The sequence below is a fragment of the Sorex fumeus genome, unplaced genomic scaffold (genome assembly GCF_029834395.1).
Source record: "Sorex fumeus unplaced genomic scaffold, SorFum_2.1 ptg000075l, whole genome shotgun sequence".
Lineage (NCBI taxonomy): Eukaryota > Metazoa > Chordata > Mammalia > Eulipotyphla > Soricidae > Sorex > Sorex fumeus.
The window spans coordinates 7,570,152-7,642,240 of record NW_026606132.1 but is presented as its reverse complement, the minus strand read 5'-3'; the positions used below and the strand labels follow the sequence as shown (position 1 = coordinate 7,642,240).

At 43.6% G+C, this 72,089-nt stretch overlaps 2 protein-coding genes across 2 annotated transcripts; both read right to left on the bottom strand.

The window, feature by feature from the left end:
- Positions 1–16,575: 16,575 nt before the first annotated feature.
- On the bottom strand, positions 16,576–49,197 carry HTATSF1 (HIV-1 Tat specific factor 1). Its single transcript, XM_056130314.1, has 10 exons — positions 48,924–49,197; positions 48,519–48,756; positions 45,920–46,100; positions 44,854–44,901; positions 44,375–44,529; positions 38,735–38,898; positions 35,189–35,288; positions 22,714–22,803; positions 20,173–20,310; positions 16,576–19,226 (listed from the first exon to the last, which is right to left on the bottom strand). The coding sequence occupies exons 2-10, from the start codon at positions 48,699–48,701 to the stop codon at positions 18,138–18,140; spliced, it is 2,148 nt and encodes a 715-aa protein (XP_055986289.1). The 5' UTR covers positions 48,702–48,756; positions 48,924–49,197; the 3' UTR covers positions 16,576–18,137.
- Positions 49,198–63,086: 13,889 nt separating this feature from the next.
- Positions 63,087–67,627, bottom strand: BRS3 (bombesin receptor subtype 3). The gene is made up of 3 exons (XM_056130315.1): positions 67,191–67,627; positions 65,241–65,592; positions 63,087–63,500 (listed from the first exon to the last, which is right to left on the bottom strand). Exons 1-3 carry the CDS (start codon positions 67,625–67,627, stop codon positions 63,087–63,089), a joined length of 1,203 nt encoding a protein of 400 aa, XP_055986290.1.
- Positions 67,628–72,089: the final 4,462 nt, after the last annotated feature.

Here is a 72,089-nt window from a genome sequence, read left to right as displayed (position 1 = left end):
GACCTCCAAGCACATAACCGATAGTAGCCCCCTCCCAGCACTGCCAGGTATGCCCCCCCCAAATAATTTATAACCTTAGAATCTTGGTAGATAGCTATTTCCTGAATTGTCTAAGAGGAAAGAGATCTTGAATTTTGGTATAGGGTCTTCCCCTATATCGATTTGCTGCCTTGAAGGAAGTTATTTTTTATTGCTTTGCCTATTTTTAAGGTGAGAATGCTCTATGATGTGATTGCTAATGTTTCTGACAGCTATGCTATTCTAAGTTAATCAAGAGAACGGGAAGTTCAAAGCGGCACAAAATTCACAATCTAGAATGTTCATTGCTGTTGCATTCAAAGGCAAATGTTCGCTTCCAGTTCAAAGTGCTGGATCCAGCCTATGTATTCACTCTCACCTGCCTTCCCAAGTCCCCAGCAATGCCAGAAGTGAAAAACTAATAAGAAAAAACAACTCACAGTCATGCTAGAAAGCAAGAACAAGTATTCCCAGCAGACTACAAAAATGGAAAACCGTGATGCTTTCTAAGGGCCAGCAGTTGCAGTAAACAGTCTCCATGCATTCAACCTTTTCAATAATTTTATAAGGTCTGTACGTTTATTTCTATTCAATTCAAGGGTCACATCCAGGGCTGGCTTAGTCCTGGGCTCTGTGTCCAGGAGTCCCTACTGGCCGTGTCGGGCGTTGGTAGCAAGCAGAGCTACGAGTTATTCCTGGGATGTGACCCCCTACAACAATTAAAAACACAAAACCAGATAATTATTAGATAAGTAGTGACCCACACCGGAGCGAGGATCAACTTACCAAAATGGAGCGACCCTGTGTGTTCAGTGGCTACGATCAGACAGTAAAGAAACCCGCTGAATGGTAGAGAAACACTAAAATCAACCAACAAAACAAGGGACTTCTCATGGAGAAGTTCACGTGGCAAATATATTTTTTATTCCAATTAGTATCTTGAAAGCTGTCCAAGAGAATATTGCAGGCACAGAACAAAATTTTTCTCCTATGAAAAAAAAGTAATCAGGGAATATGAGCGTCCATACAAATAGAAAATATGATTTCTGAAATAGAGCAACTTGGTAAAGCAGATAAATAGCCATGAATGGAAGTCAAAGCTATCATAGCAACTTGAAAACCTGTGTCACAGAAAAACAGAAAAATAGACTGCAAAGTCCAAACGGAAATTCATATTTTTCAGAATTTAAAATCCGTAAGGAACAGATGGGTTCATCAAATAATGCTATTGAGCCCATTGTCTATTTCTTCGAAAATTAATCAAGCAGCTATCTTTTCCTTGAAAAATGAGAACAGGGAGTTCCAGAGGGATAATACTGCGGGCAGGGCACTTGCCTTAGAAGCAGTTGACCTAGGTTTGATCCCTGGCATAACATGTGGTCCCCCGAGCCCCGGCACAAGTGATCCTTGAGAGGAGAGCAATGAGTAAGCCATGAGCCCGGAAAGATATGCACCCCACCCCCTCCAAAAGAAGCAAAAGGAGAGGGAGGTTTCTGAAGCAAGATTCCTGCAGACCTATCTACAAAGAATATTCTCTGCCGCTGAGCCTGGCCCAAGTACCCATCTCAGTTATTCCTTTCTCTTTCACTTGATCCACCTTGGCTGAGTCAAATAAGCTCAAGTATCCCCCTCCTTTGTGGGGGGTTGGGGTATGGGGTGTGAGTGGGATGTGGCCACACCCAGTGGTATCCATAGGTTATTCCAAGAGTGAGCCTGGTGCTGGGTGCGAATGACACACAGCCCCAAGGATCAGTCACATGCAAGGCAAGTGCCTTACCTCTGTTCTATCTCTCCAACCTTTTCCTCTGACTATAAATGTCTCATTTGATGATCCCAGAGTTTACATCTCTAGTCCATACTTCTTCTCTAATAAACCCTCAAACTTAATATTCTGAGCTCTTTCTTCCCCCAGTGCAATTTTTCTATCGTAATTTCTGCGGAAGTCAATACCAGCAGTAATAAAAGGATAGACATTAAAATTTGGGGTGTAAGAGATAGTACAGTAAATAAGCAATAAGGGAGCTAAAGTTTGATTCCTGGCACCACACATGGTTCCTTGAACTCTCCAGGACTGATCCCTGAGTGCAGAGCCAGAAGTAAGCCCTGAGCACAGCCAGATGGGACCCAAAAACAAACAAAAATTTTTAATCAATTAAAAAAATTGTAGTGAGTCCAAGGTCTTTTTCCTGTGACAACACCCAGATTAACTTTTATGTATGCAGAGAATTCCAGGCCAAGACAATTTGGAGAAATTCTATTATAATCTTCCAAAAGCCATTCTTTGCATTCTCCACTCTGGAGAAGCCCGTTTTCTCCTGAACACATCTCTCCCTCTCTCTCCCCTTCCTCTCGCTTTCCCCTCCCCTCCCTCTCTCTTGCTCTTTCTCTCTCACACACACACATACATAAACCCACACTCTTTCTTTTTCGTTCATACTTCTCTAAGCAAGCTTTCTCTAAATAAAGCTATTTTCTACCAAAAAGTAAAATCAAATGAAACTCGCATTGAATAGAAACTAATTTCTGATTTGTAACAAGTACTAGTCAACTGTACATTTTCAGCACAATCACTCCTCTTCGGTGCAAACCTCCAGAGAAACTGGTAATGCTGTTGGTGTTTGCATACTTTAAAAGCAAAGCGAGGGGCCAGAGAGAGTATAGGAGGTAAGGCATACTTTGGCCAGCCTCAGTTCTATTTGAGATGACATTCACATCCGTGCCTAAATAACACGAGCTCTCTTGATATCTTTCCAGGCTGCTTCCTTTCCTCCAAAGTATTTCTTGGAGGGGCCCGAAGAGTGGTCCAAGAGCATGAAACTCATGTTTTACTGAAGGACCCCGGGGTTTGATCCCTAGCACTGCATTGTCCATTGAGCACCACTGGGAGTAAACTGCCGGCAAGAAGAGGTGGGGAAAAGCTCCCCCAAGCACTTGGTAATGTTCTCCCAAACACCGCATCACTAAGTGCTCCTTGGAGTCCACCATCTTGGGGAGTTGATGGGGATGGGACTGGAATGACAGGCCAGTGGGCAGGTGGCCTCCAGGAGTGATCGCCAAGCACTGAGTCAGGAGGAAGCTTGGATCACAGCAAGGGGTGGCTCAAAAATGAAAAGAAAAAGAAAAACAACAAAAAAAGAGAAAGTGTTGATCCGGGCTGTTGTTTTGCTTTGCTGTGTCTAGTCTCAACAGGCAATTTTTAAGAAGTTCTGCACAATCCATTTAGAAGCTAGTCTAGTCTGCAAGTAAGCACAAGTACAAAATGTGATTTAGTCTGGTAGAGTGAATGTGGGAAATACCAGACAGAATGCAAGGCTGACCATGACCGTGCCGCAACTTGGGATGATAAATTGAATTGACCGACCAAAAGAAACTTGATGACATCTCTTTAAATTGAAATAGCACTGTTGCCTTCAGGCCTGTGACCAACCCTCTGCTCTGTCCATTTCTCCCTTCTGCTGTACCCTATCAGTATACAACGTGACTTAATTTAATTCATTTTCAAAGAGAACTTCCTGTTCCCAACTGGCATGTAAGAAGCTGCGAAGTCTCCGCTCTGTTCTGACAAGTAAAAAAAAGCCAAACAAATGAAAAAAAATCAACTTTTATTGAATGGGAGATGGGGGGATTGATTGACCACCAGGAAAAACTTAAAATCCAGGGACTTAAGACTGACCTATGATGGCAGAGAATTACAATTTAGCCCCCAGTCTCTGAGGTAAGCTGGAAACGTATTTGAGTTGGAGGCTCATTGGGGAAAAATCTGAGAGATAAAAACTGGGGAGCAAGGGATGTGACTCAGGGGTAGAGTATCTGCCGAATTAGCAGGGTTCCATCCATGATCCCCACCATACTGTCATTTGGGATCCCCGATGCTATAGCAAGTGTCTAAATCCCCCTCCAACAAAATGAAACAAAAAAAAAACCTGTAACAATGACAGTAACAAAAGGAAGGAGGAGGAAATATATATTTAAAAATAATCTAGTGAGAGATAATTTTTAGAGTACAGGGAGTACAGGGATTAAGGCACTTGCCTTGCATGAGACTGAGCCCAATTTGATCCCCAGAAGCACTGCCATATGTGGACTACTCCCCCAAATAAAAACTCCAGGGGGACTCAATTATCGGTAGATCACATTCTCATCCTTCTGATAGGGAATTGCATGCAGCGGACAGGAGTTCCATTCTCAGCACTGCATATGGTCCTCTGAGCACTTCCAGAAGGAAGGAAGGAAGGAAGGAAGGAAGGAAGGAAGGAAGGAAGGAAGGAAAGAAGGAAGGAAGGAAGGAGAAAGAAAGAAAGAAAGAAAGAAAGAAAGAAAGAAAGAAAGAAATCAAGCAAGCAAGCAAGCAAGCAAGCACAAGCAAGCACAAGCAAGCAAAGCCAACTTCCTTGGTTTTTTATTTGTTGTTTCTTGTCTGGGCCTTATCTGTGGTGCTCAGGGTTACTCCCGGCTCTGTTCAGTGGTCACTTCTGGTGGTGCTCAGGGGAACACGAAGTACAAAGAGGGAATTGGACCCAAGCCTTCTGTCTGCAAAGCACGCACTGTAGCCCTTTTAGATATATTCCTGCATTCCCCCTTAAAAACAATTTGAGCCTATTACTGAATTCAAGTTCTAGTTACTCACCACTGAAGGCCAATATTAGCAAGAGAACGGTTGGCACAAGAAAAACAGGTTGACAAAAAACAGTTGTAACAACAACTCTTATGCAAAGAGCCTAATGTCTCGAGGGTGAAATACAATAATCTTCACACACTTTCTTCAAAGAAAATCTTTTTTCATCAGTTCTAGCGAATTATTCATAACAAACAAAATAAGAAAATTATTAGGGTCTGCTATTGGAGTAGGCTTGGGTATTGGTTGGGAAAATTGGAAATAATGGTGGTGGGAAGGTGTAAGACTGGTGGGATTGGTGTTGAAATATTGAATGCAATAAATCATTGTGAACAACTTTTTAAAAATCAGGTTGTTTTAGGTGCCGGTAACCTGAGAAAATGGTGGACTTGTCCAGAAAAACCATTTTCCTGGGGCAGAAGAGATAGAAGGCGGGGGGTGGGGGTGGGGAGAAGGCACTTTCCCTGCATGTTGGCTGACCCGGGTTCAATCCTCAGCATTTCATATAGTTCCCAAGCATTCCCAACAGTCAGTCCTGAATACAAAGCTAGCAATACTCCTTGAGCATCACTGTGTGTGGCCCAAATAAACCTTCCTTCAAAAAAACCCATGTGACCAATAGACATATGAAAGTGTCCTCAGCATTATTTATCATCAGGGAAATCCAAATCAAGACAACAGTGAGGTATCAACTCACACAAGTGAGAATAATACGTATAAAATATAGTGGGAAAAATCTGTGTTGGTAGGGATGTGGTGGAAAAAGGAACTCTGATCAACTGCTGGTGGAAATATTGTCTGGCTTAACCCCTCCGGAAAATGGTATGGAGAGTTCTCAGTGAATTTAGAATTGAGCTGCCACATGACCCACTCTTGGGCATCTATCTCTGGGAGAGGAAAACCATTCATTCAAAAGGACATATGCACATCATTATTTATTGCAGTGCTTAGTATAATACCTGAGATATGGGATCAACCTAGTTGTTGAATGACAGATGAATGAGTTATGGATAAGTAGTATATATACACAATGGAATACTATGCAACTGCAAATAATGACGAAACCATGCAATTTGCTACAACCTTGTTGGAACTGGAAGATATGTTGAGTGAAGTAAGCCAGAAGAAGTACAAGCACGGGATGATCTCATTTATCTGTGGTATACAGAATAACTGGAGGAGGAAATGTAACGTAGTAAAGGGACTAGGCCTAGATCAGCCTTGACCCCAGAGTAAAGGAGTAGAAGGACAGAAAGGAAAGAAATCAAATGGGGGAAGGAATAAAAAGAAAAAAAGAAAGTAGTTGGGGAATGAAAACCAGGGTCCTTGATTATACCCGTGATATGGGTAAGTTGTATAACTATATATCCGAAGCACAGACTTAGCAACACGGAAAACATGAGATCTAGGTACAACCACTGAACTTTGTTTTTTTTAAATATTTTTTTAAGTTTTGGGGTCACACCCAGTGCCCAGGGTCACTTCTGGTTCTGCACTAAGGAATTATTCCTGGCAGTGCTTGGGAGACCTTATGGGATGCAGGGGATCAAACCCAGGTCGGCCATGTGCAAGGCAAATGCCTCACGGCTGTACTATCTCTCTAGCCCCTAACAACCCAACTTTGAAAGGTGCCCGTGAAGTGACATCTGCGGAAGGGGGAGGGTGGTAGAGGGAGCATGGGAACACTGATAGAGGGAAGATGACACTGGTGGTGGGATTGGTGCCAAAATATTTTGTGTCTGAAACCCAATTATCCATTATTTTGTAAATCAGTTTCTTTAATAAAAAAATTAAAACATATTCTGGATAGGGACAACGATCAGAGTTACTGTGCATGCTTTCCTTATGGGCACTCCATTTAGATCCTTCCCCTGAGATGGTTTCTCCAGAGAGCAACCCGCAAATACTGAGCTTGGAGCAGCCCCTAATCATCCCCAAATCTCCCTTCCCCTCAGTCTGGGATTTCTCAAGGATTAGTGTAGGAAGGAAGCAGAGAGAAAAGGGTGGAATGCAAGAAGGGTCCAGTCTTCAGCATCCGCTTCTGTGGGTGGTTTAATGAAGTCACTGGGGCACGCTGACCTGTTCTTTTGTAAACCTTAATAGAATACTTCAGTGTACTGCCGGCCTTCGGTGCTTGATGCAGCATCATCAGGGAAAAGTCACCTCTCGTTTGTTCATTTCCTTTTGCCCTTGACTGCTATCTAGTCTAAACTAAACCATTTCTTTTTTTAAAGACGAAAGCATTGATTTGTGATGTTTAGGTGTGGGTAACGTTTTCAGCTGAAACTATTTACTTGTGATTTTTCTTTAGATGAAAACATTTCTTTGTGGATGTTTTATTTTTTTTTGCCACATCCGGTGGTGTTCAGGGCTCACTCCTGGGTCTGTGATAATATATTACATTATAACTGATTTATCCCATAACCCATGTCGGTGCTGGGGATTAAAGCATGGTGTCTGCATGCAGAGCAAGTGCCTTAATCCTATACTCTCTCTCCGGCCCCTAAACCCATTTTAAAGAATTGAGTAACCATAAATGACAAAGTTATTCATGATTAAGTTTCAGGCATCCAATGTTCCAACACCAATATCTTCACCAGTCTCCACTGCCCTCCACCAGTGTAACCAGTTTCTCTCTCCATCCCCAGCTTGCCTCTGTGGCAGGCACTTTTTTCTTTTTCTTTTTTTCCTTTTAGACACTGTGGTTTATAATACTGTTACTGACAAGTAAATCCATTTCTTAACATTAGGGAAATGGCAGCAAGGCAAGAGGTGAGAAAAATGTCTAAAAATCTTTTGGAAAACTAGATGCAATAGACAGTGGCTATCACTTACATAACTGCTCTGGGGGGGGGGAGCGAAATCCTCATATAGAACCCTTTGGGGGGTTGCCAGTCAGGGGAAGAAAACTCAATTTCATCCCACTCTAGCCATCCTGTTCCATTTAAGGAAAGAGGAAGAAAACTGAGAAACCGCAGTTGAGAGTCCAGAGTCAGAGGCTCATTAAAAGACTATGGAGGGATGGATACTCGATCATTGTATAACTGAAACCCAAGCACAAAAATTTGTAAGTCTACAACCGTACCTCATGGTGTTTCACTAATAAAAATTAAAAAAATAAAATGGTACATATTGCAAAAAATAAAAATAAAAAACGTGAAATAAAAGGCTAAGATCTGGGGCTGGAGCAATAACACAGAAAGTAGGGAGTTTGCCTTGCACGTGGCCGACCCAGGTTCGATTCCTAGCATCCCATATAGTCCCCCGAGCACCGCCAGGAGCAATTCCTGAGTGCAAAGCCAGGAATAACCCCGAAGCATCGCCGGGTGTGACCCAAAAAGCAAAAAAAAAAAAAGACTAAGATCTATGGACCAGAGAGACAGTACAGACAGCACAGTGGGCAGGGCGCTTGCTCTGTTGGTGATCAATCTGGGCCTGATCCCAGCACTCCCTTTGGTCCTTACAGCCCCACCAGGAGTGGCACAGAGTCAGGAGTAGGGCCTGAGCACTGCCAGGTGTGGCCCCCAAACAAACCAAATAATTAAGATCTCATTTTAGGACTAAAGGTGGATTCCAGCCCGCCATATCTCAACCACCGTATCATTATTTGCAGCCATATGTAGCAGTTTCTTTATATAGTATATCATGTCTGGCTCTCAAATAAACCACAAAGCACATTAAAGAACCACAAAAGTACAGTTGGGAAAGATAGAACAAGCATCAGAACCAGATTCAGGTATTATTATTTATTTATTTATTTATTTATTTGGTTTTTGGGACACCTGGTGTGGTTCAGGGCTTACTCCTGGCTCTGCATCAGGGATCTCTTCTGGTGGGCTCAGAGGACCATCAGGGAGGGATTTTGGGGATCGAAACTTGGTCAGCCACATGCAAAGCAAATGCCTATCCATTGTACTGAAACCACTGTAATGGGGCTGCAGAGATAGCACAGTGGATAAAGTACTTGTATGTGGTTGTCTCCAGTTTGATCTCTGGCACCACATATGGTCCCTTGAGCACTGTCTGGAGTAATCCTCAGCAAGGAGATAAGAATGGCCCCTGAGCACAGTGGTGTGACTCAAACCCCCCCGCTCCCCAAAATAAACCACCTCCTCTCCCCCTCTGAAAAGAAAAGAAAAATTCTAAACTTTGCAGGTCTGGGTGCCAGAGCAATAGTATAGCAGGTAGCTTGACTTGCATGCAGCTGCAGCTGACCAGGGTTCAATCTCTGGTATCTCATATGGTCCCCCAAGTGCCACCAGGAGCAATTCTTGAGTGAAAAGCCAGGAGTAACCCCTGAGTATTGCCAGGTGTGACCCCAAACAATCAACAAATAAAAACCTAACCACTAACCAAAAAAAAACCCCAAAATTGAATCATCATGATTGGGCTTCAGTTATACAATGTTCCAACACCCATCCGTCCCCTCCACAAGTGTACACTTCCCACCACCAATGTACCCAGTTTCCCTCCCACTCCCTTCCCATCCCCCACCTCTGTTTGCTCTGTAGCAGGAACCTTTCTTTTTTCTCTGTCTCTCTCTGTCTCTCTCTCTCTGTCTCTCTCCTTTTGTGCATTATGGTATGCAACTGGAGGGGCTTTGGGTTGTGAATGTGACTGCTGGAGCCTCTGGAAATACAGGTAGATGTGGGTGGGGGCGGGTGGAGGTAGTCCATTCTGACTCCAAGAGAGTCTGGAGATTTCAGTCACAACACCCACATGCCTGAGTTTTCAGCAGACTAATATCTTGGTGAGGTCTATCCTGAGATGGTGGAGTTTGGCCGGGAGCATGTTAGCGATTTTGGATTGTGGGAGCAAGTGGCTGCCGGGGCCTCTGCTTTGGCAGGCACTGGCAAACCTGTGCTCCTCTGATGTGCCCCATCTGTGCAGGCTTGCTCGGGTCTGAGATTAACTACAACTCTGATTTGTTTTGAGATTTATTTATGGTTCTCTGAAGCAAGGACAATAAATGAGTTTGTATGGCTGAACCAGAGGTGGTTTGTGGGTGTGGCTCCCACGTGCCTAACTTTTGGCAGAAACAAACTTTGAAGGTCTGTTGTGTTCCATGGACACACTTAAATGCTTGCTCTCATCCATTTGAAGAGGTTCTTCTACTTCACCATTATCCGTGGCATCACTCTGACTGACTTCTGTGCCAAAGAGAAACTGGAAGTGGATCTTAGTACCTTAGTATTAAAACAATGAGTTTGTAGGACTGGACAGGTAGTAGAGTGGGTAGGGCATTTTTCTTGTATGTGGCTGACCCAGGTTCAATTCTCAACATCCCATATGATCCCCTGAGCACTGCCAGGAGTATATCCTGTGTGCAGATCCAGGAGTAACCTTTGAGCATCGCCGGGTGTGGCGTCAAAACAAAAACAAAAAGACAATGAGTTTGAATTTGTAACAGAAATATTGGTAAAGGCTAGAACTTAGTGGGCTGCATGCCCAGGGAGCAACCGCAAACACAGAGTCCGAGCAGTATGTTCTGAGCACTGCCAGGTGTGGCCCCAAAACAAACAAAAGGAAATATTGGTAATATAGAGATGGCTGACCCAAACCTTCTCGCTGCCTGACCCAAATCTCTATTCTCCTGCAGTATTATTACTGACATCTGCATTTATTTATTTTTTATTCTGGATTCAAGAATATTTTATTTAAATTTTTTTATTGATGAAGTACTGTGATTTGCAATACTGTTAATGATGGCTTCCCATGTACATAATCCCAACACCATACCCAGCACCAGTGTGGCCACCTTTCTCCCTTTCTTTTTCTCTCAAAGGGAGAAGCATTGGGAACTAAATACAGTTTTGTGGCTTAGTTCTCCTGTTGGGTAGTTGTAGCCCTTTGTTGCTACCTTGTTGTGGATCTTTAAATCCACATTGAGAGAGAACATTCTATTTTTTTTATTTAAAGGTAAAGGTAAAGGTAAAGGCCCTCCCGTTGATCGTCGATTTGCTCGAGCGGGCCCAGTAACGTCTCCATTGGAGACTTTGTTGTTACTGTGTCTGGCATATCGAATACTCTCGGTAGCTTGCCGGATCTTTTTTTATGATTTTTTAATAGTGAGACATCATGAGGTACAGTTGCAGACTTACACATTTTTGTGCTTGGGTTTGAATTATACAATGATCAAATACCCATCCCTCCACCGGTGCCCATTTCCCACCACCACGGATCCCAGTATCCCTTCCACCCCCCAACCCCCCCATCCCACCCTGCCTCTGTGGCAGGGCATTCCCTTTTGTTCTCTCTCTCTTATTGGGTGTTGTGGTTTGCAAAAGAGGCAATGGGTGACAATCATGGCATCTGCATTTGAATCTTCATTTGTTCATTTTCTATTCTTTCTTGATAATTTTTGAAAGTTTTAATTGCTTTAAATTTTTTTAATTCAGTCACCATCTATAGACCAAACATGATTGCCACTCAATGTCTCTTTTGCAAACCACAACACCCAAAAGGAGAGAGAGAACAGAGGGGAATGCCCTGCCACAGAGACAGGGTGGGATGGGGGGATGGGGGATGGAAGGGATACTGGGATCCGTGGTGGTGGGAAGTGGGCACTGGTGGAGGGATGGGTATTTGATCATTGTGTAATTGAAACCCAAGCACAAAAATTTGTAAATCTACAACTGTACCTCATGGTGTTTCACTAATAAAATTTTTTTAAAATTTTTTTATTTTTATTTTTTTGCTTTTTGGGTCACACCGGCAATGCTCAGGGATTACTCCTGGCTCATGCACTCAGGAATTGCTCCTGGCGGTGCTCAGGGGACCATATGGGGTGCTGGGAATCGAACCTGTGTTGGTCATGTTGGCTGAGTGCAAGGCAAACGCCGTACCCGCTGTGCTATCGCTCTAGCCCCTAATAAAAATTTTTTAAAAATTAAAAAAAAATTCAGTCACCGTGAGATTCACAATAACAAAGCTGCTCATGATCAGCTTTTGGTCATACAATGTTCCAACACCCATCCTTCTACCATTGTCCATTTCCCATCACCAATGACCCCAATTTCCCTCCAGCCACCCTCCCCCAGCCTGCCTCTATGGCTCTATGGCAGGCACTTTCCTTCTCTCTGCCTCTCCCCCCATTATTTGTTCATTTTCATCAAAGATGAAGACACTGGACCACAGAGATAGTACAGGGGTTAAGGCGCTTGCCTTACACATGACTGACTTTGGTTTGATCCCTGGCACAGCATATGGTCCCTTGAGCACAGACCCAGGAGTAAGTCCTGAGCACAGCTGGGTGTGGCCCCTCAAAACAAAAAAGAAGAAAAAAAGAAATTACTTGGGAGGGGACAGGAGTGCCAATTTGGTGCTTTGTGAGTGATGATGGTATAATCACACAGCATCAGTATGGGGGTGGACATAGTGAAATGGATTCAGATTCTACGCCAAATCTTTGGATTTAGAGCCATTAGGTTTAGATATTGGAGGAGAGAGAAACCAAAGGTGATTGCTAGAATTCTGCTTTGGACATTTGAGCTGTGGTCTAGAGAGGAAGACTGAGGGAAGAATAGGTTTGTTTAGTTATATACCTCAGTCTCCAGAAAAAGAAGTGTGTATGTATCCAGAGTAAAAGGTCATTCAAAAACTATTCGGCTCTGGGTAAGGGTGATAGAGCAGCGGGCAGGATGCTTGCCTTGCAGGTGGCTAACTCGGGTTCAACCCCAGGCATCTTCTATGCTTCCCTGAGTCTGCCAGGAGTGATCCCTGAGCCCTGAGAATCACTCGTTACGGCCCCAAAACCGAAACAAATAAAAACCTCCAAAGAACTATCCAGTTTCAATTATAGGTCAGGAGCTGTACTAGGCTCTAGAAGCGGGATGCTGAAACAATTTCAGATCTGGGAGTCAGGGGGGCTGCCCTATCTTAAAAGAGATTACAGTGGCCTTTTGAGGTGGTCCTTTTCTAATTATAACTAGTTCAGCCCCATTGCCCTAACTCATGGTATTGGGTACCTATTAAAGTTATCTCTGATTAAATAGACACTATAGCACTGTAGCACTGTCCTCCCATTGTTCATCGATTTGCTCGAGCGGGCACCAGTAACATCTCACAACAAATTGTGAGATTTGTTGTTACTGTTTCTGGCATATTGAATACGTCACCAGGAGCTTGCCAGGCTTTGCTGTGTGGGCGAGATATTCTCGGTAGCTTGCCGGGCTCTCTGAGAGGGGTGGAGGAATCGAACCCCGGTAGTCCACGTGCAAGCCCTACCCGCTGTGCTATCGCTCCAGGCCAAATAGACACTATAGTGAGCGTAAATATTTTCAAGCATCTTTTAGTTTTGGGGGCCACACCCAGCTCTTTTTCTGACTCTGGGCTCAGGACTGGGGAACCAAAAATGGTGCTGGGGTTTGAACCATGGTCAACTACATGTCAGTGCTTTACCCACTGTATTATCTCGCCAGCCTCTTAAGATCATACTGGATAACATGAAATTTGTTTTGTTTGTGGTGCCAGGGATCAAACCATGGGACTCACACACTCAAGGCAGGTGTTAATCACCAAATTACATTCCCAGCCCTAAATCATGGAGTTTTTTTTCTCTCTCCCTGTAATAAGTGCAGAACTTGGGCCATTTGCATTGCAACTTTGATTTATGATTTTTATTTTTTGAACCAGGAACTGTTGTTGGGATGGTTGGGCCACAAACGCTAGTGCTCAGGGCTTACTCCTGGCTCTGTGCTCAAGGATTGAACTCGGGTCAGCAGCACAAAAGGCAAGTGGCTTAACCTATGTGCTGCCTCTTCGGCCTCCAGGTACTGTTTTTTGTTCCCGCTTTATAATAAAGGCAATGAAATGCAGAGAGATCAAGTAACTTAGCTAAGGTCACACAGCCATTGAACAGTGAGAAATGGAATTGGTTTTAAAGTTTTTATGTTTATGGGGCCTGAATGATAGCACAGTGGGTAGGGCTCTTGCCTTGCACGCAGTCATCCCGTATGGTCCCCTGGGCCTGCCAGAAGTCTGCCTCTGAGTGCAGAGCCAGGATAGCTCTCAGCACCACCAGGTGTGCCCCCTCACAAAAATTTGTTATGAAAACAAAACTTATTTTTATTTTATTTTTTTTGTTTTTCGGGTCACACCTGGCAATGCTCAGGATTACTCCTGGCTTTGCACTCAGGAATCACTCCTGACAGTGCTCAGGGGACCATATGGGATGCTGGGAATCGAACCCGGGTCGGCCACGTGCAAGGCAAACGCCTTACCCGCTGTGCTATCATTCCAGCCCCCAAAACTTATTTTTTAAAAAAATTTTATTAGTGAAATACCATGAGCTACAGTTGTAGACTTATAAATTTTGTGCTTGGGTTTCAATTATACAATGATCAAATACCCATTCCTCCACCAGTGCCCATTCTCCACCACCACTGATCCCAGTATCCCTCCCACCCTCCATTCCCCCCGCCCACCCAGGTCCCCCCTGCCTCTGTGGCAGGACATTCCCCTTTGTTCTCTCTCTCCTTTTGGGTGCTGTGGTTTGCAAAAGAGGCACTGAGTGGCAATCATGTTTGGTCTATAGTCTAAGGAATACTTTTTTTTTTTGGAACATACATGCAAGTAGATATTTTTCCAATAGCATCTAACTTTTGGTTTAAATTTTTTTGTTGGCAAATACATAACAAAGGTGACCATTTTAACCACCTATAAGTACACAGTTCAGCAGTATTAGCTACATTCCCAATGTTGTGTTACCATTACCAATATCCATTTCTAAAATTTTTTCTGCTTCCCAAACAGAAATTCTCTCTTTTTAAGGAATACTTTTAATATCCGCGGCTGATCCAGGTTCAATTCCACCATCCCTCTCGGAGAGCCCGGCAAGCTACCGAGAGTATCCCGCCCTCACAGCAGAGCCTAGAAAGCTCCCCATGGCATATTTGATTATGCCAAACACAGTAACAACAAGCCTCACTTCGTGTTCCTGGAGCAAGCAGATGCCATTAGTCTACACTAGCACGTGACAGGGACAAATGGAGACGTTACTGGTGCCTGCTCGAGCAAATCAATGAACAACGGGACAACAGTGCTATATTGCAGTATTACTTTTTTTTTTTTTGCTTTTTTTTGGGGGGGGGTGTCACACCCGACAATGCTCAGGGGTTACTCCTGGCTCTGCACTCAGGAGTTACTCCTGGCGGTGCTCAGGGGACCATATGGGGTGCTGGGAATCGAACCCGGGTTGGCCGTGTGCAAGGCAAATGCCCTACCCGCTGTGCTATCTCTCCAGCCCCTGCAGTATTACTTTTAAATATTTGTCCTTATGTCATTAGTATTTCACTTAGAGATATGAATAAAGTCAGGCATGTGATTAGGTGTGTTGAAGCAGGATCTGGATGAAGTGAGTAAAATAATTCGGAGGGGACCATCCCTAGTGGTGTTCAGGTTCTCTCTGCTCCGTGCCTGGAGGAAACCATGTGGTACTGGTACAGGGACTCTGGCCTTGGCCTCCTGCACGGACTCTGCCATCTCGGCCTCTGCCTTTTCTTCCCAACCTGTGGAGCTGGCAGCGGGGGCCTGGTTTGTGCTCTGGGAATATTGGTGCTCAAGCAGAAGGAAGGGCTCCAGAACCCTGGGGTTGAATAGCAACCTGCTGTGCAACAGTAAGAACCCCCCCCCCCCACACCCCCGGTCATCACAACAGTGCAGGTGGGGGAGAAAACACATGCTTTGATTTTGCCTCACAACAAATTGTTCTCAGGTCTAATGAAGTCTCATTACTTGGCTAATGGGGGCTTGTTTGCTTTGGTGCCTCTTTGGTTTGGGCCATACCTAAGGGTGTTCAGTGATCACTCATGGCGGGCACTGGGAATCATCTGCGATGCCAGGAACTGAACCCGAGCTAGCCACATGCAAGGCACACGTCCTACCCGTTGAACTATTACTCCAGCCCTCTTTTGTGCATCTGAACTCATAATTGTGTTTTGCAGTAATTACTCTTGGCTGAGTGCTCAGGCTTACTCCTATTTCAGTGCTTACTCAAAGAAACCCATGTAATAATAGGGAACTGAACCTGAGTCAGGCCTGTATAAGGCAGGCAACACGTTCCTCGAGGTGCTATCTCTGTGGCCCTAAATCTGTCAATCAATGACAAACCTTAAGTTAGTTGCCATTTTAGAGCAGTTTTTGACTTTTGCTTACAGAGTACTTCTATGACAAGAGATAAGCACTGGGTAAGAGTTAAACTTAAGTTTGAATGAGAACAATCACTTAGAATGACTTAAGACAGACTCCCCCCAACTTATCTGGCCTATGACCCTTTCTTTTTACATGATAAAAATTACTCAGTCTAAAAATGACAACATTCTACCTGCTATACTATCTCTCTGGCCCCCTTTGACCAAACAGAAAAGAGTCCAGATTGCTCCCAACACTACCACTGCCCTTCTGAATTGTTTCAGAACCCCCCAAGGGAGCAGAATCACCCATTCTGAGCAACACTGATCCCTGAGCTGACTTATGTTGTAATTCTGCATTCCAACCTTTGTATAGGGAAGACACAGCATTTTTCACTTAGAAAATCAAATTCTCCAATAAACACTGTTCAAATGCTTCTAGTTTATCTTCAAAGGGAATGCTATTTTGCTTTAAATATGTTCTATATTCTTTTTTCAATTTCTGGGTAACACCCGGCCATGCAACAGGGGTTACTCCTGGCTCATGCACTCAGGAGTTACTCCTGATGGTGCTCAGGGGACCATATGGGATGCTGGAAATCGAACCTGGGTCTGCCGTGTGCAAGGCAAATACCCTACCCGCTGTGCTATTGCTCCAGCCCCTATCTTAACTTTATGTCCTTTAACACTGATAATTGGCAAAAGTCTGAAGATTTAAAATTTCAGATGTTAATTAAAAAATTCTCAGAAAACTAGTTTAAAGAATAAGAACTCCCCTCTAAAACAGGATAATGATTACAGTTACAGACGGTATAATGAAAAAGCATCAATGGTTTATTTTATCACTTTTACTTTATGAGAATAACTTCATTACACAAAGTTCAACTCGTTAATACATCAATACTGAATTTAGAAAGCAAAACCAATACAGATCCCAAATTTTACTGGAACTACATAACCAAACACAGTACTAGACATATTTCTAGAACAGAAACTGAAAAAACAACATTGGAAAACATTTTTTGGGCCACACCCAGCCAGCAGTGCTTAGGGGTCACTCCTTGATGGTGCTACATGGTGCAGAATCTGGGTTGGCTGCATGTAAGGTCAGCACCCTACCTGCGTTACTATCTCTCTGGCCCCAGAAGTGAAAACTTTTAAGTCTGCATGAAAAGAGAAATTCTGAAACTCCAGGGTGTTCACAAGTTGTGTATACGCAAAGCTATGTACTATATGCAAACATTTTTTCTGAGGCATAGTGCTTTTACGTAAGAAATCCCCAAATTCAAGGTACAATCTGAATCGCCTCTGTATTTTTTAATGGAGGCTGTGGACGTCTGGAAGTTCACTTTTGCACGTCGAGTCAATTTATTTTATTTTTTTTTCAGCAAGCAGGTAGTTTATTGAGCTGGCTAGCCAGGGTCAAGCCGTCAGGCAAGACCTAAAGTCAATTTATTTTTAAAAATTTCATTTATATATTTTTTTGGGGGGAAGGGGGGTCAGATGGGGATGCTCTGGGGTTACTCCTGGCTCTGCACTCAGGAATCACTCCTGGAGGTACTCAGGAAACCATTTGGGGTGCCAGGGATCGAATATGGGTCGGTTGTGTGCAAGGCAAGCATCTTATCTTCTCTACTATTGCTCGGGCCCCTCAAGAATCATTTTTTCATGAAAAAGAGGTAGAAAAGAAATCCCTGCAAGGATCCAGCAAAGAAAGATTCTGAAGTGATATTTCATTTTTAATTAAAAATTATTCTTCATTTTGGGGCCACATCTGGCAATGTTCAGGGCTTCTCGCTCCGCGCTTAGGGGACCATAGGTGGTGCCAGGGATTAAACCAGGGTCAGGTATGATGAGCAAGGCAAGTGCCTTACCTCCTGATTTCTGCCCCATATTTAATTTTAGTAAAAGATGTTGTGATTTAGGAAGGGAGGTGAGTGTTATAATAATCTGGAACCAAAGAGACTCCTGGGGGATTTTTTAAGTGCTTAGAAAAAACAAACATTAGTATGAATAGAGCAACAGCAGCAATTTAAAATGCAATTTAACTCAAGGCCAATGTTTGGTTTCTGCATATTCACAACTTGTTTTAATTTCTATCACAGATGTCAATCAAAGCTTTAAAAATATTACTCTGCATGCACTTAGCAAATCTGACAAAGAACAAGGATCCAGTTTCTCTGCATTGTTAAAACTATGAAGTTGAACTCAACAGCCACGGAACATATATTTAAAATCATTAAGTACAGGTAAAATGACGACAACATCAACACGCTAGTTTCATGGCATCCTACCACTATGCACATGTTCGTGTAACACTACTGGTGATTACCCTGACACGTGGGCAAAGTGGAGAGAACAGCACATTTAAGGGGTTACATATTGTGGCCTTCAGTGGCATTGTCGTCATCATCATTGAAACTGAGGACAAAGCTGCTGCCTGAGGAGAGGGGTCCCTCTTCCTGAACGCTCCTCTTACTACCCCGACTCATGGTCCCCCATTCGCCAGAATCTCCCAACAACTTCACAATGGGATTCTGGGCATCCAATGACTCGTCATCTCTGAACAACCCATCTTCTTTTTCTTCTGGTGTGTTCTCTTCCTTTTTGTCTGATTCTTCCAACAGCTTCTCACTTTCATCTTCTTCCTCCTGCTCATCTGCATTTTCTTTGTCTTCCTTTTCATCCAACAGTTTCTCGTAGATCTCTTCCTCCTCCTCTTCTTCTGCCTTGTCGTCATCAAATGCCCTCCCAGAGCCTTCCTTGTTCACGGCTTTTCTAGAGTTGTCACCACCTAAGTCAGGTCTTTCTCCTACCTCTTTCTGGAGAACATTTTCCTGAAACTCCCTGTCAGACTCATCCTCATCAAATTCTTTTGTGACACTATCCTCTTCAGCACCATCTCGGAACTGCTTTCCAAAGCCCTTTTCTGCGTTTTCTCCAGACTCCATGTAGGGGCCCCCTTCTCTGGACCTCTGTTGAAGGTTTTTCTCTACACGATCATGCTTAAGTCTCTTTTTGGATTCTCTTTCAGGGCCATTTTTCTTAGCCTCTTTTTTAGGGTTATCCTCATCGAACACATTTTTGGCACTGCCTTCTCCAGATTCTCCTTCCAGGTAGTCTCGCTTTCTCTTGAGGGAGTCATCGTCAGCCTTGTTTTGGGGGCCACCTTCCTTAGCATCTTTCCCGGAGGCACCTTCTTCTAATTCGCCCCCGTCTTCTGTTTTCTCAAACTTCTTTTCATCGATGGGTTCTTCAAATGCCATTTCTGGTGCACCTTCTGGAACATTCACTTTAGACATGGTAGAGCACTCGGAAATGTGCCGTGCTCTGGAAGGACCCTCTGCCTTCTCTGGAACACTGACGGAATTTGCTTGCTGAAGACCTTTGTTGGCCTCAGAAGCATTAAGGAAAGCTTCCCATCCTTTCAGCCTTTCCTCTCGTTCTCTGGAGGTCTCTTCCACCTGTGTGTGAATGGACACTGCCATTAAAATCATTTTGGGGGAAAAGTGGACAATAATGTCTCGACAAAAGCATTCTGAAATTTTCTAAGGTATCTCTTTTTGGTGGTACTGGGGACCAAACCCAGGGCCTCACATGTGTAAGGAATAAGTCACATCCCTGGCCCAAGGTATCTCTTTTTCCTGGCTTTTTTGGGTCACACCTGGTAAGCCGGTGCTCAGAGCTTACTCCTGGATCTGCACTCAGTGATCAATCCCGGAGGGGCTTGGGGGGACCATATGGGGTGCTGGGAATCAAACTCAGGTGAGCCATGTGCATGTCAGGCGCCCTACCCACTAGACTATCACTCTGGCTCCAAAGTATCTCTTCTTATGGGACCAAAGCAATCCCTCCTCTTCATTTTTCAAAACGCTGATGTATTAGTACATGTAAAAACTACATGTATTGCATCAACTAACCATAAATGAGATAACCTAAATGGAGGCCAAATACCACATTACCACAGAAAGCTTTTATTAATTATAAAGTTCGTATTTGAGCTCCTGACTTTGCTACACAGCACGAAAGAGCACTGGATTGATTCATCTGTTCTTTCTAACTATTTTGAGCAAACCTAGAACTTTCAGAAATACAAATGGAAAGACTGAAACATTTGCTTTTTATCCTCTGAATGTATAAAGTATTACAAAAGTGTTGCTAAATTAGAAATATTTAAAGCACATCCAATGCTTACCTGAAGGGTTCCAGGATAGGTATTTGTTCGTAAAAAAAAAAAAAAAAACAAACAACAATTCCTATTTATCTGACAGTGTTTTTGGGCCACACCCAGCCGTGCTCAGGGCTGACTCTCGGTGCCGTTTGGGGGAACATATGGGGTGCTGGGGATAGAACCCAGGTCAGCACATGCAAGGCAAAGGCCCTACTACTGCACTCTATCCAGCCCCTTACCTGGTAATCTGTAGTTCCATCCCATGCTTCAGCAGTGATCTGACGGCCACCAAACCACCTTCCATTAAGGGTCTGAATACAGTAATCGGCTTCCTCTGGTTCTCGAAAGGACACAGAAGCCACACCATCTGGGTGTCTCTACCAAAGCATATAAGAAAAAGAATGAATGAAATGGGTAACTAGCATCTCCCTACCGTGAACGATCGTGTAGATGGAATCAGGTCACATGAGTTTAGAGAGCCCGATCAATAAATGGTGCCTTCTTGGATCTGTGTTGTTTTCAGAAGTGAAAAAAAAAGCATGCAAAGGTGAATACACACTCTTTTTTGGGGGGAGGGCCATACCTGACCGTGTTCAGGGTTTACTCCTGGCTCTGCATTTAGGGATCACTCCTGGCATGCTTGGGAGACCATACTGGGGTGCTGGGGATCAAACCCACGCTGGCCGTGTGTGAGTCAAATACCCACCCATGGTACCATTGCTCCTGTCACACAGAATTCTTTTCGGGCTACACCCAGAGATATTCAGGGGCTACTCCTGGCTCTACACTCAGTAATTACTCCTGGCGGTGCTTGGAGGACCATTATGGGATGCCAGAGATCGAACCTGGGTTGGCTGTGTGCAAGGCAAACACTTTACCTACTGCACTTTCTCTCTAGTACCACACAGAATTCTTTTTGTTTGTTTGTTTGTTTTTGGCTTTTTGGGTCATACCCGGTGATGCTCACTGGCTTTGCCCTAAAGAATTACTCCTGGCGGTGCTCGGGGGGCCATATGGGATGCTGGGAATCAAACCCGGGTCGGCCGTGTGCAAGGCAAATGCCCTACCTGCTGTGCTATCATTCCAGTCCCCCATCCCAGAACTCTTCATGAGTCTCCAAATATGCAGAAGAGGGGGGGCCAGAGAGATAGTACAGATGTAGGGCATTTGCCTTGCACGCAGCTAATCTGGGTTTGATCCCTGATACCATATGGTCCCCTGAGCGTACCAGGAGTGATTCCTGAGCACAGAGCTAGGAATAACCACTGAACACAGCTGGGGGTGGCCCCAAATCCTCTCTCCAAAAATATGGAAAATTCAAAAAGAGGCAGAAAAATGGGCAAACAGGGAGCCACAAAGTCTCAGACATTTTTCCTGTTCTATCCTCCACCCGACCACTTCCTCTTTAGAGTTCTCAAACTTACCTGGACTAGTACCTCTTTTCAGAAACAACAACAAAAACCTCCCTGCAAATCTTCCTTACTTGAAGTCTTAAAGGTGTTGGGGAATGGATTGATGGTACAGTGGGGAGGGCATTTGCCTTGTATGCGGTCGACCCAGGTTCAATCCCCGGCATCCCACATGGTCCCCAGAGCAATGCCTGGAGTAATTCCTGAGTGCTGAGTCAGAAGTAACCTCTGAGCATCGCTAGGTGTGACCCAAAAAGCAAAAAATAAATAAATAAAAATAAATTTTAAAAAAGTTTAAAGGTGTTATAGTTTTTAAAACTGTGAGAAACATGCAATTTGTCATGTTCTGTTCAGCTAACACTGTAGTCTTGATGTATTTGGAAGGACTTTGGAGAACACCTTCACCCAGTGGTGCTCAGGGGTTCTCAGGAGTGAGGCCAGGCTGTGGCGCTTGGGGGGCACTGGAGGGTACTGGGGCTCACACCAGGGTCAGCCGAAGTGGCCGCATACAAGGCCTTCCCACTTACACTACCTCTCCCGTCCAATGTTAAAGCTTTTAGTCATCAAAAACCAGATGAATCCTCAAGTAGTGACTATGTTGCACCCAGAGCAGAAGTAGAATTCTGTCCATATTAATTACTATCTCCTCACCGCCCCCCAGCCCTTTACTTGCTATTTCCCCTCTGAAGACCAAGTGCCTCATGAGGGGGATCCCCAGGACTGTTCATTTTGCACCTCTTCTGGTTCCTGGGCCACCCCTGGCGGGATCAGGGGTGTCATGTGTTGTGCTGGGGATCAAACCTGGTCAGTGGCATGCAAGGCCAAGGGCCCTATCTGCTGGACAATGGTTTCAGTCCTCTCCTTCCTTTCTAATGCTGAGGGCCATCCTAGTGTTTGGTGGACCTGCCCATTTTCTGTCATCACGTAAAGGACATCCAGACCCCTGGCATGTGACCTTTTGGCTGCTGGGGTGTCAGCCGCCCCTGCATCAGGACATGGTCTCCTTGCCACTTACATCACACTTGGCTCCAAGCAAAGGAACCTATAGTGAGTACCACTGAAATCTCCCTTCCTTAAACAAAGCACCCTCCCAATTATACCCAAGGCTACTGGGGGGCCACCTGGATTGTTCACTAGACCCCCATGGCATGGGTGGGGAGAAGCACTGCGTATCACCCACTTGGAGAAATATCGTTCTAGCGTAATGATGAACAGTTACGGAAATCTATGTCTAGTACCACCTGAACTTGGAATTTACATTCATGTAGTTAATGCAATAGAGGACTAACATTAACAAACGGAACTACGGTACAAAAACAGCCATCTAATATTTGGGGACAGAGTGATCACAGGTCCCCGCCTGGAACTTACATCGAAGAGCAGGAGCTTCCGAATTTGGCCAAACTTAGAACACTCTACTCGAAGGTCTTCTCTGATCTCATTCAGTACCAAGGGGTCATCCTGCAAAAATACACAGTATTTGTATTTGTATGTACACTGGTTTGCCCCACTTCCGAATCCTGAGGCTCAAATACCAATCCTGTTACTTTGACAAATCCACAAAGCCACCCTCCCGTAAACAAAGTTCCACTTAAGTTACTTAAGATTTCTTGGCAGCCTAGAAAACATTTCTTTCAAAAGAAGTCAGACTCAAATGAAGTCACTTTACCACAGCTCTGCTACGGCTACAGGCCCGCCCTGCTTCCAGAGGGAAGAAATGGAGTAACACGTTACAGTACAGCAGACAAGCGAGGGTATGGTGCCAACAGAGAGGGAAGGGAACTGGGAATGTACATTCCAAATAACAGTAGGTGGAAGGGGAGGAGGAATTCCCTAAGTGGAAGACTGCGAATGAGAGAGACAGAGAGAGACAAAGAGAGAGAGACAGAGGGAGAGCGAATTTCCTTGGAGTTTAAATCTCCTTTGTGTTTATCACAGATTTGGGGAAATGTAATGGAGACAGAGAGCGATCCCTTTCACCGAGTAAAGTGTTTCTAGAATTTTCCTTTGTGCTTGCAAGATCCCATTTGAACTCACAGGGTAAACCTCTTTGGGAAAGCTGCTGTTTTTGTCTTCTAGCACTCTGAAATGGACCCATACAAATAAAGTGTTATTAAGCATACAATAAGACATACTCTTAGCAGCTGTTTTCTTGCAATTGCAAGTCTATTCCAAACACTCAAGCAGTTTAACTGAGGCCTCCACTTAACACCCAAGGGAGTTCAGATGGCCTATGGGGAATTAACAAATCTCCTCGGCTGAGGACTGGCTCATAAAAAGTTACACTATCAACTGAATTTCAAGTACCCACAAATATTTGTGAGGAGACCTTGTCAACGAATTTCTACTGAATTCGATTTCTACTTTGTAGGGGATATTTAAATTCATCTACCCCACAGGTTTTCCATTTTTCTTACAGACTAAAGAGAATCTACCAAAAATCACGTCTGGCTCGCTCAAGGGCTGATGCATGCACTTCAGTGCCTGGGGTTCGATTCCCCACACCATCTAGTCCCTGCCAGGAAGCACCCCAGCGCTGAGCTGGAAGCTGGTTTGGGGCTGTGCCAGATGTGGCCCTCAAACCAAAACCAAATCCCCCAAACACAAAATCCCATTGGAGAAAATCACTGCAATTAAATTTAACGTCATAAAATGGGAAATCCTACAAATCCGAGGCTTAGAAGGTAGTGACGGTAGGATTCTGGATTCCCCTCCTGAGGCAGGAGTCATGGTTTACTGAGTTTTGGACACCTCCCAGAATACAACATGGACTTTTACACTCTGGAAACAGTCAATGAAAGTTTTGTTGACATTTGGTCACCTATTCCTAATGCCTTTATGTTATCCAACAAAGCAAATCAGGATATTAAAAAAAAAAACCAAAAAAACCCCCCAAAAAACCAAAAAAAAAGCTCAAGCAAACATTGTTTCAAAATACTTAAAAAATTTCTACATTGAAAGGTGATCCCAGATATAGAAAGATTGCATTCATCTGGGGAACATAAAGTAACAAAATAGGAGACTAACACCCAAGAACAGCCGAGATAAGTACCAGGAGGATTACTCCATGGCTCTGAGGACAGCTGCACACGCTAGGGGGAAAGGCAGCTCAGATAGAGAAGGGAGCACCAAATAAAGGGTGTTGGGAGGTTCCGCTCAGGATGGGAAATGCGTGATGAGAGTAGACTATAGTCCGAACAAGACTGCCACTCAAATGTCTCTTGCAAACCACAGCACTCAAAAGGAGAGAGATAACCGAGGGGAATGCCCTGCCACAGTGGTAGGGTGGTGGGGGGGATGGGTATTCGATCATTGTATAACTGAAACCCAAGCACAAAACTGTGTAAGTCTACAACTGTACCTCATGGTGTTTCACTAATAAAAATTTTAAAAAATACTCACAATACATAAAGGTACATAATGCATAAAGAAATAAAAGGGGGTTAGTTCTAAGCAGTGACTTGCTTATAAACAAACAAACATTTTGTTAGTACTTTCCAAATTGTATATAACGTTATTTAGGGAGAATAAAAAACACTGTTGTTAGACATATGTCTTAATCTTGTTTAAAGGACCACAAAAGAATGAATTTTTCATTCTCACGCTGATGGAGCCCAGTCATATATAAGTGGCACCAATCTTGGAAAACGTCAAAATAGCATCATTATTTTAGGTAGCGTACTGTAAACTTTCTTCATGACAGTGTTATAGATACTACCTGAAGTGCATATGTTAAAGTAGTGGTGGCTGGTTCATTGTGTTTTCTACAGCTGCACAAAAATCAACTTCTCTGTTGAAAGGGCTAGTGTCGCTACCAAAAGTGATGAAAACAAATTGTGATTTTTCTGAAGTCACAGGTATCTAAAGCAGTATGTCTATGTTAATAAAATTAATAAAGCTTTCAGTGAACTTAAAAAAAAAGAAAGGTGATCCCTGGGCTGGAGCGATAGCACAGTTGAGTAGGGAGTTTGCCTTACACGTGGCCGACCCGGGTTCAATTCCCAGCATCCCATATGGTCCCCCGAGCACCACCAAGAGTAATTCCTGAGTGCATGAGCCAGGAGTAACCCCTGTGCATTGCTGGGTGTGACCCAAAAAGGAAAAATAGAAAAAGGTGATCCCACTTCATAGAAATAGAGCATTTCTCTATTTCTGCATCTAAGCCTTCGTGGTTTCCTATGAGGATATTGAATTTTAGCCCGAGTCTCCCCAGATTGCCATTATTAGTAGTATTATTATTTTTTAATGTGGAAGTACTGCTATTAATTCAGCCACTGATGTAGCTGACTGAAGCGGGAATGAACTCCACTCCATTTTAATCCGTGGTAGCCTGGAAACCTAATGGAGCTTCACAGCTCAATAGCACCTTGAAGCTTAAAGATGACACTTTCCTCCTCGATGAAAATCTTGAAAGTATGTTAAAACACGGACATTTGTTCTGTGGACAACACTTCTCAAGGAACAGGCTTCAGACTCAATCAGACGGATGCAGTGAAACCTGCGGTCCATGTCCAAAGCGTTCTGTCCAGGGTTTGGTTTTCTCCTAACGCTCGAAGGCACATTTTGGATTCCTTTCTGATCGAAATTAACACTGCCCCGGACAGTGGCCACAAAGCAGATATAGCTGCTAGGCACCTTTGATGTACTGAGTTCAAATGGACATATGTTGGAGGTGTGAATGACACACTGAATTTGAAGATGTAGTAGCGAAGGGGAAAATAAAAGCTTTGTTTGGGGAGGGGGGGCGGCGTCACTCCCAGCGGTACTCAAGAGCTTCTCCTGGCAATGCTCTATGGAATGCATGGTACCAAGGATCAACCTTGGGCCCCTTCTGCATGGCTCAGACTGTTGAACTATTTCTCTGGCCCCATCATTAATATTTTTATGCTACACATTGAAAGGATAAGTTTGCATTTATCGAACTAAATACAATTCACGATTAATTTTCCATTTCATTCAATATAGTTTTTGTGGTTCCTAGAAAAACTTAAGACATCTGGCAAAAATTGAAGACACATTTGGCTCACATTCTATTTCGACTGAACAGCACTAGAATATGCAATGCAGGGCTGCAGTGATAGTACAGTGGGTAGGGCACTTGCCTTGCACGCAGCCCATCCTGGTCTGCTTGCTGGCACCACTCCTGAGGCCCCATCAAACCGAAAAAACAACACAAAAGAGAGATCTACACTTATGTTTTTATTGTTCCTGTTGGTTTTTTGTTTTGACTTTGGGTCCCATCTGAGGTGCTGGGGTGGGGGGGGGGGGGTTATTCCTGGCTCTGTGCTCAGGAGTGCCCCCTGGTGGTGCTCAGGGAACCAGATGCAAGCCAGAGATTAAACCAGGATTCAGCCCAAGTGGCCAATTACAAGGCAAGTAAGTGCCTTACCTCCAATACTATGTCTCTAGTCCTTGTACCTGAGTTTTTTTTTTAAATTTTGGTGGAATTTTTTTTTGTCTTGGGGCCACACCGGGATTATTTATTCCTGCTCAGAGATCACTACGAGGGCCCTACAAGGTGCCAGAGAGAGAATCCAGGTCAGCTGAGTCCATGACAAGTAAACAATTCAAAGTACTGTTTTTCCAGCCTTGGTAAAATCATTTTTAAAAACTAAGATATTAGTTTACATGGCTGTGTATGTTTTAGGAGTACCATTTTTTGCCTCTTCAAAAATTAAAGTTACCAGATCACAACCACCACCACCACAGGAATGATACCCCTTCACCACACACAGCCCTCTGGGGGGGGGGGGTGTTTCATTTTTAAAACAATTAGGAATCTATGTGCATGAAATACCTGCCCTGAAAACTATCCACTAGAGGGCCAGGGGATATGACCCAGAGGTAAAACACTGTATACAACAGGTACAAAGTTGTAAGGTCACAATCCCTAGCAGCACCCCACATGTGCATGCAACCCCGGGGAGGTCCTAGCATTGCAAGGAAGTGTGCAAGCGAGCCACACAAGGTAGGTGCAACCTCTTGATCAAAGACCACAGCTAAAGGGAACTTGTAGGAATCAAGGTAGAATAAATGTGGTTTTTGGGAGGAAAATTATTTGTTAAGCTAGGAAACACTAAGTCTGCCCAGGGGAATAGCTAGACTCAAATTAGGTGCTTCCATCATCAAAGCAGGAGGTAGAGAACCAAAACCAAAACAAAAATAAAAACAAAAACAGATGTGATTACACCAAAAGACCTCTGCCTGTCGAATTTGCCAAAACTTGAAGTTTCCCTTTATATTCATTTTAAGCATTTAGGAGTATGAAAATGGATGAAGGAATTTCATCTACAAAAACTAATACGTTGGGCTCAGGTGGCTGTATAGCAGGTAGGGCATTCGCCTTCCATGTGGCCAAACTGGGTTCGCTCCCTGGCATCCCATATGGTTCCCCAGCACTGCCAGGAGTAATTCCTAAGTGCTGAGCCAGGAGTAATCACAGAGCATCGCTGGGTATGACCCAAAAAGCCAACAATAAAACCCCTAAAATAGGTCACTACACTGAAAGATTAATTTGTAATACCATCCTAGTAATCTCTCTTGCAAGGATTCAATGTCTCCATGGTGAAATAAAACAACTTAGACTAATTTTCTTCTAAGGAAATATTTTTTGATCATTACATTAGCAACTTATTGGCAACAAGCAATATACAATAAATTATTGTGGGTCTGCTACTGGGGTAGGTTGAGAGAGAGTGGGGGAAATTGGAGACAATGATGGAGGGAAGATGAGAGACAGGTGTTGGATTATTGAATTCCTGTAACAAGTCATTATGAATAGCTTTGTAAACCAGTGTTTAAAATAAAGTGTAGGGGGAGAAAAAAATCTTACATACGTAGGCCTTACATATTTCATACAAACTCCAAAATATATTGCACAGAACTTTTAAAAAAGTTCATTAGTGACAGGTAAGACATGATTAGTACCATAATGAGATCTAAGTATAAAATAAAATTGAATGCAATATATTTTAGATTTCAGAGTTGAAAGCCTACTTATCTAAATGAGAACAGGCATTTATTATAGTGTATCAAATAGTTTTCAAGATCCTGAACAATCGGTTGAAGGCTCTTTGTGTTCCTAGAACGAACAGACGCCACTGGGCTATACTAGCACGCAACAGGGACAAATGGAGACAGTACTGGCACTGCTCAAGCAAATCGATGATTAACGGGAAGTCAAGTGATCAAATAGTTTTAATTTCCTTACATAGGTGAAAATCATATAAAAATCAAATTGACTTTCACTGATTTATTTTCCGAGCACTGTATTTGCCATTTCTTCAAGTTTTGTTGAAGCAAGCAATATAAACTAAATTTGTTCATGCGAGTAAGGGTTGCGGTTGGGAGGGGCTTGCCTGGCATGCAGTTGGGATGAAAACTGGGGACACTGGTGGAGCAAAGGTCACACTGGGGGTATTAGGATACTAACTGCCTGACAGAGGGGGGTGGGTGAGAGCCCTCCCCGCCCCAAGGGACCCAGCCCCGGCAGCTGAACACCTCCTGACCCCAACTGCCACCACGCTCAAGGCTGCTCGCTCCCCACATGCTTGGGCTGAGCCTCATGCATGAGTGAACATATTCTTGGACTGCACGGCTGCCACGACACATCATAAGACACTCCCTACCCATTCTCCGTAAGTACCATACCACGTTTGATGGGGCTCAGATAATAGGCAACAAATCATAGAGAGAAATATATATATGCATATATGCATATTTTCATACACACATATATATATATATATATATATACTAAAGCTCACATCACTCAACCTTTAACAACATGTTAGTGATATCGTAAAGAATGTCTTAATGGCCCCTGCCAAAATAGAACAATCTTCACACCGTTTCCTATATGAATACTTTTTGGTAAGCATTTTCAGTGACTCTTCATAAGAATACATAACATTACAATATATTATTTTGGTTGTGCTCTGGGACTGGGATTGGGGCTTGAGATGGAAACATCCCAAATTTGGTGGTGGGAAGATATTACTATTAAATGTAATCAAATATTGTGAACTACCTTATAAAATAAAAAAGAATACTAGGGGCTGGAGTGATAGCACAGCTGGTAGGGCATTGGCCTTGCACGAGGCTGACCTGGGTTCGATTCCCAGCATCCCATATGGTCCCTGAGTACTGCCAGGAGTAATTCCTGAGTGCATAAGCCAAGAGTAACCCCTGTGCATCGCAGAGTGTGAACCAAAAAGAAAAAAAAAAGAAAAAAAAAGAAAAAAAAAGGAATACTAACTGCCAGAAACAACTATATTATGAACAACTCTGTGAAACACGATTTTTTAATTAAAAAAAAAAAACCACTAATAGGTCAAGGTCTGTAGCGACAGTACAATAGGTAGGGCACTTGACTTGCAAGCAGTTAACTCAGGCCCGATCCCTGTCACCCCACATGGTCCCCCAAGCCTTCCAGGAGTGATGCCTGAACACTGAGCCAAGAGTAAGCCCTGAGCACCACCAGGTGTTGCCCCCAAACAAACTAAGCAAAATGGGAAAAAACCCCAAAGTTAATAGGTCAGCTAATGGGGGAAAAAACACCACCAAAAACTGTTATTTATCCGGGTGATAATGTGATGAACTGTTGGGATATTTTCTAATTTGTCTCTGGAAGACTAGATATCATGACTCATCTATCAACTCCTTTCCAAAACCCACCTGGCAAGAACAAACATTAGCTTCCAAAAGCAGTTAAAGGGCAACTGTCCATGTGCATTATTTAAACACAGTTCTTTATCTATCTCTGCAAGTCAAAAGCAGCTAGTATAAGTGCAAGATTTAACAAACCTGAAGGGTTATAGGCAGAAGAGACGTCAAACACTAGAAACAGAACACATCACTTCCTGAGGGCCACAAATCAAGCACAGACTCCATGGGTGCACATTATGGTTTCCTGGGGTGAAGCTCAACAGAGCATTCTTTCCCCCCTAAATTTCATTAATTTAAGCACCATGATTTAGAAAGTCATTCATAGTTGGGTTTTATACACACAATATTCCATCAACAATCCAACCACTCGCGCCAACTCCCCCCCACCATCACTGTTCCTAGGTTCCCTGTCCTACCCATCACCCCCTACCCCCAGCTTTCCACTTTGCGTCACTTTTTAAAAAAAAAATTTATTAGTGAATCACTGTGAGATACAGTTACAGACTTACAAACTTCCATGCTTGCATTTCAGTCATACAATGGTCGAGTACCCATCCCTCCACCAGTGCCTATTTCCCACCACCAATGGTCCCAGTATCCCTCCCACCCCGCCTCTGTGGCAGGGCATTCCCTTTTGCTCTCTCTCTCCTTTTAGGTGTTGTGGTTTGTAGTACAGGTATTAAAGGGTGCTAGGAGGGCCTGCTCAGGATGGGAGATGCGAGCTGAAAGTAGACTATAGATCAACTGGGCACTTTTTTTTGCTTTTTGTGTCACACCCAGTGATCAAATATTATGAAAAACCATGTGGAACCACACACACACACACCCACACACCCACACACACACACACACACAGTACTCAAATAGCCAAAGCAATTCTGAGCAATCCCGGATGGGAGGAGCATTATATCCCCAACTTTATACTATAGAACTATCACAATTGGGGATCCGGGGATGGTGAATGACAGAGGCACCTGCCTTGCTAGGACCGAGGCCACAAGTGGCTCCCTGATGCCACCCACCTACTCCCACCATTGGCCAGAAAGCTGCAATAGAGTGTGCAGCAGCCCCTCCCCACGCACAGTGAGCACTGCATCTCAAAACTCTGTCGGCATCCTGGCCAGCCACGGTGAGCACGGTCACCACGGGATGTCTCTGGCTCCTGCGGGCATGCATGCATGCACCTGCTCAGCACCCCGGCCTCGTGAGCACTGCTGTTAGAGGCATGACCCACAGTCACGGCAGCAACAAAAGGGAAAGAACTCTAGGAGTCGCAACAGCAGGCGGCTCTAAGACCAGTGGACACACCATCCGGTGGAAGAGAACTGACCCCTCACGTGTCAGTATGGGGGAGGGAGGAGTGAACCAACGCATAAGCGCACAAAGGGCAGTGAGTCTCCCGCAAAGGGTGCTGGGAAACCTGGCCGGCCACGTGGGATAGGAGGAAAACGGCCTACCGTTCTTGCATGATGCACAGAAACTCAAAACTGAAAAAGTGCCATGTTAGGCACTAAACTGTAAATTGTAAGGAAGAACACCGAGGCGGAACACTCCATGATGCTGGCTTTGGTGGGATTTAAGGGATTAGACTCCATTAGCCAGGAAAAGTGAGTCGCCATTTTAATGGGAAAATAGTCTCTGAACACAGAAGTGAGCCCTGAGAACAGAGGTGAGGGTGCTGGGAAGACAGTAGGGTGGGCAGAGGCATTTCCTTGCACATAGTTGACTTGGCTTGATCTCCAGCATTCCACCTGGTCCCCCAGACCTACCGAAAGTGATCTCAGAGCGCAGAGCAAGGAGTAAGCCCTAAGTGGATCACTCAAAGGGCTGGAACGCATGCCTTCCATGTAGGAAGCCAGGCTTTTCAGCTAAGCAATGCTAAACATTGCCAGGAATGGCTCCAAAAGACACCCTAGTGACTGGGACACTATATTTGCACACCACCATCTTACATAGAACGAATATCCACAATCTATAAAGAACCCAACAACAAAAACATCAAAAATGTGGAGAAGACAGACACTGGATGAAGGGAAACACAGATGGCCAAAAGGGACATGGAAAATTCTAAGTGACCATTTAGAAGGGACCACGAAGTGAATGATAACTGGAGGGTTCGTTCGGGACGGGAGATGTGTGCTGAAAGTAGAGTATAGACCAAACATGTTGGCCACTTACTACCTGCATTGCAAATCATAACACCCAAAAGAAGAGAGAGTAAAAGGGAATATGCCTGCCACAGAGACAGGTGGGGGGATGGGATGGGGGTGGCGGGAGGGGTACTGGGAACATTGGTGGTGGAAAATGTGCACTGGTGGAGGGATGCGTACTCGATCATTTTATGACTGAAATGTAATCACGAAAGTTCGTAAGTCTGTAACTGCACATTATGGTGATTCATTTAAAACAAACACTCACTGCCGTTAATTATCAGGTAACTGTGAATGACAGTGAGGCATCTACTCACCCTTGTGAGAAAGGCCTGTATCAAATAGGAACAAAGTCCTCACACATTGTTAGGAGCACAAATTGGTTCAGTGTTTCTGGAAAATCGAGTGTACATTTCTCCGCCACTATGGTGGAGGGTATGCTGTTGGAATGTGGCATGCGTGAAACTCTGCCGCTCTCAGTATTATAAATCACAGGGCCTACAGTAAAATTTTTATTTATTTATTTATTTTGCTTTTTCGGTCACACCCGGCGATGCAAAGGGGTGACTCCTGGCTCATGCACTCAGGAATAACTCCTGGTGGTGCCCGGGGGATGCTGGAAATTGAACCCAGGTTGGCCGCGTACAAGGCAAACGCCCTACCGGCTATGCTATCGCTCCAGCCCTGTAAAATAATATTTTTAAAGGAATTTTTTAATTAAATGTTCAATAGGTTGTGTTTAAGTCAACGGGGTCATTCAATTGAAAATTGTAAACATTAACCTTGAGTATCAAAATACATGGTCAGAGAGACAGTACAAAGGTTATGGCACTTTGTTTTTCTTTCCTTTTTGAATATCTTAATTATTATTTTTTATTAAATCACCATGCGATAGTTACAAAGCTGTTCATGATTGAATTTCATTCATACAATGTTCCAACGCCCATCTCTTCAACAGTGTGATTTCTCACCACCAATGTCCCTTTTACCCTCCTGCTATACCTCCTGCATGTCTTTATGGCAGGTGCTTTTCTTCTTCCTCTCTCTCTCTCTCTCTCTCTCTCTCTCTCTCTCTCTCTCTCTCTCTCTCTCTCTCTCCCCCCCACGTCCCCACCCACCCCACCTTTGGGCACTATAATTTGCCATACAGGTACTGAAAGGTAATCATGCATATCCCTTTACCTACTTTCAGCACTCAGTTCTTGTCCATAGTGATCATTTCCAACTAGTATTGTCACAGTGTTCCCTTCTCTATCCTAATTGCCATCTATTTCCACACACACAAACGTCCAAGCATGCGCCAGTCCTCCTGACCTTATGGCACTTTGGATACAGCCAATCTGAGCTTGATGCCCAGAACCACATATGGAGCCCTGAGCATCACTAGGAGTGATCCCTGTTGTTATGGCGCGGGTGTGCCCCAACCGCTCCTGACTGCCCCCTCCCCCTACAAAGCAGGTGTGGTATATACAGAATGGAACAGTACTTAACTACAAGAAAGATGAAATCTCCCCTACTACTACGACTTGAATGAACTGGCAGGGGTTGAGCTAAGCAAAGAGCAAAGGGGGAGGGCAAACATCGGTGATCTCACCCATAAGTGGCAAATAAAGAAATGAATCAAGGAAACAGACAAAACTTGAGTGCAGACAAACCCCAGACACTGATCACAGAACACAGGCTATGGAGGTGGTAGAGGTGGTGGGTCAGGGATGAGAGGAGGAGCAATGAACTAAGTAAGGGAAGTGGCTAAAAGTACATGGGGAAACACAAACACTTATCTTGTGATAGAGTGCAATCTCAATAAAAAATGAAAAAAGTCACCATTTGACTCATTTGAAAGCTACAAAAATTCACAGAACAAACAAAATGGGCCTAACGGCAAGCTGAGTTATTTGTAAGATTTTTACCTTCCCACGTGCAATTTGCTACTAATTTAGGACTCCATGTGACAGGGCCACAGTACAATGGGTAGGGTGCTCGTCTTGCATGAGGTCTAACCGGGTTCAATCCCTGGCATCCCAAATCATCCCCTAAGCCTGCCCAAAGTGATCTCTGAGCCAGAGCCAGGAATAAACCCTGAGCACCACCACTGGGTGTGGCCCCAGACACAAACAAACACTCTGCCCTTCCATGAATGAGGCCACTGGTTTATGCCAAAAGACTAAGAGGCAGACTGTATCACCAGGCCCTCTGACAGAAAGGAATATTCCTTTATTCCTTAAATCCCTTAAGTAGATGTTTCCTTTGGTTGCTTTTATTTGCTGTTCTAGAAAGTCTTCAGTTAGGGAGCAACTCTAGAGCTTTATAAAAACTAGGTCCTCAAAACCGATCACTATGATGGAACAAGATATCAGAAGCCGCATTGTATTAAGCAGGGGTATTTAATTAACGAGCACACCTTTGGCACCAAAGAGCAAATTTTATTTAGAAGTGCAAAACTGGTGTGCTGCACTAAAATTGGCTCATGTTTGTTTGCAAAAAGTGCATTCAAAACCCCAAGGAGCTCTCACAGAACTTTGAGTAGTTATATTCTAATGATTTGCCATAAAAATAGCATCCCTTTGAGGGGACAGAATGGCTATCAGTTTTCCTTGGGATATGGCTGGAGTGATAGCAAAGTGGTAGGGCGTTTGCCTTGCAAGTCGCTGGGCCCAGCCGAGCCAGGTTTGATTCTTCCGCCTCTCTCGGAGAGCCCAGCAAGCTACCAAGAGTATCTCGCCCGCACGACAAAGCCTGGCAAGCTACCCGTGACGTATTCGTTATGCCAAACACAGTAACAATAAACCTCACAATGGAGATGTTACTGGACCCGCTCGAGCAAATCGATGAACAATGGGAGGACAGTGACAGTGATGGTAAAAAAAGGGTTAAACATGGAATGAGCTGAAAACTGCCATTTTTGCACCCAGGACATGAAGGTGTACGGCATGACGTAAGAGATGGGATAAGGCATGCTTTGGATGGAAGACAGGAAGCATCGCTTCAGAGAAAGCATTGCTATCACTATCAGGACAATCATTTCCTACCTCAAAATCCGTAGGATGAAACATATTTTTGATGATGACAACTCGCTCGTGGCGCATACGGGATGGTCCAGTTCTCCTCTCGGGTCTCCAATCCAACTGCCTAGTGAAATAAAGCAGGAACAAGAAACCGGTTTTTATTTTCTACTTGCTGAAGAGAAAGAACAAAAGAAATGATCAGGTAAGAGATGGATCAGGATGGAAAGCCCCCAGAATAGATATTTTTCTAGAACTGTCCCATTACAAATACTCCAATGAAACTTATGAAAAATTGCTAACTAGCATTTCTGATTATTTAGGAAGATCTAATTTGAGGGCAATTAAACCCTAGTATGTTTAAATGGTATTGGATATTTTCCATTTTATGATCACAAAGAAAAAGTGTCAAATCGGTATATGTTATGGGGTCGCAGAGAGAGTACAAGCGGGTAAGGCTCTTCTTGCCTTTACACACAGCCAACCTGGGTTTGCTCCCCAGCACCCTGTATGGTCCCCTGAGCACAACCAGGAGAGATCCCTGAGTGCAAAGCCAGGAGTAAGCCCTGAGCACAGCTGGGTGTAACCAAAATTCAACTCCTTGTCCCCAAACCACAATACCCCAAGAAACTGGTATATGTAAAACTACACTGCTGCAGTATTAAATTTTACGTATGTTGCTCATAAAATTTGTGTTTTGGTTTTTGAGCCATACCCAGCAGTGCTCAGGGATCACACTGGGTGGGGCTTGGGGGAACCATATGGGCTGCTGGGGATCAAACCTGGGTCTGACTTATGCACAGCAAGAGCCTTACTCATTGTACCCTTGCTCATAAAACTTGTATCTGTTTTACCTATTCTTTTTTTTTTTTTGCTTTTTGAGTCACACCTGGCAATGCACAGGGGTTACTCCTGGCTCATGCACTCAGGAATTACTCCTGGTGGTACTCGAGGGACCATATGCTGGGAATCGAACCTGGGTCGGCTACATGCAACACAAATGCCGTACCCGCTGTGCTATTGCTACAGCCCGTTTTGCCTATTTTTGTAAAAACCATAGGTCACCACAGCCAAATGGTTTTTATGACCATTTATCACTTAAGTATATGTAGAAGTGCCATTAGAAATCACGCCAGCAAAAATACTTCTGGGGGGGTTGAGTGATAGTACAGCAAGTACTACATTTGCCTTGAATGCGGCTGACCCAGGTTTGATCTCCAGCACCCAATATGGTCCCCTAAGCCTGCCAGGAGTAAGCCCTGAGCACCACTAGTTGTGGTCCCAAAACCCCAAAAAAGAACTTATGGGGGCTGGAGAGATAGCACAGGTGCTAAGGTACTTCCTTTACTCGTGGCTTACAGGGGTTTGATCCACAGCGCTGCAGAGGCTCCACTGAGCACTGCAACGAGTGATCTCCAATCAGTGAGCCAAGAGTAAGCCCTGAGTACTACTGGCCCACCACAAACTAAACGATATAAGTTACCATAAAAGTATTAAAAAAATTCACTGAGACATAAACCTGAAAGCTTTGTAACCTTTCCCACAGTGATTCAATAAATAAAAAAAAAAAAAAAAAAAGTATTAAAAAAATTCTTAAAATGATCCTATTTCAAAATGCCCTGCCACAGAGGCAGGGTGGGATGGGGGGGATGGGTGTGGGAGGGATACTGGGATCCATGGTGGTGGAAAATGGGCACTGGTGGAGGGATGAGTATTTGATCATTGTATAATCGAAACCCAAGCACAAAAATTTGTAAATCTACAACTGTACCTCATGGTGTTTCACTAATAAAAATTAATTAAAAAAAGATCCTATTTCAAAAAGAAAATCAAACACGTAACAGAAAGTTAATGACACAGGAACTTGCAAATGCATAGGAAATACGTTAAGTCTAATTTCTACCTCCTACAAACAAACCCATATATGAAAATTTAAACTCATGGTATAGTTTATTTCAATCCACATAAAAAACGAAAATAGGGCTTGTGTGATAACATAGTGGGTAAGATGTACGTGGCCGCCAATCATGCCAGGAGTGTTCCCTGAACACAGGGTCAGGAGTGCTCCCTGAGCACCACTAGGAATGGCACCCCCCCACACCACACCAAACAAAAATGAACTCAAGGGAGGAGCAACAGATCAAAGGGTTGGACATGGAGGAATCTCAAGTTTAATTCCCGACATGGCATGGTCCAAGAGCAGCCCTTGAGTGTCACTGGGTATGATGCCAACACAAAACAAAACAAAAACCAAAAAAAAAAAAACCAGGAATTCAGTAGTTTACAAAATGAAAAATGAATTTTGGTAAACAAATTGAAATTATCTTAATCAGGTGGTCAGCAATTCCCAAAGAGATGGCTCTTATCCTGCCTAAGTCCCATTATGTTACAAATGAACATCCCAGGAAACATCACAACCAAATCATTCAGTTAGTACAGTTCACTGACGACTCCTCATGTCATAGAAAATGCTTTTTAAAAGAATCTGTAGTGGTGCCAGAGTGATAGTACAGTGGGTAAGGCACTTTCCTTGTACACAGCCAACTTGGTTCAATCTTTGGTGCCCCATATGGTCCCCTGATCCTGGCCAGGAGCAATCTCTGAACACAGAGTGGGAGTAAGCACTGAGTAGCAGGGTATGACCCCCAACAAACAAACGAAAGAATTTTTGTGTGTTTTTTTTTTGCCTTTTGGATCACACCCGGTGATGCACAGCAGTTACTCCTGGCTCTGCACTCAGGAATTACTCCTGGTGGTGCTCAGGGGACCATATGGGTGCTGGGAATCAAACCCGTGTTGGCTGTGTGCAAAGCAAATGCTCTACCCGCTGTGCTACTGCTCCAGCCCCACAAAACAACTTGTGGATACAGTTGTGGGGAAATGGAAGTGGGGCACATTTTTTACAGGGGGACACTGAGGCGAAGGGTGTAGTGTTGGGTTGTTATACGCATGAAACCCGATCACTGACAATGCTGTAAATCCCGGTACCTGAAATTTTAAATTTCTAGAAATAAGAATAAAAACAGAACAAAGTTACTTAGTCTTCAGTTCTTTTGCCTGCTCCAAAGCACGAAGGCTCTTTTCCTTTGGGACTAACAGAAGCTTTAGCCTGCGAGACTCCGAATGACACCAGCAGCAGCCTGAAAAGGCTGGACTCCCTCAGGAAATGAGAAATTTCAGCAGGAACAAAATGCCATGATAAGACTCAAGAAAGATAAGCACAATACTCAATTCCTTTCCCCTAGACAGCCCTAGCAAAAGACTCTTAGCTGCAGAGAAAATCTGAAGCTGGGGATGTTGGAAAAGAAAATTTTAAAACAAATTTTGCCATAGCAAGCACCTTGCACTTCAATTCTAAAATCACTTGCATACCAACTGGGGGGAGGTCATTTAAAAATAATTCCATGGGGTTCTCCCTTCTTCCTTCTCTCTCAAATTTCCTAAGACTGTGCTTACTTTTAAAAAATATTTACCTATAGCTGATTGGGGGGGAGGCTAAGTCTTTACTATCAAGACCATACTCTTAGGATGTTTACATGAAATCTAAGAAAAGCAGGGAGGGAAACCACAAACTTTTGCTGCAGAGACAGTTTCTTCTTATAGTCTTTGCATTTCTTCTTCTTCTTTGAGGCATCATATGTCCCCTTCAGTTGAAACTTAGCCACTTCAACATGTAACCGGTAGCCACGAATTTCATCTTCATCCAGCAGTTTCAAAGCGAGCTCCACAGATTCCCTCTTTATAAAGGCAAATAAGGTAGAGTTAGGAATTTACACACACGAAACTTGAGGAATTCTTTTGTCCCCAAAAGAATGATGACCGTACCCAAAGGTGTAAATACAACTACCTAATCTAGGATCAAGAACTAGAGAATGGGGGCTGGAGCGATAGCACAGCGGGTAGGGCATTTGCCTTGTAAGCAGCCAACCCGGGTTCGATTCCCAGCATCCCATATGGTCCTCCGAGCACCGCCAAAAGTAATTTCTGAGTGCATGGGCCAGGAGTAACCTCTGTGCATTGCTGGGTGTGACCCAAAAAGCAAAAAAAAAAGAGGGAAAGAAAGATGGCGGCCGCACGGGAGCCTTGTGGACAGCAGGTTTGAGCCGGGGGCGGGGGGCAGCGGGGGCCTCATGGGAAGGGGGGCGTTCTGGGCCGTCCTTCACGCCCAACCGAGGTCACCAGCTGCCCCCCACGAGCGGCTCTCCGGCACGGCCACGACTCCAGAGCACAGAAACCAATCTCTTAACTATCTAACTTTTAATAGAAATACTTCCAGGGTTAATAAGTGAAACAGCAGAAATCCAATAAAAGACTTCATTTTATTCTTAAACCAAGCTGTAGAAAGCAAATCATTTCACAACACTGTTTCAGCATATCTGATTGGGGGGGGTCGTAAACTCTAAACAATAATTGTGTATCTTCTATCGAAACAATGTATCTAATCAAAGTAGATAGAGTATTAACTAGAACTCATCTGCCTCACAGGAATTGGGAGGGGTGGGAGGTGGGGTTCTATTGGGGTTCACGGTTAAAAATAAGTATTGGTAAAGGGAAATGTGTTTGATACTTACATGACTGAGACCTAAACCCGAAAGCTCTGTAACTTTTCCCACAGTGATTCAATAAAGAAATAAACTATTAAAAAAAAATAGAGAGAAACAATTTGGGGAAAAAAAGCCCTAGAGAATGTGATCAAGAAATTTCTTTGCACATTCAAACCAGAAATGTTAACATTACTGTAACCATGTTACAAAAAGTACAATTGAAAAAAAATGGAAAAAAAAAGAAAAAGGAAAAATCTCTCTCTCTCTCTCTCTCTTTTTTAATTTTTATTAGTGAAACACCACGAGCTACAGTTGTATACTTAAAAATTTTTGTGCTTGGGTTTCAATTATACAATGTTTGAGTACCCATCCCTCCACCAGTGCCCATTCTCCACCACCATTGATCCCAGTATCTCTCCCAACCCCCATCCCACCTGCCTCTGTGGCAGGGCATTCCCTTTTGTTCTCTCTTTCCTTTTGGGTGCTGTGGTTTGCAAAAAAGGCATTGAGTGGCAATCATGTTCGGTCTATAGTCTACTTTCAGCATGCATCTCCCATCCTGGGAGGATCCTCCCAACATCCTTTATTTGGTGCTGCCTTCTCTATCTGAGCTGCCTGGAAAAATCTCTTGCATTCAGGACATGGATGCCCCCAACCATGGGAATGCGGGCCAGTAATTCAAGCTGCCCAAGCCCCGATTTCTGCATCGGTAAAAGGGAAAGCCATTGCCTTCACCACGGGGCCCTTGATACATGGGGCATTTATCAAGGAGAGTGATTGGCATATGGCAGGTGCCCAATAAATTAAATCACTATAAGAAATTGGATGCAATAAGTGGATCAACATGGAGAGTATCATGCTAAGTGAAATGAGTCAGAAAGAGAGGGACAGACATAAAAGGACTGCACTCATTTGTGGAATATAAAGTAACATAGGAGACTAACACCTTAGACAGTTAAAACAAGGGTCAGGAGGACTGCCCCACGGCTTGGTAGCTGATCTCATTTGCTGGGGGAAAAGGTAGCTGGGACAGAGAGAGGAGCACTAAGTCAATGATAGTTGGAGGGCTCGCTCGGGATAGGAGATGCATGCTGAAAGTAGACTATGGACCAAACATGATGGCTGCTTGTTACCTGTAATGCAAACCATAACACTCAAAAGGACAGCGAGAGTAAGAGCGATTGTGCCTGCCACAGAGGCAGGAGGTGGGGTGGGGCGGGAGGGATACTGGGAACATTGGGGGTGGAGAATGGGCACTGGTGGAGGGGTGGGTACTTGAACATTGTTTGACTGAAATGCAATCATGAAAGTCTCTAAGTTTGTAAATGTATCTCACGATGATTCATTAAAATTAAAAATTAAAAAAAAAAGAAATTGGATGCAACTGGAGGGTCTCATGCTGCGTGAAGTCAGCCAGGAGAGGGCAGGCACAGAGTCATCTCTCTCATAAAGAGGCAGATTAGCTCTGTCCTCCCGTTGTTGTTCATCGATTTGCTCGAGCGGGCACCAGTAACGTGTCACAACATATTGTGAGACTTGTTACTGTTTTTGGCATATTGAATACATCACGGGGAGCTTGCCAGGCTTTGCCGTGCAGGTGAGATACTCTCAGTAGCATGCTGGGCTCTACAAGAGGGGTGGAGGAATTGAACCCGGGTTGGCCACATGCAAGGCAAATGCCCTAGCCGCTGTGCAATTGCTCTAGTCCCTAGTAAAAATAAATTAACTAAAATAAATCGATAATGGGAAGGGAGCCAATGGTGACCATATAAAGAGGCAGAGTAAGGGAGCAAAAAGTGGCCAAAGGCGACAGAACTGAGGCTACCGCAGAGAGACAGTAGCAGTAGTAGTTGGGGTAGGCTGAAGGGCCCTGAGACAAAGGAAGTGATCACTCAGGGGAAGGGAAGGGCACTGAAGCGTGTATGCAAGGAACCCTAAGGTTATGAGTATTGTCAATTACAGTGACTAAAATAAAAATTATTTTGTGGTATTTGGACGACTCATGACAATGCTCAGGGCTTACTCCTGGTTGGTTCAGGGGACTATAGGGGATGCCGGGGATCGAACCCGGGTCAGACACATGCAAGGCAAGTGCCCTACCTGCTGTACTATGACTGTGGTCCAATTTGTTTAAAGTTTTGCCTCTTGGCATCTCACTTTCTTATCTGTAGAGTCAGGCAAAAGGACTCGTAAGATTTCTAAGATGCAGGGGGAGGAGAGAGAGCATAGTGGGTAAGGTGTCTGCCAGACTTGCATGGGGCTGATCCAGGTCCATTCCCTGGCATCACATATGTTTCCGAGTCCCATCAGGAGTGATACCATCAGGAGTGCAGAGTCAGGAGTAACTAACCACTGAACACCAACAGGTGTGATTCAAAAAACAAACAAACAAAAAAACAAAACAAAGGTTTCTTAGCTACATTCCAGTTTTTAAATTCTGGAATACTTGAAGAGATTAGAGTATGCAGGGAAGTGGGAATGTCATAGACAGCCTTTAATATTTTGTTCACCAACAAAAATGTAAGTGTATCATATACCGAGGAGAAGAGAGACAATTATCTGATGGCCTCTGTATGAAATACTCTTTTGTATTCTGCATGCTATAAAAGGGGCCAACGTCAGCACTATAGTCAAAGAAATGTGGACTCTAGAACACATAAAGATAACTATATTCCACTGCAGGCATTAAATACAGGTCTGGAGCAAGTAATCATTCTTTTGAGGGGGGATGGGAAGGCCACACCAAACAATGCTCAGGGGTTACTCCTGGCTTTGCACTCAGGAATTACTCCTGGTGGTCCTTGGGGAGCAGAGGGGATGCTGGGACTCGAACCTGAGTCAGCCATATTCTATCTCATACTTTTTATGGGTCCTACACATGAAGTTCCTTAAAAACTTTAAAAATTGTTTCCTGGTGCTGGAGTGATAGCACAGTGGGTAGCGCATTTGCCTTGGACATGGCAGACACGGGTTTGATTCCCTGACATCCCAAACGGTCCACCCGAGCAGCACAGGGAGTAATTACTGAGTGTAGATCCAGAAGTAACCCCTGAGCATCGCCATGTGTAACCCAAAAATAAATAAATAAAATTAGATAAAACTTAGATTTTTTAAAAAAATCATTTTCTTTAAAATTGTTTGTCTGGGGGCCACACCTGGTTTGGCATGTGGTGCAGATTATAGAACCCGAGCATTCTGCATGCGAGGCATGCCTTCCAGTTACTTGTCTGGCCCTAAGAACTGTTTTTTCAGGCCACACCTGCCTGTACTCTGGGCTCACTTCTGATGGTGCTTAGGACACCCTATGAGGTGCTGGGGATCCAACCTGATTCAATGGCATGCAAAGCAGGTGCCTTACCCACAATACTATCTCTCTGCTCCCCCCAATTAAAAAAAAAAATTCAATCACCTTCACACAGAATGTATTGCCAGACTTTTAGTAGTCTTCGTAGAACATGTAAAACTTTACATCTCGTTTCATTTAAAATGATTTAACTGTCTTTGGAGCGATAGCACAGCGGTAGGGCATTTGCCTTGCGCACAGCCAGCCCAGCCAAGCCGAGTTCGATTCCTCCGCCCCTCTCGGAGAGCCCGGCAAGCTACTGAGAGTATCTCGCCCGCACGGCAGAGCCTGGCAAGCTCCCTGTGACGTATTCGATATGCCAAACACAGTAACAACAAGTCTCACAATGGAGACGTTACTGGGCCCGCTCGAGCAAATCGATGAACAACGAGAGTACAGTGCTACAGCACTACACAGTCATAGTCATGTCCCACTGCTGTTAAGCGCAAAACCAGGTCAAACATTCATCTCCCACCGTCAGGTTACTCCTACCTAGTTGGGATTCCAGGAGAATGCTAAATACTCTCCACATACCCAGTGCTCAGGGTGCTCTAACTGACTTGACTTAGAAATGAAAATGACAAGTAGTTCACTGAAATCTGCTCAACTCTGGTCCACTTACTCCAATGGGCAGATAAAATGGGGCTGTTTTCTTTCTGTATTTTCTACTTTTGGTGCTGGGGATCGAACCTGGGGACCACCTACATAAGCAGCACATACTCTCTGGGTCAGAGAGATACCACAGTGGGTGGGGGTGTTTGCCTTGCATGTGGCTAACCTGGGTTCGATCCCCAGCTTCCGATATGGTCCTCCCACCCTGAACACTGCCAGGAGTAATTCCTGATAGAGCCAGGACTAACCCTTGAGCATTGTGGGTGTGGCCCAAAAGCCAAAAAATAAAAAACAAAAAGAAAAAAAAGAAATAAAATAATGACTCAGGAGCAGCACAGCAACTCAGACTACCTCTGAGTTACACTCCTAGTCTTACTGGTCCTTCTATAAACGTGTTCAGAATTGATTACATTCCAACACCCCTAATGAGATTGTACAGTTTCAAAAGTATTTTTTGGTCGTTCTTCTCCACCAAAACCAGCACTTTAGTCATGCAGTTTGGATAATACTTTGGCCTGGGTAACCTATTTCCTTAGACCAACAAAAATACCTTAACAACACAACAGACTCAGGCACCATCTCATGCTTCCGTTTTCTTCCTATCTCGCTTTGAATTGTTTATTTATAGTCTTGTTTATTATCTAAACAGAATGACAGTCCTGGTTTCTGGGTTCCAAAGAGACATCCAGAATCTTACTGAATCACAAAACTAACCTTCAAATAACAACAGAGTCCATCTCCTTTAAGATTTCCTTGGTTATCTTTGTAAAGCTTGACCTTAAATTCTTCTGTTTGAGGATCTCGCATAATAATGCCAAACTTGGACATGAGTTGTATAAATTCATCTACTGTAATGTCTGGAGGCAAACCTATAAGGCATTATAATTAAAATACAGGTAAGATTTCAAATAGACATGGAAATAGCTTTGGTCGCATGTCACCGTTACTAAATGACAAACTACTAAAAGTTACCTGAAGCAGACAAAAAGGAGGGCATGCAAAGTTACGTTTCTCTAATGTTTTAAATTAGTTTCATAATAAACCACACATTTGCCCAAAGCAAGCAAAAAGGATGGCATGCAAACTTGCATTTCTTTAATCTTTATTAGTTTCATACTAAACATATTTTCGCTAATATAAACAAAACAAAAATAACACAATAATTAAAAAGGCTTTTTATAAGATACACCTACCAGACACATACACGTTTGTATTTCTGTCTTCTTCAACATGAAACCATCCTAAAAGTTAAAATGAATCGATCAGTATAGCACATGTGCTTACACATTATAAATTCTTGACAAGGTGGCGGTTTCTCAAAACTTCTAAAATTTACCCTCGGAATAAGGAATAAGACTGACTTAAATAAAAAGGAGAGAGAGAACAAAAGGGAGTGCCCTGCCACAGAGGCAGGGTGGGATGGGAGGATGGGGGGGTGGGAGGAATACTGGGATTAGTGGTGGTGGAGAATGGGCACTGGTGGAGGGATGGGTACTCGATCATTGTATAACTGAAACCCAAGCACAAAAAATTGTAAGTCTACAACTGTACCTCATGGTGTTTCACTAATAAAATTTTTTAAAAAACACTGACTTAAATCATAATTGTATAACTGAAACCCAAGCACAAAAATTTGTAAGTCTATAACTGTACCTCATGGTGTTTCACTAATAAATTTTTTTTTAAAAAAAGACGGACTTAAATCATAATTGGCTCTATTGACAGATAATTAGTTTCAGAGTCCTGTCTGAAAATTTGTCTTGGTTACTGATGATTCTTAGAATGTCTTTAAAACCTCAATCCTCTAACAACTTTGGACTCTTGGCTGAACTGCTTCTAAGTTCAATCTTTGGTGTGAGATACACCCAAGTCAAAGCAAAACACACTTGAACTCAATTTAACTAAATTTGTACAAAACAAAACAAAACCCAATAACCTTTCTAACAGTGTGTATATTTTGGTTTTTGTTTGTTTTAGGTACCCAGGGCCTCGTGCATGCAAGACAAGTACTTTACCACTGAATCTATATACCAAGACCCCTGCAAAACTTCAAAGGCAGAAATTGAGGGAGAAAACTGAAACCACCAACCCAATGGTCAACAGAAAATTAGTGCAAGAGCTAGTATATGAAGCCAAAGAAAAGGTTTTGAAGAATCACAGTACCTCAAGAATAATAATTCCTACAATGTTGCCCAAAACAACTGTATTACACACTATTTTGAATTTTATACTCATATTTTGCAAGTTAAATTCACTTGCCTGATTCAGCCTTTCTCTTCTCTCCCTTTTTTTTGGGGTCACTAGGTTCAGGGGTTTTCATTTGTGGAGGTTCCTCTAGTGTCCTAGCATTCACATCTTGAACGTTTGCAGTAGAACTTGATGCACCATCATTAGAAAAGCCGTAATTGGCTTGATATGTAGCAATGAAATCATCAGTAATCTAAATGAGAAATCCAACATTGGCACAGAAATTAAAAAAATCATTTCCTCCTCTAAAATACCACACAGTCATGTACAATGATCGCACGTTCCGTTATACACCACAGAAGTAATTCTGCAAGTAATAACTGTCGTGATTCAAGCCAAAATTCAAAACAGTCATGTCCTACAGAAAATTGTGCATGAAATGAATCGTATTTATTTAATTTTATTACATTATCAACAATGGAGACATTACTGGTGCCCGCTCGAGCAAACTGATGAACAATGGGAGGACAGTGTTACAGTGCTACATTCTCATTACTATTTGTTTTTTCACACCCAGTGTGCTCAAGACTTACTTCTAGCATGGCTTAGGGGACCAGACGGAGTTCTGGGGGATTGAACCCAGGTCGGCTGTGTGTAAGGCAAGTAAGACTCTACCCACTAAACCATCTCTTGTGCCCACATACAAAATGACTTTAAAAAACTCCCAAGTACAGAAGGTAGGATGCTTAACTTGCATGCAGCCGACCCAGGTTTGTCAAGCCCCAGCACTGCATATGGTTCTGCAAGCCCACAAGGAATGATCCCTGAGCACAAAGCTAGGAGTAAGACCTGAGCACTGCTGGCTGTGGCCCCTAAGAAAACCAAAAAACCTCCCAACTCAGGTGTCCCCCACATAAGAAAACTCCAAGACAGGTATTTGGGGGTCTTATTAAGATATTAGGCATTTGAAATGATGCTGGCACCTTTACCAGTGGTTTTATTTATAAATTACTACCTGCCAATAGTCTACTTGGTCAAGGCTAATGATTCTATCCAACCATATACAACTGATTAAACTTTTACCAAATGTTTATACAATCAAATTTAACACCAGTTATTTTATACCCAACCTGAAATACTTAACAAGCTGAAATACTTATGCTGAAATATTTATATTATACAAGAAATGTATAACATATTCACTTCCAGGAGTGATCTCTAAGCACAGAGCCAGAAGATGCCAGGTATGTCGCCAAAATCCAAAAAAAAGTGTATGTACGCTAAACATTTAAGTCACTATAAGCAGAGAGCCCAGATAACTCTGACTAGGTATATAAAGAAGTAGGCTAACAATCATAAAAGTAAACTGCTTGAGTTTAACTCTACTAGTTTCTTTTTTCTTTTGGGGTCACACCTGCGATGCACAGGAGTTACTCCTGGTTCATGCACTCAGGAATTACTCCTGGCAGTTCTTGGGGGACCATATGGGATGCTGGGAATTGAACCCAGGTCAGACAAGCGTAGGGCAATACCCTACCCGCTGTGCTATCGCTCCGGCCTCTCTATTAGTAGTTAAATCATATTGCTTTCAGTATGAAAATAAACAGAACCAAAATTTATGTTGCTGGCTTCTAGCGGGAAAAAAGTACTATAAAAGTGTAGTTATTATCTTAATACCATTTGATGTTAGTCACACATAGGAATGAGGAAAACTGTCCATGGAAAATTTGAAGAGACTCGGGCTTCCATAACGGGACAAACAATCGCATTATTAGACAAAAGTTAAAGTACTCAGAAGGCTGAATAAAAGTGTCTAGCTGGCACTACCTGCAAAATAAACAGTAAACATGACTATTCGCAGGAGATAAAATCCAGAGAGAACAAGAGTTTAAAAAAACTTTTTTAAAGCAACAAATTACACACTAAAGAACCCTTTTTGTATTACTGGCTTACACGTCAACTTAGTGAATTAGCAGTTATTCTTTTGCCCACCTATATAAGACTAATGAAGCTTTTACCTCCAACTTTACCAAACGAAGTTTAACATCAGTAACTACTTAGAAGTTGCAATAACATACTTAAACATTTCTAAGTACTGCAACCAAAACTTCTGGAACACAAACGTTTTGAAAAACAGAACTTTTCCATCCAAAGTCTGTGCACCTATCGTCATATTCCTGTAGTGATACGGTCCAAATACATATGGCTAGAGACAAAATTCATCAGGGAAGTGAAAAAAAAAAAGAGGCACAAAGTTCAATCAGAAAACATACACAAGCGGCTAGTTTTTTTTTTTAAACCAAAAGGCTGAGTTTTTCCCAGGCTAGGGTAAGTGAGTTAGTTTGGCTACCTGCGATTACCACCTATGAAATTGGGGTACAAGTTTTTCCCTCTTCGCAATAAAAAAAGCAGTAACCAGCCTCATCTCTTAATCGTGACCTCCCCAGTGAAATCAGCAAGGCCCAGAACAAAACCCACTTAAGACATCTCCCTGAAAATTTCTGCTCCTTTCCAGATCGGTCCTGCCACAAACACAACAAAAACAAACGTTTTCTGAAACTCATCAAGTCGCTCGAAACTGACCACAGTCACGAAAACTTAACAGGAGAGAGCCCACGAGGTGGCCCTGGCGGTTCGGCCCTGCACTGGTGACCCTGCCGCTCTTTCTTACCTTGGGGAACCAGGCTTTCTTGTCCAGGTCCCATTCGTAAGGGGTGTCGGCCGGCTGTTGCCCGAAAGCATCGTTTTCTCCCGCGGGATCTTTCGGGGGGTCGTCCTCCTTGGAGTCCCCGTACAACTCCTGCATCCGCAACTGCTCGTCAAACTCGTTCTGATCCAAGTTGTTGCCGCTCATGTTGCCCACTTAACGGAACAGGGCGCTCCCGGCGAGCGAGGAGGCCCCGATGACGCTGGCGGGAACAGAGAAAGAACTCTTGACTTCGCCCACCGCGCGCCCCGAAGCCCCCAGACCCCCTCTCCCCGAGAGAGCCCAGCAGTTCTCCGGCCCCCGCCCCCCAGGAAATCGCCGGGGCACCCCAAGTTCACTCCTCCCCCCTGGCTTCGCGTCGCCACCCACCTGGCTTTCGGGCTTGGGCCTCCGGGTCCGGTGCCTGCCGGAGGCGACGGGCGCGCGCACGCACGAATCCGAGATGACCGCGGCTCCCGCGCCAACGTCCGGAAATTACTTGAACACCGAGGGCCGCTGAAACTGACGTAGGAGCCTCCAACGGCGTGGGTTGCGCCCGACACGCCCACCGTGACGTCACTAGGGGCCGACGCGCGCAGCGGGCGTAGGGCTCGGGGGCGGGACGTCCGGGGCATGCAGAGGCCGCGAGTCCCCGCCTGCCTCCTCCGCGCTTCCCCCGCCGACCCCCCCCCCACGCCGCACCTAGCGAGGAACCGTTGAGCCCGGGCGAGGGTTGTGGGGGCGCCTGTGGCACTTGCGGGACCGCGGAATTCGGGGATCCCGTGGCGAACCAGGCTTGGCCCGGCCAGGGCGGTGGCATCCAGTCGTGGGAAAGTTCCGGCATAGCGAGGCGGAGAGGGCGATCGGGCGCCGCCATCTTGGAGAAATGGGCGGGGCGTGCGGAACTGTCTAGGCCCCGCCTCCACGTGGGAAAGTTCTGTTGAACTTGTTCCATCTCGGGTGGCTCTAGCTTAAGGCCGGCGTTGGCTGCTCCTGGGAGCCCAAACGCCCTCCCTGGCCCTGGTGTCCCAAGTGGGTGAATAAATAGTCGAATAAAGGGATGCAAGGACCAAACTTCTTCCCCATGCCTCAGCCCCCTCAAGCGCAGGTTCTAAGTAGCAAACTCAGGATTGCTTTTGTTGACATTTCCTTTTCATTAGGTTCTCATTCTGATGCAGTTTTTGGAGGACTGAATTTACATGCACTTAATTTTTTTTCTTTAGTTTTTGGGCCACACTTGGCGGTGCTCAGTGCTTACTCCTGGCTCCGAGCTCAGGGATCAGTACTAGCACAATCAGAGCACCATCTAGGGTGCCAGAGAATGGAACTAGATTGGCCACATGCCAAGCAAACTGTACTACACTCCAGCCTGGCCCGGTCCGGTGCATCCACTTAAAAAAAAGACAATTTAGGTAATATTGTTACAATATGCACCCTCAGACCATTACAGTGCTGCCTTTTTCACTTCCAGTCCTTCAGCACCTTTCTCTACTCCCACCCTCCTACCACTGTTCAGCAACATCAATTTTTAAATCAAAGACCAAGGGTTTGTCCTCAATCAAGATTGTCTAGTCCCTTGGGCTGGAGCAATAGTACAGCATGGAGGGCATTCACCTTGTAAGCGTGTATGACCTAGGTTTGATCCTCAGCATCCCATATGGTCTCCCAAGCACTGCCAGGGGTAATTCCTGAGTGCAGAGCCAGGAATAACATCACCAGATGTCACCCAAACATCCAAAAAAAAAATAAAAAGACTAGTCGCTTGTCTTGTTTCTCTGTGTTCCATATATAACGAGAACATCTGGTATTTGTCCCAGTTTTAGTATTTTCGGAGGGCGGGGCACACGTGGAAGTACTTAAGGCTTGCTCTTGGCTCTGTGCTCAGGAATCACTCCCATCAGTACTTGGGAATCATGTGGAATGCTGGAGATTGAACCCAGGTCTGTGACGCAGAAGGCCACATTACCCGCTGTACTATCTCTCTGGCCCTCTGGTATGTTTTTCCTGTTTTCTTTTTCTTTTGAAGCAAGAAACATTTTATTGAAACTTACTTGGAAAGATTAGGGGAGAGAGGGAGAAGTACACATTCCAGAGAGAACATAGGCTTCTCCAGAGTGCAAATTGGCAAGCAAAGAGACAGAGACAAGCAAGCATGATACATGCTATGGGAGAACGTGAGCTTGAAGAGAAAGATTTTCTCTTTATTTTGCCCTCCAGATGCATTCAAGTGGTAGCAAACTGCAAGATTCGATCTTTCATTATAGCTGCATAATATTCCATTGTGTATCTAGACCATAGCTTCTGTATACCTTCATTCATTGGTTTTGATTGTTTGGCTTGTTTCCAGATCCTGATTATTGTATTGAGTGCTACAATGAACATAAGTGTTCATGTGTCTTTTCAAATTACTGTTTTGGGGCTTGAGGGATAGAAGCCAAGGATTGTAATAGGTGGGTATATGGAAGCTCTATTCTTATTTTTTAATTAAGGCCCCATACTCTTTTTATTTTTTAATTTTTTAATTTTATAAGGTGGTTCACAATATTTGATTACAGTTAATATTCAAACACCAATCCCACCACCATTACATCTTCCCAGCACCCAATTTGGGATGTTTCCATCCCAAACCCCAATCCCTGTCCCAAAGCACAACCGAAATAATATGTTTTATATTGTCTGTTATGGAAAATGTCTTATGATGTGTTGTACGGCCACGAATGTGGCCGCGCAGTCCAGGAATACATTCACTCGTACGTGAGGCTTGGCTCGAGTTGGCCTTGAGTGTGGTGGTGCCTGAGTTCTGGAGGTTTTCAGATGCTGAGGCCAGGTCCTTTGGGGCAGGGAGGGATCTCACCTGCCCCTCTCTGCCGCCCCAAGTAAAACAGCCTGACGTGGAGTCTGGTGGCATGGCTGGGCTCCATACTCTTTTTCTGTGAAGGCTGAACCAGATGGCTTTCCAACCAAGAGTGAAAGATGGTTCTTTTTAAAATTTGTTTGATTTGTTCTAAGGTCACATCCTTCTGGACTTACTGCTGTTTCTGTGCTCAGGGATTACTTCCGACAGTGCTCAGGTGGTGCTGGCAATTTAACCAGGGCCAGCTCAGCCAGGTACAAGGCAAGTGCATCAACCCCTGTATACAATAGGAAGCTTTTTGCTTGTTTGTTTGTTTGTTTGGACTGTTCCTGGATTTGTGCTCAAGAGTGACCTCTGGTAGTACTTGGGGAACCATAAGTGGTGCTGGGGATTCTAACAAGGGTCAAGGCTGCTGCAGTGGTGTGCAAATGCCTTACGTATGGATCCCTCCCATGAGGATTGGTTCCTTTATTACCACATCCCCACCAACGTTCATTTCTAGTCTTTGGGTTTGTGCCATTCCCAATAGTATGAGATCATATCTTATTGTCATCTTGATTTGCATTTCTCTGGTAGTAAATGATGAATAAAAAAGTATTTCTATACTTTCTGATCCTCTGTCTTCTTCAGGAAGTGTCTGATCATGTCCTCTCCTATCTTTTGTTTCCATTTTTTTGGTGGGGGGAGTCACACTCATTGCTCAGGGCTTATTCCTGGCTTATTGCTTAGGGATCATAACTAGTGGTCTCAGGGGACCATAGCGGGTACCAGGTTGGTCATGTGCAAGGCAAGTGCTCTACCCATTATACTATCTCTCTATCCCCCTCTAATTTTTGTTTTGTTTTGTTTGTTTGTAATCTGATCTTCTGGTTCTGCATTTAGGGATCACTCCTGGTGGACTTGGGGACAATACTGGTAACGGGTATCCACCTGGGTTAGCTGCATGCAAGAAAACTTGCACAGCACAGTTTAGCCACTGTACTGTCACTCTTGTCTCCTTCCTCTCCCATTTATTTTAGGATTTTAATTTATTTTAGACACTATAGTTTACAATACCATTGATTGTAATATTTCTTGCACAAGTCATTCCAGTACCATACCCTCAATCACTGTCTCAGTGTTCCCCCCACAATTATATCCCCTCCCAATTCCCTTTCCCTGTGGTCTGCTTCCTACGGGAAGCGGATGATGACCAGTTCTCAATTTCTGTTGTGTTTATTTACCTACTATGTTTCTTTATATCCCATGTGTGATAGAGATCATTCTATGTCTGTCACTTCCTTTCTGGCTAATTTTACTCAGCATGATACTCTCCAGATCCATCCACACGGCAGCAAGTTACATGATTTCATTTTTTACCCTTAAAATCAAGTAGTGTTCTGATATATATATATATATATATATATATATATATATATATATATACCAACTCTTCTTTATCCAGTCATCAGTTATTGGGGACTTGGGTCATTTCCAGATTTTGACTATTGTGAATAATGCTGCAGTGAACATAAGAGTGCGAAGATTGCATTCGGGGCTGGAGCGATAGCACAGCGGGTAGGGCGTTTGCCTTGTGCGCAGCCAACCCGGGTTTGAATCCCAGCATCCCATATGGTCTCCTGAGCACCGCCAGGAGTAATTCCTGAGTGCAGAGCCAGGAGTAACCCCTGAGCATTGCCAGGTGTGACCCAAAAAGCAAAAAAAAAAAAGATTGCATTCATCTGGGGGACATTAATACCCAAGAATAGCCAAGATCAGCACCAGGAGGATTACTCCATGGCTTAGAGGCAGCCGGGCATTCTAGGGGAAAGGGCAGCTCAGATAGAGAAGGGAGCACCAAATAAAGGGTGTTTGGAAGATCCTTCCAGGAGGGGAGATACATGTTGAAAGTAGAGTATGGATTGAACATGATTGCCACTCAATGCCTCTCTTGCAGACCACAACACCCAAAAGGAGAGAGAGAACAAAAGGGAATGCCCTGCCATAGAGGCAGGGGGGGATGGGGGGGATGGGTGTGGGAGGGGTACTGGTATCCATGGTGGTGTAAAATGGGCACTGGTGGAGGGATGGGTACTTGATAATTGTATAATTGAAACCCAAGCACAAAAATTTGTGAGTCTACAACTGTACCTCATGGTATTTCACTAATAAAAAAAAAAGATGGAAAAAAAAAGTTCGTCTGAATATAATTTTGGCATCCTTGTGGTAGATGCCAAGAAGAATCGGGGACTATAGAGATAGTATAGCTGGTGGGGCACTCACCTTGCATGCTCTAATCCAAGTTTGCTCCCTGGCACCCCATATTGTCCCCAGGGCACTACCAGGAACATTCCCTAAATTCGGATCTAGGAAGAAGCCCTCAGCACAACCAGGGGTGGAATACCCCCCCCCCAAAAAAAAGAAGTGGAAATCCTGGCTCATATGAAAGCTCAATTCCTAGTTTTTTGGTTCATGTCCATGTTGTTTTCCAAGAAGACTGGATCAGTCAACATTCCCATCAGCAGTGAATGAGGCTCCCTTTTCCCTCCCACATCCATATCAACACTGGTGGTTTCTCTGTTTTTCTTTCTTTTTTATATTTTTGCTTTTTGGGTCACACCCAGTGATTCTCAGGGGTTATTCCTGCCTCTGCACTCAGGAACTACTCCTGGCGGTGCTTGGAGGACCATAGGGGATGTCAGGGATTTAGCTCGGGTTAGCCGCGTGCAAGGCAAATGCCCTACCCGTTATACTATTGCTCTGGCCTGATTTCTCTGTTTTTCATCAGTGGGGATGGGTTTTATTAGAAAGGTGACTTACACATCCATTATGATGACCTTCACCTTCATGCCCAGCTTGAACGGAGATCATGGTTTACTCTATTATTCCCATTGGGCTGTGGAGGTCTATGAGGTGCATGTGGATGTGCCACTAAAAGTGGTGCCAGATCTTGGAGCCTTTACCACCCTGAATCTTCCTGGTGGTGATCAGCAGTGGACATTCAGTGACCACCCACGCTAGCCTTTTCACTTTCAGATATTTTTTTGCTTGTGGGGTCATACCTGGCGATGCACAGGTGTTACTCCTGGCTCTGCACTCAGGAATTATGCCTGGCGATGCTAGGGGGACCATATGGGATGCTGGGAACCGAACCCAGGTCGGCTGCGTGCAAGGGAAAGACCTGGCCACTGTGTTATTGCTCTGGCCCCTCATTTTCAGATGACCTTGGTGCACACCTTCTCCAGGGACTTTACATTGCAGCTGGTTAGGGTGATCCGAATGTGGTGGATCACCTCAGGCTCCACCAGCACCTCCACAGACTCCTTGAAGGCCATGACTGAAGTGCCACTTCCTGATCGACATGTTCCTTCACACGACAGAATATTGGTGAGTCAGGAGCAGGAGTAAGGCCCACTGAAGAGCTGGCCACTTGTCTTCTGCAAAAAACTGGGGGTCCAAGCAAATATTCAACTGGTAAGGCATTTACCTTGCATGTGGCTGACTTGGGTTTGATCCCCAGCATCCCAGATGGTCCCCCAAGCCCCACCAGAAATTATCTCTGAACACAGAGCTGGGAGTAAGCTCTGAAGACCACTGGGTGTGGCCCCCAAACAAAAGAAAAGGCTGTGCATATTCATTTTGATGTGTGTCAGTATCACTGGTGAGAGGTGATATCTAATTATTGTTTTGATTTGTATTTCCCTGAAGATTGTTGATGCAAAGCATTTTTCATATACGTCTGGCTGTCTGTAGGTCTTCTTTGAGAAAGAGTTTCTTCATCTTTTACCTTTTTTGGGGGGTGGGTGGGATTGGTTGTTTTCTCTTGTAAAATTCTCTCAGTGCTTTATATTTTTGGATAGATATTTTAATCACATGAATGGTGGATAAATATTTTCTCCTAGTTTTGAAGTATTTTTTTTTTCAAAATTCTCGTCATCATTTCTTTTGTGGGGCAGAAACTGCTTAGTTTGATGAAGTTCCATCTGTTTATCTTAGCTTCCCTTTGCTTGGCCAGTGGCACTGAATCATTGAAGATGCCTCTAGATCACATATCATGGAGTGTTGTTCTATGTTTTTCTCAGTATAATTCATGGATTCAGGTCTAACGTTGAGGTTTTTAATCCATTTTGATTTGAACTTTGTGTATGGTGTTAGAAAAGGGTGTTGCGTTCACTAATTGAACATGTGACCGACTAGTTTTCTCAACACTTTGTGGAAGAGGCTATCCATGCTCCATTTCGTATTTTCCCATTTTACCAATGATTAACTGTCCATATTCCCGCAGTTCTGTCTGAATTCTATTCCATTGGTCTACACGTCTGTCTTTATTCCAGTACTACAGTGCTTTGATAATTGCAGCTATATAGTATAGTATGACGTTGGGGAAAGAGAAGCATCCCATAATTTTTCCTATGATTGCTTTAGCTAATTGGTATGGTTAATTGCTCAGCATAAATTTTAATAGTGGGCTGGAGAAATTGTACAGGGGGGTGGGGCATTGGCCTTGCATGCATCCCGCCTAGGCTCCATCCCTAGCATATCACATGGTCCTCCAATCACTACCAGCAATAACCCCTGAGCACCTCTGGGTGTGCTCCCTCCCCCACAAAAAACCCAACAACAAAGAATTTTAACTGTTTGATCCGCGTCTTAAAAAACCGTTGTGGCTATATTTATAGGAACTGCAGTGAATCTGTATGATGCACTGGTGGGAGGGGGATACCACACACCCAGCAGTGCCAGGGATTACTCCTGGCTCTTTGCTCAGGGGTCACTCCTGTTGGGTTTCAGGGGACCCTATATGATACTGGGGATTGAACCCAAGTTGGTCATTTGCAACATAAGTACTCTACTTGCTGTACTGTGTGTGTGTGTGTGTGTGTGTGTGTGGTTTGTTTGTTTTGATTTGGACTGCACTCAACTGTGCTTTAGGCTCATTCCTGGCTCTGCCCTTGTCCTCAAGGATCACTCGTAGTGCTCAAGGGATCATATGGTGCCAAGGATCAAAACCAGGTCAGCTGCATGCAAGTGTAGCACCCTACCGGCTGTACAATTGCTCCAGCCCCATTTTGATGATACTAGTCCTTCCAGTCCATAAACATGGGGTGTATTTCCATTTCCTTTTGTCCACTTTTAGTAGTAATTTATAGTTTTCTTCTTTTAAGTCTTCCAATTCTTTTGTTAAACTGATTCCTAGGTAGTTGATTTTCTGAGGCACAGTTGTGAATGGGATTGTTCCTTTAATTTCTTTCTCTTCTACTTCATTATTTGTTTATAAAAAAAGCCATGGATTTCTGTGCATCGATTTTATAATCTTCTCAGTTTCTGTAGAAGTCTATTATTTCTAGGAACTTGTGAAGATTCTTTAGGGTTTTCTAAGCACAGTATCATGTCCTCTGCAGATAGTGAGAGTTTGACTTCTTTTCCAATCTGGATGACCTTAATATTTCTCTCTTGCCTAATTGCTGCAACCATGACTTCGAGAGTGGGCAGCCCTGCACCTGATTTTAGAGGGAAGGTTTTCAGTGTTTTTACAATGTTTTCTGTGTGCTTGTGGTAAATGCCTTTAATTGTGTTGAAGAAAGTTCCTTCTACCCCCTTTTTATGATAGTTTTTATTGTGAATGTATATTGGATCTTATTAAATGCTTTCTCTGCACCTATTAATATGGTCATATAATTTTTAACTTTCCTTGTGTTGATATAGCGTATTACATTGATTGACTTGCATTTATTAAACCATCCTTGCATCCCCAGAGTAAATGTATGTTTATGGTGTGTGATCTTTTTGATGTATTTTTGAATTTTGTTTGCTAAAATTTTGTTGTCTCTCCCCATTTTCTGATGGCATTATTGGTATTTTTGTTGTTGAGCTTCATGAGTTCTTTATATGTTATGGATATCAGCCTTTTTTCTGAAGTATGCTTTGCAAATATTTTGTCTCATTCGGTAGGGTATCTATTATAGCCCAGATTTCTTTTTTTTTGGAGGGGTGATCACCACATGCAACCATGCTTAGGGGTTACTTCTGGCTCTGCACTCAGGAAGCACTCCTGGCGGTGCTTGGGAGACCATATGGGAATGCCAGGATTGAACCTGGGTTGGCCGTGTGCAAGGCCCTACCTGCTGTGCAGTCTCTCTGTTCCCCCAAGTTTCTTTTGCCATCCCAAACTACTTTAATTTGATGTGGTTTCAGTTTGTTTATTTTTGTTGTTTTTGCCAATAGACTTAAATCACTGAAAACACTTCTGAGGTCCATCTCCTAGAGAGTCCTTCCTATGTTTTCCATAGCACAGCGATAGGGCATTTGCCTTGCACGCAGCCAACATGGCCGACCCGAATTCGATTCCTCCGCCCCTCTCGGAGAGCCCGGCAAGCTACCGAGAGTATCTCGCCCACACGGCAGAGCCTGGCAAGCTCCCTGTGACGTATTCGATATGCCAAACACAGTAACAACAAAATCTCCAATGGAGACGTTACTGGGCCCGCTCGAGAAAATCGATGAACAACGGGAGGGCCTTTACCTTTACCTTACTTTATGGATTCAGGTCTAGTCTCGAAGTCTTTACTCCACTTTGAGTGGATCCAGTTTCAATTTTCGCATGTGGCTACTCAGCTTCCTCTGGAACATTTGTTGAAAAGACTTTCATTGCTCCACTTCATGTACCCAGATCTTTCATCATATATTAGAGCTTCATAAATCTGAGGATTTATCTCTAGGCTCTCAGTTCTATTCTTTGGACTGAGAGTCTTATCGTTATTCTTATTCCAGTTTTGATTACTGTAGTTTCATAGTATAATTTAAAGCAAGGAAATGCAATACCTCCCCCTTTTTCTCAGAGTGGCTCTGGCTATTAGGAGGCTGGAGAGGTAAACAGAGGGGTGACACACCTTGTGAGTGAGGAGTCCAACCTCCCACTACTACATATCACCTGTCGAAGGCCATCAGGAGCAATTCCTGAGCACAAAGCCAGGAATAAGCCATGAGCACTGCTTGGTGTGGCCCAATCTCTTTTTCTGCAAAAAAATAGCTTTGGATATTTGGAGAATTTTATGACTCCATATAACTTTTAGTAGAGAATGTACTGGAGTTTTGATAAATGTCATTGTAATTAAAATTCTTTTGGGGGGTCATCCCCGACGATGTACAGGGTTTACTCCTGGCTCATGCACTCAGGAATTACTCATGGCAGTGCACAGGGGACCATATGGGATGCTGGGAATTGAACCCAGGATGGCCGCATGTAAGACAAATGCCCTACCTGCTATGCTATTGCTCCATCCCCTGTCATTGTAATTTTGATGGGAATTGTATGAAATATGTATAATGCTTTGGGTAGGATTTTGACACTGTTAATTCTTCTAATCCATGAACATAAAATATTTTTCTATTTGCTGGCATAAATCTTCAACATTTTTTTTGTTTTAATACCACACCTGGTGGTCATCACGTCTTAACTCCTGGCTCTGTGCTCAGGAATCATCCCTGGCAGTGCTCATGGAACCATATGGGGTGCAGGTATTAAACCATGGTTGGACCCCATGCAAGGCAAGTGCCTTAACCCCTGTACTGTCTCTTAGGTCTCACATTCTTTTATCCCTAGGTTTTTGAGATTTTTGTACACTTTAAATGGGGTTCTGTTTTATTTTACTTTAAATTCAGATTCTATGATTAGCATAATTCCAACACCACAACCATCACCAGTGTATTCATTTTCCCCAAGTACCCTAATACCTCTCTTTATCATTTTCCCTCCAACTCAATTTGTGAAGCAGTTCTCCCATCTACTACCTCACTGTGATAGATACCTTCTGTATCTATCCCTTCTGACCAACTTCACTTATGTGACTTCTTCTAGTTCCATTAGAACTGCATAGCATTCCACTGTGTACACATCCTTTTGAATTAATGTTTCTCTGTTTTGTGGATAGATGCCAAGAAGTGCTATCACTCGGCCAAGGAGTTCTAGTCATATTTTTTTAGAAAACTTTGTATTGCTTTCCATAGAGGTTGAATTAGACAACATTCCCACTAGCAGTGGATGAAGGTTTCTTTTTTCACTGGGTTGTCTTTCCTTTCTCTTCTAGTTTATTATTTGTATGTAGAAAACCAACCAATTTTTTTCCTTTTTGGGTCACACCCGCCAATGCACAGGGGTTACTCTTGGCTCATGTGCTCAGGAATCACTCCTAGTGGTGCTCGGGGGACCACATGGGATGCTGGGACCCGAACCCGGGTCGGCCGCGTGCAAGGCAAACACCCTACCCGCTGTGTTATCGCTCCAGCCCCACCAACCAATTTTTTTATTTTATAGCCTGCTTCTTTGCTAAATTGTTTGTTTCTAAGATTTTTTTAGTAGAGTACTGAGGATTTTTTGTGTCCATTATCATATCATTGGAACTAGAATCCATTTTTATAATATGGGTAACAACTTGGGGGGCTTTGATTTGGGGGGGCTTTTGAGCCTCAAATTGTACCAGTGATGCTCAGTGATTACCCCTTCCTCTGTGCTCAACTGTATGCAAGGCGAGCATCTTAACCCTTGTTTCATTCTCTCTGGCCCAAAGGTAGCATGGGTTTTATTAAGCTCGTTTAAGCATAGCAAAGTATTTCTTTCTGGGTCCAAAAATATCCAAAATTAGTGGGCAGTTGTCTTCAGCAATGGAACATTGGCTCCCATTTCACTCCTGAGCCAAGTCACAGGAATGGTAATACTGTGCTATGCAGTCTGGTTGCATCCACAGCCACAGTCCCCTCTAAGTAGGTGGCCAAAAAGGCTCCTTATGTATATGACATCAGTGACATCAGCATTCAGGCAGGGGACCTTTTAATTCATTTCTTTCTTGGGCTACATCCAGCTGTGCTCAGGGCTCACTTGTGCCCTGAGCTCAGAGATCCCTCCTGGCGGAGCTTAGGGAGCATATGGTGTCCCTCCAGGTGGCTACAAGCAAGGAAAGCTCTCTACCCGCTGTACTCTCTCTCCGGCCCCAGGGGACCCCTTGGCAGTACATTTCAGAGCGCCATAACAGCAAGAAATGTTTGCAGAGACAAGAAGCATTCTGAAAAGAAGTCTTGCTGCCAGCTCAGATGGAAGGCCAGGCCCCATCTGGAGATGCCTCACAAGCAGGCATGTTGCCCTGATAAGATTAAGAAAAATGGAAAGGACATCCCCACCCCCAGAGAGCTCAAAGTCCTTCTCCATGACAATTTCCTGGCAACTACCCTTAGCTGAAGCTGAGGCAGTATGGGGGTGGGGGCGGGGAATTAGCTATATGTTTCTTTAGGATGTCAAATTTCCCTTTTTTTAAAGGACTTTCTTTTTCTCTCCAGATAATTAGTATCCTACCTCTGCCACATTCTCCCCTCACCCCCTTTTTTTTTGTTTTTGAATTACACCTGGCTGTGCTCAGGCCTTACTCCTGGCTCTGCGCTCAGAGATCACCCCTGATGGGCTCAGGGGACCCTGTGAGGTGCTGGGAGGCAAACCTAGGTCTGGCATGTGGAGTAGCATTTTTGGTACCACAGCTGGCCATCTGAAAGCAACTGCAAATTAGGGCCTACTTGTAAGGCTAGTTCTGACAAGAATGATGTATCATTGCTTAAAAAAAAATCCAAATCAAAGCCATGACTTTTAACCCCAATTGTCTATTAAAAAACACTTTGAAAAAAAAAAACCCTTTGCACTGGTCTTCAGCCCTGAGGGCAGGCATGGGAGATGGAGGGATAGAGGCAGGTGATGAGGGATTAGGATGCAGAAGTGGGGGTGAGACCTGAGGGGCAGGGGAGAATGACCCTGAAAGAATGGTGGAGGGTGAGGGGGTTGGAAGATTGTATACATGAAATCCGGTCATTGAGAGTACTATAATCCATGGTGCCTAAATTGAACAAAATATACAATTAAGAAAATAAATATTGTAAACCTGCTTTTACTGAAAAAAAAAAAGATAAAAACCACTTGGGTAATTTTGGGTAATTATTTTATATCAGATGCCTAAATTACCTAGGGATTACTGAGGATGAAAAAAAATGAATTGTTGTTGTTTTACTTTTTATTAGTAGCTAATGGGTTTTCTCGGGTTTGTGTTCTGGTCCTTTGAGGAAGCTATTTTTGCAGTGAACAAGAAGCGGAGTAAAATAAAGATAAAACTTTTGCTGAGAAGTAGTAAAGCAACTGTTTTTGAGTTGTGACTTGAAAGTGACTTCAGTTTTTGCAATTAAAATGGTTTTACAGTTCTATGCTGTCCGAGCATTATTTTTAGAATATTAAGTCAAAGTCAATAAATGCTTTATTTCATATTTATTTGGTTCACCTTAATAACAGCATCCAACTTGGTACAGTAATGGCACTCCCACTTTATGTAACCCCATTTTACAGATTGTAAAGTCATGTTAATATATATCTCCTTTTTTAGCGACATCATTAGCAAAAGTTCACAACTACAGAAGCCATTGAAATAAAGTTCAAAAATACCCAAACACACCCACACCCCACAAAGCAAGTGTTTGAAAAGACACAGTTAATTATTTACAATGCCAGACATTGGCTCTTATTTGCCCCAAGAACACATTTTCTGAAACCACAAATCTGACACAGCTATCGGCAATAGTTGTATGAAATTACACTTTTAACAAGCTTGTAGCATTAGGAATAGGAGCAGTGGATGGAAATGTAGTACTTCACTTCTGATTTCCAAGGGCAGAGACTAATAAGGTCAGATTCTTACAGGCTGATCTGCAGCAGGCTCAGGTGGAGGAAGTGATTTTGTGTGGTACTTCTGCATTCTCAAGAAAGATGGCACTGCTTACCAGAAAGAGGAATTTCCTTCAGGGGAGAATTTTAGAGCCTGGCAGGCGTGCAGATTTTTCACCCGGGGTCCTTCTGGTCAGACCCTCAAGTACCACGATGAACGTGGCCCCTCATCCTGCCAGTGAATTAGGCCAGTGTTTCACAGTATTTGTGAAAGATAACCTTGCCCAATTAATTGGTGGCAGTTTAAGGAGAATGACATGCAGTCGGTAAGTGTGACCCAGTAAGGCACACACCCTGCCCCAGATCTTAATTCAGAACTGGAGACTTGCTGCCCCCGGAAACATTCATTGCAAGGGCACAAGGGCTGTTCTTGGAGTGGAACTGACAAATAGGAAAGGCCTATTGTTCTAAGAAGGTCCCTTTTTCTTAGGACTTTATTTGTTTAAGAAAGCTGTAAAGGAGAGGTTTTCTCTCAGGCAGTCACTTTTCTTATGCAAAGTATAATCTCTAGATTTACAGCGCATAACACACACACACACACACACACACACACACACACACACATACACACAGAGTTTTATGCAAATCACAGGAGTAAGTGACAAATCAGTAGCATCACTGATGTTGATGTGATGGAAACAAATCAGGTTGGTTAAGTGTCATCTTGTTTATGTCACCATCTCTCCTAGTGAGCCCCTGTCTTAGGACCCACTGAGAGCCGAGTGTGTCTTTCTACACCTAGCAGGGGGCTTTATTTTATTCAGAACCCCTAGAACAGTAATGCTTGTATGCTGACCCAAAAAACATTCTCAGTTTGTCTTTTACTTCTAAGGCTCCTTCCCTCCAAAGACTTCAATACAATCCGCAAACAAAAATCCTAACACCAGGCACCTCCTACTTACTCACCGCTCAGTGTCGTAGACACACACACACTGGGAGGAAAAAAATATATAATTTTTTAATGGAAAAACTAAACTTTGTCCTCCTCCGTCTTCACACTGCACCCAGAAAACACCGTCACACTAATCTCAGACATCTGGATGTTCCCGGCCTCTGGACTCCCCCCCACCACAGAAAGATTATTAGAGGCGGTGTCATTCGTAGGAGGGTCATGCACCTTGGCCTTGCAACAGAACAGCTGAGCTTTAAAATGCTCCTGGAAGGTTTTGCTCAACCAGTAAAGAGCAAAGGGGTTTACACAAGAATTGCTGAAAGCCAGAACCCGGGAGAAAATGGTGATCGTGAAATTGATCGCAGCGGGATCACCATAGGCTGTGTCGCTGAATGAAGTGTAGAGATACAGGACGTGATTGGGCAACCAGCAGAACGCGAACAGAGCCACGAGCACCAACACCGTCTTGGCAATTCTCTTCCGGGATTCAATCTGCAGAGGGAAAGAAAAAAAGAAACCCCCGGGCCCCCACCAAATCATTTAGTACTCAGTGCTTTGAAAAAGCCTTTCTCAAGATTTACATAGACATTTACAGTGAAGAGTCCCTTTGAATGTCTGTGGACTAATTGGTTTTTGCAGGAGGCTGGCTGTGGCAGTGGGCTGAATACAGCAAGTTTGATTGGCATGGTAACCCAAGATTCGAGTGTCATTGGCTCGCATTCAGCAGCTCCCACCCCTGGTTTTGAGATCCTCTAGAATGCCTCCAATTATCTCAAGGAGTGCGGTGTGGAATGCCTGCAAATTTAATTTAATTGAAACATAGATGCCACACAAAACTGCTTTCACTGTTTTTAGCAGAGGCTGCCTAAGTCAGAATATTTGTAGGGGGGAGGGGTGCTAAGAAGGTTGTCAGAAAAAAATGTAAATTGAAGGATAGCATTGGACTTCTGGTGGTGAACTTACTGCTGTCTGCACGCCTGTTGCTTTACAATGATGCCTGCCTGAAACTTTTTAAAATATTATCCATACAGCATTACTTCAGTTTTTTTTAAAAAAGAAAGTTGTCAACTTGGAGCAAAAGTATTGTTAGTTGGTGGGCATTCTAACCACATCATCAAAGGCATAAAAGTCAAAGTGCTTTATGTAGAAATAGTCCTAGCTGCACCTATGAATAAGAAAATAGGTTATGTGAAAACATTACCTAAGGTCATAGAGCAAAGCAAGTTTTCACAGTGCCATAGAATGGGCAGTTCTAGCCTCATAAGCACCACTACTGAAGTATTATTACTGAAGCGCTAGCTCCAAAATAAAAGACTCCAAACTTTCCACAGACTGATGAGGAAGTAAATGGAATAATTTCTCCCCACCCAAGAAAGGAAGGAATTCTGTTTTATTTTTTAGTAATAAATTCCTTTCTAAAGTTTTTTTTTGTCTTGCAATCACACCTGACAATGCTCAGGGCTTACTCCCAGCTCCGTGCTCACAGATCAATCCTGCAGGGGCTCAGGGACCATATAGGGTGACCTGATCAAGCACAGGTCAGTCACGTGCAAGGAAGATGCCTTGCCTGCTCTATTATCTCTCCTGCCTCCTGTTGATTTTCTAAAATGGAATGGAATCATGTTTTAGCACCATGCTCTTTTATTCTCTTCAAATTTACTAGAGGAGTACACACCTGCCTTTTTCAGTGATCTTAATCAAGTCTCTGTGAGTCACTGTGTTCTCTTGCTACCAGTACTTGATCCCCTGAGACCTCAGTTTGCTCATCTTTGTGGAAGTGGTTTGCACTGAATAATGTTATGGCTTCCTGCCAGTTCTATCATCCTTTGTATTACTATCACTCCCTTATACTTCCTAAAACAAAAGGTGCTCCACTTTATAGGATCTGCCCGGGCTGATTTTCCTCTCCATTCCACACTTTTGACTGCTCCTCAACTTTGCCTGTTCTTTCTAAATTTACCATTTATTGAATGCTGACAGTGCATCAGGAACTTTGCCAAGCATTTCAGTTATAGCCTTCAGATTAGAATACAGGCTCAGAGAAGCTGAGTAACTTGTTCAAGATCACTCAGCAAGTAGGTGAGAGAGGTAGGATTAAATCCTGGGTCTGACAGACTCCAGAGCTCACAAGCTGAAATGAAAAGACAATACTGCTGGCACAGTGATTCCTCAGAGGGGTAAAAGCAGGAATTTTCCTTGGAAATTCATGCAGGACTCCCTGTTAGTACATACCTGCTTTCGGGCATGACCTTGTTCCTCAGTAGGGATGTTCAGGGTGCTCTTGTAAAGGGTCTTAGCAATCAGCGAGTAATAGACAGAGATAATAGAGAGTGGAATGATGTAGAAAATTAGGAAACCCAGCAGAGAATGGGTCTTCTGCAGCTGCCTCTCAGAAGCTGGGAAAGAGGTACAGGCCTCATATGTTGTGTTTGTGGCAGGATCTAGGAAAGTATGGACATCTGAAAAGATAGCCTCAGGCAGAGCAATTATCATCGACGAGATCCAGACAGAGGCAGCTTTAACACAGGTCTTCAGGAGTGCATTGGAGGGCTGTCGATTTAGAGGCTTTACAACTGCCTTGTATCTAGAAACATATAATCATAGGCAAAGGTTAAAACAAATACCCAGATGACAGAAGCATAGATTTGGCAAAGACTGGGGTGCTCTTCCACTTCCTATCCACAAGCCTATAACCAAGTACACATTTGCTACCAAGTGGACAGGAGCTAATTGGTGTCAGTGAAGATTTCCAAGACAAAGAGAAAAAGGTATCCGAGCAGTTTTCATTTATGCCTAATCTCTTTCCCCCCTCTTCACTAATAGGAGTTAGGTTTGCAATTTTCAAGGCTTAGGTACCAATCCTGTTTAGGACACAGCCATACTTTGAGCATGATTTTATGTGTGACTGAGAGTGATTCACTATATGTGTATTACCTTAAGTGCTGGAAAAGACTGCCCCCTCCTTGTAAAATGACTACGGTTAAACCTAATTTTCCCTCCTTCAGAGTGAGCCATCACCATTTTTCCTACACAAGAACTGCATGAGTTGATGCTGTAAGAAGGAAAGGGTTAATTTCTGCCCTGTAAGTGTTCATTTGTTGCACAAGCCGATCTATAGGTAAATTTAGGGTAAGTCAAGGATGAAATCAGAAGTCCTGTACCAGCTCCAAGATACTTTCTTATTCCGACAAATCCACCTTACTATCTAAAGCCTGTAAGTGAATCTGCCCTCAAAGAGAATATGAAATCAGCTAAAGCAAAAAGCCATAAAAGACACATGGAAAGCTTTTCCTTCTCCCGGATTCCAGAATCTGAAGAAGCTATTCCGTCTGGTCCTGCCGGGCACTGATTACTTAGGAGCTGCTTGGCGGCTTTCTAAAGCATCACTTTTAACATTTGGAGCCTCAATCTCCCCCATGCCCGGATACTTTCACATTTATCATTCTACACTGGCAACATAAAAACAAAGTAAACAGGAAAAAAAAATCCTAATAGAGCTTGAACTCCCTGGCTACCGGAGGTTTTCACACTCTGTCCAGAGTGTGCTAAAAGTCAAGGAGGATTCATTTATTTCTCTAGAAATAAGAATGTCAGTGAGTGCTGAGAACAAAAACTAATACAGTTAAGTGACATTACACCAAGTTGCCGGGAGCTGCATACCTCACCCTTTTCTGCTTCTGAATAATTTTATGAATTTCAAATAAGTTACATGCATATTTCTCTTTTTACATTTCTTCCAGTAACGGCATATATATGGTCAATTTCACATCTATTCCAATGTTTTAATGTTGACAATGTTGTACCACTAGGCTGCACTAACGTATAAAGCATGGATTGTTTGTCTTTTACACCTGAAACAATTTGCCTTCCTTAATAACGGAGGAGGGAAAGCCGCCGCTCCGTTCCGGTTTCTTTCAAGCAAACAATCACACTTCAAAGGGAATAAATTATTCCTAAAGCATACAATCTTAACGTCTCCTCTAATGCGAACACTTGAGATTTCACATTCTTGCAACAACTTTAATTGAAAATGCCCCCAAAGCCCCGGTTTTCCCATCTCCCATCCAGGTTATAGAGTGTAAGCAAAGCAGAATTAATAGCCAGCAAAATGCTAGTCAGTGAATTCGTTCTTTCTGCCTAATTCCACATCCCTGCAAATTCAAACTGAGCAAAGGGACCCACCTGTCAGCGCTGAGAATCGTTAAGGTGAACACCGACACACCAACAGAAGTGATCCGGATGTAAGAGAGCGCCTTGCAGCCAGTTTTCCCGAACATCCATCCTTCGGAAAGGTAGTGGGTTACGTCCACAGGTACACAAGTGAGCAGAAGTAAAAGATCTCCAAAAGCCAGGCTAGTGATGAAAATATTTGGCACTGTTTGCATGGCTTTGGACTTGAAAAAGACTTTGATGAGAATAACATTTCCGAGGATGCCCACTGAAATGAGCAGAGCATAAGTGGAATAGATAGCACATAATGCTTCTATTCCTGGGAAGTTGTCTCCGGCCCGTCTCTTACTTGTGTTCTCATCTGGAATCAAAGTGCCTGACGAGGATTCAGTGTCACCTGTGATTGAAATAAAAGTCGGATTTGGTAACAGTGTCTCTCTGTGAGACATTGCTTCTGAAGACAGCGCCTGTTCTGCTTCTTCTGCTCAGTTCGAATGTAGTTGGTTGTCACGTCTACAGACGACGTCTAGCAATGAGATGTAGAAGAGCAGAATGGCAACAAATCCAAGACGCTCAGCTACTCTCTTCTTTAGTTGTTTCGTATCTCCCAGCATGCTTGGCTAAATGCTTACCGATCTGGCACTGAAAAGTGGGAGGTGGAGGAGGTTTTTTTTCCCCCTTTTTATTGGCTTTTCCATCACAGAGGGGGGTCTGGAAATGCTCTGCAGTGACTTATCCTTTCCTCTTGGGGTGTCCTAGGACTAGTCAGCTATTATTACTAATAGTTATTATTTATTAAAATATCCCTGCTTCCCTGTCTCACCACAGAGTCCAATAAAGACTTGATCACATTTTCCCCCCTTGTGATAGGATGGTCCAATGCACCCTCTTTCACACGAGAAGTGAGTGTGTTCCCTGAAGCAAAAACTTGAATCTGTGTCTCTAGATTTCATATCAGAGAGGAGCTGAAGCAATAAGTCATTCATACTCTGACAGGGTTGATTTCAGTCCCAAGGAGAGATCATTCCAGTGACCTGGGCTCCTCACCTCGCTCCGATGCACATTAATTCCATTTTCCATGCACATTCCCAGGGTTGCAATGCACAACATCAAGGAAAGCACTAGGAGATGAGAACCCCAGGAAAATCAACAGCTGCTTTGTGCCTAAAGCAATTTTAATTGCTATACTGTTTTTTTTTGTTTTTTGTTTTTTAATTTTGGGCAGTGCTCAGGAGCTACTCTTAACTCTGTATTCAGAGTTCACCCCCAATGGTGTTTGGGGAACCATGTAGTGTCACGGATGATATGCAGGGCTCCTGCATGCAAAATATGCCCCTTGCCTCTGCATTGTCTTCCTGGTCTCTAGACTATGTATTTTAACATCACATATGTATTTAAAAGATTGCATAGGGATTTTTCTCTTTACAAATATGTTCCCATGTATCTGTGGCATTTCCAAACAAAATAATATAGAACACTGCTCTGGAGGTCTCGACACACAGGGCATGAAAGAGTTAAAAATAATTGTTTGCAAATGAGGGCATGCAACAGATTACTCCAGAGATAATAGACATGTAAATGATGGAAAGCAACAAATTAAGGCAATTACCTTAGTATCGGCAAGAAAAGCCCTTAGTCACAGAAAAATCTAAGTGTGTGATTTATATGTGTGCTTGTGGGGCATGGGGTTGTTGAGGAGCAGGAGACCAGCAGTTTGAAGGCATTTTACAGTAAAACCTGCTAAGGAATATCCTCTGAAATGCTCCTATTCAAAGGATGTTCTCTAAACCAGGAGAATATATATATATGTATATATGCATATATATACTTATATACTACATATAGTATATAAGGTGTTGTTTATTTAAAATTTTCATATTAGAATTAGCTAGGAAGTGAAATGAGCAAACAGCAAATTATCTGACTAGCCTGTCCAACAGGAGGTGCCAAAACAATTCTCTCTATACTGATGCAACAGGTGCATTAAATTCTCTCAAGAACACAGATTGGATGAGTTAAATTAGTAATAGGTTAATGGGAGCCCCCTAAACTACACCTCCACCCTTCATGAAGTTATCTTCATAGCTTGAATTACTCAGATGAATGCCTGGCTTTGGCTGAGAAGGGGGAGGAGGAATGCTTGGGTAAATCCCAGTGCCTCCACTTTTAAGAATGTACATTTCAAGTCATTTCATGCACTGGACTGGCTCTTTAAGATCATCGCTACAGAAAATGGCTCTATATGGTTCATAGCTTGTTCGCACAAAACTAATGATAAAATCTCTCTGGGATTCCTGTGTATCATTTAGCAAAGAGCAAACAGCATCTGCCAATTCACACTTCAGCTGATGGCCACACAGCGGTGTTTAGTAAGGAACAAACCCTCGCGTGTGATTCCCCAAATTATCTCTATGCCCAAGATCTTAAGCAGCTTCTCATCTCCTGCTGCTACCAGTGTGTTTTTCTCCTTCTTTTCCTTGTGGTCTGGAGAAAGAAGTGATGTTGTGGGGTGGAGGTGGGGGTCGTGGGGGTGGGGTTTGGGTCTTGCTGCTGGAGAAAGTGTTTTTGGGTCTCTGAAATTTCAGAAGCCCTCAACACCAGTGGCGGAAGTGACTAGAGATGGGGAAATGCAATTCCTTAATGCTTTAGAGGCAGAAATGAGGCTGAGAGGGGGAAAGTATTCCCTGCAAAATCACACTTGTTAGCATAGCTGAGGTTCTGAAGGGTAAAATCAGTGACAAGAACGGCAAACCATCAGTTCCCGATAGTAAACTACAGTTGCTCACCTGGCATTGTGGACTTCTGCATGTTTTACTAACCAAAGGATAAGAGATTTTAAGGCTATCAAGCAATTTGTCACATAATTTCAATGCATCTGTTCTTATATCTACTTCTACCTTATAAATCACTCACAACCATAACTATGTCTAGTCAGCGGTTGGAGCTAAAGCTGCAGGGCATTTAGCATATACGAAATGAGAATATGTTATTTTCCGTTTTTAGTGAAAAATTGGTCAATTCCAAAACTGGTCATTCAAGGGTTTCAAAATCAGTTCCCTCATGAAGCTCTTTGTTTTATTTTGGACCACATCCGGTGGTTCTCAGGGCTTATTCCTGGCTCTGCGCAGACTCAGGAACCATACCTGGTGAAGAAGATTGAACCTAGGTATTTGCGTGTAAGGCAAGTACCTTGCCCAGTATAGTATCTCTCTGACTCTTCAGGAATCTTTTTGATGTTATTGTTGTTTGTTTGTTTGTTTGTTTGATCCACATTGGCAATGCTCAGGGGTTAAACTTGGATCTGCATTCTGGAATTCCTCCTACCGGCGTAGTAGTGCACAGGGAACCATATGGGATGCCAGGGGTTAGGGGTGGGGGTGGAATTGAACTGCTTGAAAAGGAAGTTCTCTACCTACTGTACTATTATTATGGCTCTTGTTTTGTTTGTGTTTGTGTTTTTTGGCCATACCCAGTAGTGCTTGGGGCTTATTCCTGGCACTGTAGTGCTCAGGGATTACTCCTGGTGGGCTAGGCGACCTATATCTAGTGCCGGGATTGGGTTGGCTGCATGCAAGGCAAGTGCCCTACCCACTGTACTATAGTGCTATAGTGCTGGCCCACTAATGAATTTTTTTAATCCAAAGAAAGTCAAAGGGGCATCGCACAAATAAATGACCAAGTTTCTTGAAGCTGGAGCTCTTGGTTCAGTCCAATTTAGTTTTGTTGTCAAATCTTTTTTTCTTCTCCAAAGAGCTGGGGATCTAAGGGTGCTGAAAAACTCTTCTCTATTTCTAAGGTAGTGGGGAGAGGAACTCAAAAACCATTGCTAAAGAAAGGCTGAAAATTTTGCTACAAGCTTCTCAGCCATTCATTTACCAGGACAGTTAAATGGTTCCTCGCACTCAGTCTATTTTTTTTTTTTTGCTTTTCGGGTCACACCTGGCGATGCTCAGGGGTTACTCCTGGCTTTGCACTCAGGAATCACTCCTGGCAGTGCTCAGGGGACCATATGTGATGCTGGGAATAGAATCCAGGTCAGCCGCGTGCAAGGCAAATGCCCCACCTGCTGTGCTATCACTCCAGCCCCTCTCACACTCAGTCTTGCATCAGAATCACCAGGCAGGCATATCAAAACCACAGCACAATATGCCACCTGCACACTGTCTAATATGGTTGGGCGCTCAGCATCTGCCTTTGTACAAATTTTCAGGTGATGCTGATGGTGCCATTCGGAGACCACACTCCAAATTCTCCTGCAGTACTTTCTGCAGGACAAAGACAATCTAGCTCAAAGGACTGGAGCATAGGCTTTGCATGTGGGAAGCCAGGGTTTGATTCGTTGTACCATATGATTTTTCCACGCACTTCATTGAGAGTTGCTCAAACACTGTGCCCTGAGCACTGCAAATGTGATCCCCAAACAAGTGAAATGATAACCAATAATCTAGATTTTAAAATTTTTGAATATTTTAACTTTTTTAGATGTTCTTTTTCATTGTTAAGTAATATTCTATTACAAACTTGATCCCATTTTACTTATCTGGTTTGCTAACTGATGTTTAGATTGCTTCCGGATTGGGATTATGCCATGTGCATGTGCATCTAAGTCTTAGAGCAAACACGTGTTTTTTAAAATTTATTTTTAATTAATTTTTTTATTCACCCTGAGATAAACCCTTACAAAGATGTTCATGATTAGGTTTCAGTCATACAGGAGACATATGTTTTTTTCACCATTGGAGGAGGCAAGCATTTTGGAGGAATACTTAGGACTAGAATTGGGGAACCATATGGCAAATGTACAGTTTTCATTAACTATGAAGAATATTTATGGTTTTCATCAAATATGAAGAATCTTTATGGGAACTGGCCATAGAAAACAGAACATATGCCTCACAGAAAGGAGATAAA

Excerpts from the sequence above, each read along its gene's own strand:
- HTATSF1 (XM_056130314.1), bottom strand. The coding sequence starts at position 48,701 with ATGAGCGGCAACAACTTGGATCAGAACGAGTTTGACGAGCAGTTGCGG. Across the intron at positions 44,530-44,853 it reads TACAAACGTGTATGTGTCTG|GTTTGCCTCCAGACATTACA; the intron begins GTAGGTGTATCT and ends AATGCCTTATAG. Across the intron at positions 22,804-35,188 it reads TTCATCCTACGGATTTTGAG|GATGACCCCTTGGTACTGAA; the intron begins GTAGGAAATGAT and ends GTATTTTTGCAG.
- BRS3 (XM_056130315.1), bottom strand. The coding sequence starts at position 67,627 with ATGTCTCACAGAGAGACACTGTTACCAAATCCGACTTTTATTTCAATC. Across the intron at positions 65,593-67,190 it reads ACGATTCTCAGCGCTGACAG|ATACAAGGCAGTTGTAAAGC; the intron begins GTGGGTCCCTTT and ends ATATGTTTCTAG. Across the intron at positions 63,501-65,240 it reads AAGGTCATGCCCGAAAGCAG|ATTGAATCCCGGAAGAGAAT; the intron begins GTATGTACTAAC and ends TTCCCTCTGCAG.